The sequence below is a fragment of the Tenrec ecaudatus genome, chromosome X (assembly GCF_050624435.1).
Source record: "Tenrec ecaudatus isolate mTenEca1 chromosome X, mTenEca1.hap1, whole genome shotgun sequence".
In the NCBI taxonomy this organism is placed as follows: Eukaryota; Metazoa; Chordata; class Mammalia; order Afrosoricida; family Tenrecidae; genus Tenrec; species Tenrec ecaudatus.
This window is the reverse complement of record NC_134548.1, coordinates 51968607-52040695: the sequence shown is the minus strand read 5'-3', so window position 1 is coordinate 52040695 and position 72089 is coordinate 51968607. Positions and strand designations below refer to the sequence as shown.

Here is a 72089-nt window from a genome sequence, read left to right as displayed (position 1 = left end):
ATGAATATGAAATCTCAGATAGGCAAATCTGTAGACACAATAACTGGGTTAATAATTACGTGGAGACACTGCAGGGGAGGTTGAATGGGAGTGGGAGGCTAACTGTAATGAGTACGAGACGAAAATGTTCTGAAATTGATTATGGTGATGATTGCCCAATGTTTGTTAACATTCTTCAACTATTTAATTGCATGATTTGTGAAGTGCACGCCAAAAAACTTATTTTTAATAAATAAAAGTGTTTTTTTTTAAATAGGGAAGAAAATGCCCAACGGAAGAAGGGATAAAGCATAATAGAAGTCAAATGTATATAACATGTTTGTATTGATTCCATGTGCTATTTGGGGACTAGTTCGAATCACTGTTGGCTACAATAAATAAAAACACTTTCTCCAAAAAACAACGTATTATTGGGAGTTCTTAGAGATACCACAACATACTATAATTCAATCACGTCGCACACACATTCTTGTGCCACTGCTACCACAATCAGTTTGAAAATATTTTCTTTCTTCTTGAACCCCTTGACATCAGCTCTCCTTTATCCACTCCCTCCCCCACCCTACCCCAAGAAACCCCTATATAGTTACATAGTTATTTTGCCATCCAAGATATCCATTCACCTATTCTGTTGTTCACTCCCCTCCAGCAGAGTTATACTGTCATCCAGGCTATCAGCCTCCCTTCCCACCCTTCTCCCCACCCCCTTCCTGTACCCTCAGGGAACCATTACTCCTGTTAGTGGTTTCTTAAGGATTATCCATCTTGACTTTCATGGATTGAATGATCCTAATTATACGAATGAACATATACCAGTCTAACATGATTAATGTGGTGAATAAAATAAAATCTATAATGGGGGAGAAAATATTTTTAAATAGAGGATAGTTATATGTTCAATCAGTGATATACCACACACTGGCTTAATCATCCAGTTCCAATTATTTTACAGGTGGGATTTGTCCTCCACCACATCCATGCCCCTTCACATAGATTTGGTTGCTTGTGTTTGAACTTTTGATACCTTCTCCCTTTCACACCTCATAATCACGCATGCTGGAATGCGTCTTCCATATGGGCTTTGTTGCTTCCCTGCTAGATGACTGCTTGTTTGGCTAGAAGCCTTTAAGGCCCCAGATGCTGTATCTTTTAATAGCCAGTGAGAGAGTTAGTTGATTGTGCTTACCTGGTCGATAAACACATGTGGTGTCGTTGAAGCGCGGAGAGATAAATGGCGCAGTGAGCCTCTCCTTTCTAGTTCTCCGGTCTCTTGCTTCCTGTGGTTAGACCAGGGTGCAGCTGCCTTACCTGGTTCCCTGCTTCAGGTGGCAAGGCTCACTTCCTGTAAGACATCCCTGAGAAAAAGTCATGTAGACCTAACCTGATGCAGCACTGGGTGCTGGAGAAGCCGTGTGGAGACCCCTGTCAGTGATGAGATGCTTACATGTTCACTGATTAGGCTTTTCTCCTGCACTATGTGTCATTGAGTCTGTTTTGTGAGATGGAGGAGGACTTTGTGGATTGGTGTCGGACATATGGGTTAATGTTGGACTTGTAGGCTTGGGCAGCTCTGGGTGGTAATGTTTTCATGCTGTGCACTTACCCTTTAAATAAAACTCTCTCTTATACATATGAGTTTCTGTGGCTTTGTTTCTCTAATGTACATCAACTTTCTTCACCACATTTGCATATGCACCCATTTTGTATTCTGTGATCATCTCAGGATGGTGACTATCATACAATAAGACATTAGTAGAATAAACTATTCTTATACCAAAAATATTTAAGTGCAGGCCCAGTGTCCATCTGCTTCTTGTTGCATTTGCATATATACACACATAAACAACTAGAGCAATATTTAGATATTTACATATGTCCACATCTATGTATATTTTGTTCGTTCTTCTTTTTTCGTTCCACCTGCCTCAATCTCACGTTTACCCATCATTCCCCTCTCAGTAATTCCTCTCAGATATAATTAGATTGATCAGACACCACCACAAAAGCTACACCCTCCTCGCCATCAAATTCAAACCCTTAATATTCTCCTATCCCCAACATTACAGGCTCACCACTCACCTCCCCTGCCTTCGCCTTACCATGCCTACGCCACAACCTTTGGTTCCACTGTTGTTGTCTCCATGGGATTGCCTCACCAGCCTATCTTGTAGAGATAAAAGATAGAGGTAGAGAGAGAGAGAGAGAGAGAGAGAGAGAGAGAGAGAGAGAGAGAGAGAGAGAAGAGGTAGCATACAAATAGTCCGAAGTCTAACAGAGATCCTGACACAGATTACAGAATATTGCTCTGTTCAATACTGAGAAGGACAAATTATAATCCAGCTGTCCAGTCCCCCCTTTTTATCAGGGTTCCATATCCCAGGACCTACTTACCTAACAGCAGATATGTCCATTTTTAGTCTTCAGCGATTATGTATCTTTTAGCTTCGTTTTCCCACAAACTTTTTGAAGCCCTCTCATATAGCTCACAAAGTTCATGTTCTGAAGCCCGATGAGATGAGTAGGGCTTCGGGCTCTAAAAGCCTGCAAAAGGTCATCTAAGATACAACTATGGATCTCTCCTGGGTAGGAGAAATAGTAAGAAAGTGATCAACATGTGATGAGACACAAGTTTACAAAGCTAATAGACTACATGGTCTAAGACCTCAACTACTCTGAGAACAGAAGAGCTAAATGGTGCCCAGGTTCCACCTTGAGCTATCTGATGGACGCAGGGGCACGCAATAAACATCTCTGATTAGTATGGTAGAAAAATATAGAACAAACAAAAAATTCTTAAATATTCCCAGACTACTTGGGCCACCTGAGGCCAGAGGACTCTCTGGGCTATCATCATGCGATACCTTGACACCGCCCCCCCCCAATAGATCCTGTTAGATGAATATTATTGTAAAAAAAACACCTGCATGAGTCAAAAAGTGAACATTTAATCCAAAACAATGAAGACAAAATAAGAAAGGAAAGGCAAACAAGAGTACTGGAAATGGAAAAATGGTAACATAATTAATAGGAATATTGAAACAATGTGAAAAACATCAGTAATGTCATTTTCAATATGTGTGGAAATTGTCAAGGGGGAAATGAACATGTGTAAATTTTCACCAGAACACAATAAAATATTATTTTTAAAGTAAATAGAAAATTACCATAAAATCTCAATATAAATGTAAAGAATATGGAATTACTAACAAGTTGAAATCAAAGAGTAAAGTAGAAAGACTTAATTTCCTGCTTTTAAAACTTTTCAAGTCCACAGTAATCATGACATCACAGTATTAACATGAGGATAGACATAAGATCCATGGCGGGAAATATCCAAGGAAATAATTTTAAAAGGAAAGATACCTGTGTATTTAAGATCAATTGATTTTAAACCATGGTACCAAGTAATATAATGGGAAGGGAATAGCCTTCAACCATTTTTTGGTTATATGCCTGTGATTGGTAGGTTTATTGTGCCAACCAGTGAACACATGGGGTTATTTCAAGGGCATTTTAATAGAAGGGCGAGAGATAAATGGCTCCAAGAGCCTTGCCTTTCTTGTCTCTTGCTCTTTGGTGATTGGACCAGTGTGTGGCTGCCTTAGCTAGTTCGTTGCCTCAGCGTGTGAGCTACATTACCTGTGGGACACCCAACACATGGACTGTGTCGCTATAGTTTGAGGTTCCTTCAAGGCCTGCTTGACCATACTGCTGGTGTAAACATCACTTGAACTCTGGAAGGTGGGACCATGTCATCTGGATGACTGTTGGTGACCTGCCCTGCTGTTTGCTACCTGTGGCTGGATTGTCTGAATAGTTCTACAGAAGATTCAGCTGTCTGCTTCATTAACTTGCACCCAGCAGACCTCATGAGTTGAAGTACTGCCATTGTATGAATTGTCTCGCAGAAGTGAGTGCACTCTGCCCTTTGTACTGCTCTGTGGACTAATGAGCTGTTCATTTCTTATATTGTATCTACCAATCTATCTTTCCATCTTAAATCATGCATGTCTTGGTCTTCTTTCTCTAGAGAACCCTGTCTAACACAATGCCATATATAATATGAACTTAAACTTCTATTTTACAAAATACACAAAAATGCACTAAAAAACTTATCATATACCTAAAGCTGGGAGCTAAAGCTACAACACTTCAAGAAGGAAATATGAGAAAATATTTGTAATCATGACTTCAGGAGATATTTTATCTATGAAATAAAACCATACTCCATAAAACCTTTTTTAAATGATAAATTACGCTACGTAACCTTTTTTCCTCGTTTTTTTAAATGAGGAAAAGAACAGACATTCCAAAAAAGATTATGTATAGATATCCAATCCAATACACACGTGACAATATACTTAACATGCATAATTGGCAAAGTATAATCGCAAAGTGATTTAAATTCACATGCAACTAAATCAGCGATGCTCACAGTGATAGAAAATGAAAAATATTGGTGAGGATGTAGAGAAATTCACGCTCTCAGACACGATTGGTGAGTATGCAAAATAGCTTATCTGCCTTTGAAAACACTTTTATAATTCCTTTAAACATTTTATATACACAATGTCTATAAAGTGCCGCAATTCCACACCTCAGTATTTATGCCAGAGCGATGAATCATTTGTTCACCCCGAAACCTATATGCAAACGCTCACAGCACCATTGTTCATAATAAGAAAAAACTGTAAACAACCAAACTGTACCTCAGTTAGGGAGAAGATAAACAAAATTCTGCATGTATGTGTGTGTGTACACATACATACATACATACATACACAATAATATAGTACTTAGAATATAGGGAATAAGTTGTTATATATGAAAGGTGGATTAACATAAAATATGCTAACAGAAGGCACACGCAAAATAATCTGTATTTCATGGTACTATGTATAAGAAATATCTAGAAAAGGTATAACTATAAAGACAGACACCTATTGGGCCATTGCTGGGGATGAAAGGTTGTGTGGAAATTTCTGTGTACAATACAAAAATGGCATGAGCACATGAGCAGCAAAACAAATGCAATTGAATAGAGCCAAATCTGTGAGAAAGGATAACTAGAGAGCCTTATAGGTCATTGAGGACATGTTAAACTATTTAATCAGCAATATGTAAACATTTGATTATCTCTTCATGGACAAATAAATAGAGCCCCATTCCAAGCCATTGGCAAAAAAATAGATTTCAAATGGATGTTCTTAAATGTAAATATAAAAAATTAAATATTACCCCCAAAATTTCAGAATTACCTGATGAGCAACAAAAACCACCAGCCTTGATGAACAACAGAAATGTGGGGCTTAAAGGAGACAGCAGTGGGTGTAAGATACAAAAATAATAATAATTTCACTGGGCTAGAAGTAGGGAAGCCGAGAAGGTGGCGGTGGATCAGACCATGAGGCGGAATACCTTTGGCGAGCTCAGAGTCTAAGAGAGATGGTTGTTTTAAATATAATTGTAGTTTGAAAAACTATAAATCCACATGACAATAAGGACAGAATCAGAAAAAGCATTCAACAACATGTAACACCAATTCCTGTTTAAGCCATTTGAGAAGCTTGGAATGGAAGGAAAATTCCTCAAGACAATACAAGCTATATATGAAAAACCAACGACCAATGTGGTAGTCAATGGAGAAAAGACTAACACAATCCCACTGAAAAAGGAGACCAGAAAAGATGCCCCTTGTCCCAACTCTTAATTACTATCATGCTGGAGGTGTTAGCTAACAGCATAAGGCAAAGAAAAGTCATCAAATGTTTTCCTCTGTGGAAGGAAGAGGTGAAAATATTATTTGCAGATGATATGATTTTATATATGGAAAATCCCAAAAGTTCCACAAGGGGACTACTGGAAGCAGTAAAGGAGTTTGGCAGAGGAGCAGGATACAAGATCAACAAACAGAAGTCCATTGGACTGTTACACACATAGGATAAGACCACAGAAGAGGAGATCAAAAAGGTGGTACCCTTCACAATAGCCAAACACGAATTGAAATATCTAGGGATATACCTGCCTAAAAGAACAAAAGGTCAATATGCGGAAAACTACAGAATGCTATTACAAGAAACCAAGAGCAACCTCAACAAATGGAAGAATATCCCAGGCTCATAGATTGGAAGGCTCAATATAGTCAAGATGTCAGTTCTGCCTAAGGCACTCTATAAGTTTAATGCAATCTCGATACAACTACACTCATCTTCCTTCAAAGAAATGCAAAAGCTGATTGCCAACTTCATATGGAGAGGGAAGAAGCCCAGAATTAGCAGAGAACTGCTCAAAAAGAAGGATACAGTAGGAGGGCTTGCTTTTCCTGAATTTAGCACACACTATACAACCACATGGTCAAAACCGCATGGTGTTGGTACAATGGCAGATACTCAGACCAATAGAAAAGAACTGAAAAACCAGAAAAAAATCATCAGCATAGAGACAACTGATCTTTGATAAGGGCCCCAACAATATCCAAAGGGAAGCAGATGCCCTTTTTAACAAGTGCTGCTGGAAAAATATGTATATTTAGCTGCAGAAAAATGAAGCAAGAACCTTATCTCACTCCATGCTCAAGAAGAAACTCTAAGAGGATCAGAGACCTTGAAGTTAAACCTGAAACTATTAGGGCCATCAATGAAGGAACTGGGATGAACTCGAGAACTTTGGCACAGGGAATACACAGGCTATCAGAAACAGGAAAGGACACAAACACAGAAGAGAAACATATTGACAAATGGGATATAATGAAGATAAAACACCTGTGTACATGGAAAGAATTCACCAGGAGAGCAATAACAGCGTCCACGGACTGGGAAAACATCTTTAGCAATGACACATCACACAAAGGCCTTATTAGTAAAATCCACGATACTCTGGTACCTGCACAGGGGCAGACATCTGAATGGCCCAAAAACATATCAGAAAATGTTCCAGATTTTTAGCCATAAGAGAAATGCAAATTAAAACAACAATGAGGTACCACCTAACACCCTCAAAGATAGCCCAACTGAAAAAAATAGAAAGAAACAAGTTTTGGAGTGGCAATGGGGAGACAAGAACACTCATCCACAGCTGGTGGACCTGTAAGTATATACAGCCACTATGGAAATTGATCTGGTGATATCTAAGACAGATGGAAATTGAGTTACCACATGACCCAGCAACCCCCTTACTGGGCATATACCCAGAAGAGGTAAGAAAGAAACCAAGGCCAGACATGTGTGCTCCAATGTTCAATGCGGCACAGTTCACAATCGCAAGGAGTTGGGAACAACCCAAATTTCTATCAACTGACGAGTGGATTCGAAAGCTGTGGTACATACATACAATGGAGTACTATGCATCACTAAAAAGCAGTGATGAAACGTATGAAGCACATCGCTACATGGAAAGAACTGGAGGAAATCATGCTAAACGAAGTAAGCCACGGACAAAAGGACAAGTACTACATGAGTCCGCTGAGGTAAGCTTTAAAAAAAAAATGCAAAAGGGCCATAGTGGAAAAGCTGCTGTATTAAAACTTTCCTGGGCCAAGGACCAGGTAGTATGGCACAGACCAGACCAAATACAGGGATACATATGGTAGACAACTAAAAACGAGGTGGGAAAATGAAAAAATACTAATAATAAAGAAATGGGTATCAGGGGCACAGGGCACTAACCCACCCAAGGGGAAGGTGTTGCTTATATCTCCACAGGGAAATATGGACCAGGCGTGTTTTAGACAGGCTTCTAAAACAACAAACTATCGCAAGACTTCAACCCAGTGCTCCAAGAGGTGAATGCAACATGCCAGGGTGGAGGAGGGAACAAGTGAAGAGGTGTGAGGGGCAGGCCCTAATCCCAAGTACTATGTGGATACCTGTTCCTGCCCCCACCCAGAAGAATTTATTTCAAAAGACCTCATTGAATCTGCAGCTCCAGGAGATGGAGATATCTGATTGGAGCACATGGGAGCCGATGAAAGGGGAGGAGGAGAGAGTGGAGTACATCCTGACCCACTAGGCTTGAGGAAAGTGTCCCCAATTAGAGAAGCCAGCCCACATGGTCGGCCCCACTATGAGATATGATGTCCCTCACTGACCCATAGCCCTACAGGGGACAACACCGGAGACACAGTGAGGGAATTGCGCCCTAGATGATCCCGCCACACCTAGACAAAACAGTAAAGTGGTGCAACAGAACAGCAAGGAATAGAGCGGCAAGATCTACAGGGAATGTTAAAGGTGGACTTTGGGCCAGGGCAGGTTCCCGAACACACTGGACAGGTAAACACTCCTAAAGGCCAACAAATAGTCGTTGAACTGAATACAAGCTTTCTTTTCTAGAGGAAGCACGCTAGCTTGGTGATTACAAGGGGCCGAAGGGATCCTTTACCAGGCATCAATGAACAAAAAATCATAATATTCTGTGCTCACCTCCCTGATACAATCACTGAAGACAAATGGGCACATAAGTAAATGTGGCAAAAAAAAGCTGATGCTTCCCAGTTATCAAAAGATATAGCATCTGGGGCCTTAAATGCTTGAAGGTAAACACGTGGCCATCTAGCTCTGAAACAACAAAGCTAACCTGGAAGAAACACACCGTCCCGTGTGATCAGAAATTGACGAAGGGATCAGGTATCAAGCATCATCAGAACACAAAAGATATCCCAGTGAATGAGTTGGGGAGTGCAGAGTGGAAACCCAAAACCCATTTGCAGGACACTGGACATCCCCTTACATAAGGAAGGGTCTTGGGGATGAGATGAGCTAGTCAGGGTCCAACATAGCAATAATGAAATATACACCTTTCCTCTAGTTCCTAAATGTGTCCTTCTCCCCCACTATCATGATCCCAATTCTACCTTACAAATATGGCTAGACCAGAGGATGTACACTGGTACAGATAGGAACTGGAAACACAGGGAATCCAGGGTGTATGATCCCTTTCAGACCAGTGGTGTCAGTGACTATACTTGGAAAGTGGAGTGAGGTGGGTTGGAAACCAGGAACCGATTACAATGATTTATATGTGACCTCATCCCTAGGGGATAGACAACAAAAGAGTGGGCAAGGGGAGATGTCAGACAAGCAAGATATGACAAAATAATAATTTATAAATTATCAAGGGTTCATGAAGGAGGGAGGTGGGGAGGGAAGGGAAAAATGAGGGGCTGATGCCAGGGGCTGGGGGGGGAGTAAAAGTTGTGAAAATGATGAGGGCATTGAATGTGCTTTACACAATTGATGTATGTTTGGATTGTGGTAAGAGTTGTATGAGCCCCTGATAAAACGATTAAAAAAAATAATTGGAGCTTTGGTCGCGAGGAAGCGAATGAAGGAGATATAGATAAAGATGGGGCAGATCTGCTAAGTGTAGATGAAGATGAGGATTCTGAGACCTCAAAAGGAACAAAGGTGAATTGCCGATCTGTGTGATCACAAGGTGCCAATTATCAGGCATAAAAGAACAAAACAATCATATCATTGTGTTCTCACCTGCCTGATACAGTCTCTGAAGACAAATGGGTACATAAGCAAATGTGGTGAAGACAGCTAATGGTGCCAGGCTTTCAAAAGATATAGCATCTGGATCCTTAAGGGCTTGAAGGTAAACAATCGGACATGTAGCTCAGAAGCCAGAAAGACCACATGGAAGAAGCACACCATCCTGTGTGATCACAAGATGTTGAAGGGCTCAGGTATCAGGCATCAAAGAACAAAAAAATCAAATCATTGTGAATGGGGGGTGTGTACAAGATCCAAGATCCATCAGTAGGCAACTGGATATCCCTTTACAAGAATGGTTGCGGGGAGGAGACGAGTCAGTTAGGGTGCAGTGTAGCAATGATTAAATATACAACTTTCCTCTAGTTACTAACTGCTTAATTCCCCCACTATCATGATCCCAATTCTACCTTAGAAATCTGGCTAGACCAGAGGACGAACACTGGTACAGATAGGAACTGGAAACACAGGAAATCCTGGACAGATGATCCCTTAAGGACCAGTGCGAAGAGTGGCAATGCTGGGAGGGCAGAGGGAAGGAGGGGTAGAAAGGGGGAGCGGATTACACGGATCTACTTATAACCTCCTCTTCCGGGATGAACAATAGAAAAGTGGGTGAAGGGAGACGTCGGGCATTGTAATATATGATAAAATAATAATAATTTATAACTTATCAAAGGCTCATGATAGAGGGGGGAGGGTGGGTGAGAAATGAGGAACTGATTCCAACGACTCAAATAGAAAGAAAATATTTTGAGAATGATGATGTCAACAGATGTACAATTGTGCTTGACACAATAGATTGATATATGGATTGTGATAAGAGTTGTATGAGCCCCCCCTAAAATTATCTTTAAAAAAGAATCCACCAAAAGAAACAATCATATCAATCAATACAGAAAAGGCATGTGATGGAATTCATTATCCATTCTTGATAAAAACACTTAATACAATAGGAATAGAAGGAAAATTCCTCAACATAATAAACGCCATATGAAAAACCAGCAGCTATCATCTCACTCAATGAACAGACATTGAAAGCACTTTCCTTCCCAATGAAACCCAGAGAAGGTTGCCATTTATCACTATTCTTATTTAATATTATCCTGGAAGTCTTACCCAAGTTATAAGATATCAAAAAGTTATTAAAAATTACAAGTTGGCAAGAAGAAAAAACGAAATTTTGTTTCTTTACAGACACCATGATTTTATAAAAACGTCACAGAGAACCAATAAAAAATGCTGAAACAAATTGAAATTTTCACAATATATCAGAATATGAGATCAAGAAACATAAATCAATTGGATCCTTGTATATTAATAAGGAGGACACTGAAAAAAAATTAAAATAAAACAATGACAATAACCACCCCAAAGAGAAAATACTTAGGAATAAATCTAACAAAAAAACTAAAAGGCTTATACAAAGAAAACTATAGAACATTTCCACAAGAAACTAAAAGAAATTTACATAAATGGAAGAACATCCCATGAGCAGTAAAGGAAGCTATAATGGAGTGAAAAATGTCAATATTACCAAAAGCACTCTATAAATTCAGTCCAATTCTCATCCAAGTCCCAGCATAATTCTTTAAACAAATGAAAAATTGAATCACCAGCTTCATATGGAAAGGAAATAAACCCATAAAATCACACAAACACACACACACCAAGAAAAAAAGTAAAAGTCCTCTCACTTCCTGATTTCAAAACTTATTATAAAGGCATGATCATGAAAATAGCTTGATATTTGTAATATGATGGATATGTAGACCAATGGATTAGAACAGAGAATCCACAAATAAAACCAAGCACCTACCAATACCTGATTTTCCATAAAACACTTTAAAGGAGGAAATAGTCTTTTTGATAAATGGTGTTGGGAAAATTAGGTTTCCACTTGCAAAAAAATGAAACAGACCCATATCTCAAACCACATACAAAGAGGAGCACAATTACATTAAAGAATAAAATAGAAACCACAGGACTATTAATACCATCAATGACAAAAAAGGAACAAACTCAATGGTCCTGATAGAAAGCATAAACACACTACCAAACATAATAAAAAACACACACACAACAGAAGACAAAATAGATGGCAGAGGCCATTTAAGAATACGACACTTGTGTCCTTGTTTTGTTTGGTTTCTGTTTGTCTGTGTATGGGGGTGTCTGAGGATTTCAGTCACTGAGGATCACTCTCTTGAAGTTGAGTTATAGACCCCAGATGCTGTATCTTTTAATAGTCAGTGAGAGAGTTAGTTGCTTGTGCTTACCTGGTCGATAAACACATGTGGTTTTGTTGAAGCGCGGAGAGATAAATGGCGCAGTGAGCCTCTCCTTTCTAGTTCTCCAGTCTCTTGCTTTCTGTGGTTAGACCAGGGTGCAGCTGCCTTACCTGGTTCCCTGCTTCAGGTGGCAAGGCTCACTTCCTGTAAGACATCCCTGAGAAAAAGCCATGTAGACCTACCCTGATGCAGCACTGGGTGCTGGAGAAGCCGTGTGGAGACCCGTCAGTGATGAGATGCTTACATGTTCACTGATTAGGCTTTTCTCCTGCACTATGTGCCATTGCATCCATATTGTGAGATGGAGGAGGGACTTTGTGGATTGGTGTCGGACATATGGGTTAATGTTGGACTTGTAGGCTTGGGCAGCTCTGGGTTGTAATGTTTTCTTGCTGTGCACTTACCCTTTAAATAAAACTCTCTCTTATACATATGAGTTTCTGTGGCTTTGTTTCTCTAATGTACATCAACTTTCTTCACCACATTTGCATATGCACCCATTTTGTATTCTGTGATCATCTCAGGATGGTGACTATCATACAATAAGACATTAGTAGAATAAACTATTCTTATACCAAAAAGATTTAAGAGCAGGCCCAAAGTCCATGTGCTTCTTGTTGCATTTGCATATATACACACATAAACAAATAGAGCAATATTTAGATATTTACATATGTCCACATATATGTATATATTGTTCGTTCTTCTTTTTTCGTTTCACCTGCCTCAATCTCACGTTTACCCATCATTTCCCTCCCAGTAATTCCTCTCAGATACAATTAGATTGATCAGACACCACCACAAAAGCTACACCCTCCTCGCCATCAAATTCAAACCCTTAATATTCTCCTATCCCCAACATTACAGGCTCACCACTCACCTCCCCTGCCTTCGCCTTACCATGCCTACGCCACAACCTTTGGTTCCACTGTTGTTGTCTCCATGGGATTGCCTCACCAGCCTATCTTGTAGAGATAAAAGATAGAGGGAGAGAGAGAGAGAGAGAGAGAGAGAGAGAGAGAGAGAGAGAGAGAGAGAGAGAGAGAGAGAGAGAGAGAGAGAAGAGGTAGCATACAAATAGTCCGAAATCTAACAGAGATCCTGACACAGATTACAGAATATTGCTCTGTTCAATACTGAGAAGGACAAGTTATAATCCAGCTGTCCAGTCCCCCCTTTTTATCAGGGTTCCATATCCCAGGACCTACTTACCTAACAGCAGATATGTCCTTATTTAGTCTTCAGCGATCGTGTATCTTTTAGCTTCGTTTTCCCACAAACTTTTTTAAGCCCTCTCATATAGCTCACAAAGTTCATGTTCTGAAGCCCGATGAGATGAGTAGGGCTTCGGGGTCTAAAAGCCTGCAAGAGGTCATCTAAGATACAACTATGGATCTCTCCTGGGTAGGAGAAATAGTAAGAAAGTGATCAACATGTGATGAGACACAAGTTTACAAGGCTAATAGACTACATGGTCTAAGACCTCAACTACTCTGAGAACAGAAGAGCTAAATGGTGCCCAGGTTCCACCTTGAGCTATCTGATGGACGCAGGGGCACGCAATAAACATCTCTGATTAGTATGGTAGAAAAATATAGAACAAACAAAAAATTCTTAAATATTCCCAGACTACTTGGGCCACCTGAGGCCAGAGGACTCTCTGGGCTATCATCATGCGATACCTTGACACCGCCCCCCCCAATAGATCCTGTTAGATGAATATTATTGTAAAAAAAACACCTGCATGAGTCAAAAAGTGAACATTTAATCCAAAACAATGAAGACAAAATAAGAAAGGAACGGCAAACAAGAGTACTGGAAATGGAAAAATGGTAACATAATTAATAGGAATATTGAAACAATATGAAAAACATCAGTAATGTCATTTTCAATATGTGTGGAAATTGTCAAGGGGGAAATGAACATGTGTAAATTTTCACCAGAACACAATAAAATATTATTTTTAAAGTAAATAGAAAATTACCATAAAATGTCAATATAAATGTAAAGAATATGGAATTACTAACAAGTTGAAATCAAAGAGTAAAGTAGAAAGACTTAATTTCCTGCTTTTAAAACTTTTCAAGTCCACAGTAATCATGACATCACAGTATTAACATGAGGATAGACATAAGATCCATGGCGGGAAATATCCAAGGAAATAATTTTAAAAGGAAAGATACCTATGTATTTAAGATCAATTGATTTTAAACCATGGTACCAAGTAATATAATGGGAAGGGAATAGCCTTCAACCATTTTTTGGTTATATGCCTGTGATTGGTAGGTTTATTGTGCCAACCAGTGAACACATGGGGTTATTTCAAGGGCATTTTAATAGAAGGGCGAGAGATAAATGGCTCCAAGAGCCTTGCCTTTCTTGTCTCTTGCTCTTTGGTGATTGGACCAGTGTGTGGCTGCCTTAGCTAGTTCGTTGCCTCAGCGTGTGAGCTACATTACCTGTGGGACACCCAACACATGGACTGTGTCGCTATAGTTTGAGGTTCCTTCAAGGCCTGCTTGACCATACTGCTGGTGTAAACATCACTTGAACTGTGGAAGGTGGGACCATGTCATCTGGATGACTGTTGGTGACCTGCCCTGCTGTTTGCTACCTGTGGCTGGATTGTCTGAATAGTTCTACAGAAGATTCAGCTGTCTGCTTCATTAACTTGCACCCAGCAGACCTCATGAGTTGAAGTACTGCCATTGTATGAATTGTCTCGCAGAAGTGAGTGCACTCTGCCCTTTGTACTGCTCTGTGGACTAATGAGCTGTTCATTTCTTATATTGTATCTACCAATCTATCTTTCCATCTTAAATCATGCATGTCTTGGTCTTCTTTCTCTAGAGAACCCTGTCTAACACAATGCCATATATAATATGAACTTAAACTTCTATTTTACAAAATACACAAAAATGCACTAAAAAACTTATCATATACCTAAAGCTGGGAGCTAAAGCTACAACACTTCAAGAAGGAAATATGAGAAAATATTTGTAATCATGACTTCAGGAGATATTTTATCTATGAAATAAAACCATACTCCATAAAACCTTTTTTAAATGATAAATTACGCTACGTAACCTTTTTTCCTCGTTTTTTTAAATGAGGAAAAGAACAGACATTCCAAAAAAGATTATGTATAGATATCCAATCCAATACACACGTGACAATATACTTAACATGCATAATTGGCAAAGTATAATCGCAAAGTGATTTAAATTCACATGCAACTAAATCAGCGATGCTCACAGTGATAGAAAATGAAAAATATTGGTGAGGATGTAGAGAAATTCACGCTCTCAGACACGATTGGTGAGTATGCAAAATAGCTTATCTGCCTTTGAAAACACTTTTATAATTCCTTTAAACATTTTATATACACAATGTCTATAAAGTGCCGCAATTCCACACCTCAGTATTTATGCCAGAGCGATGAATCATTTGTTCACCCCGAAACCTATATGCAAACGCTCACAGCACCATTGTTCATAATAAGAAAAAACTGTAAACAACCAAACTGTACCTCAGTTAGGGAGAAGATAAACAAAATTCTGCATGTATGTGTGTGTGTACACATACATACATACATACATACACAATAATATAGTACTTAGAATATAGGGAATAAGTTGTTATATATGAAAGGTGGATTAACATAAAATATGCTAACAGAAGGCACACGCAAAATAATCTGTATTTCATGGTACTATGTATAAGAAATATCTAGAAAAGGTATAACTATAAAGACAGACACCTATTGGGCCATTGCTGGGGATGAAAGGTTGTGTGGAAATTTCTGTGTACAATACAAAAATGGCATGAGCACATGAGCAGCAAAACAAATGCAATTGAATAGAGCCAAATCTGTGAGAAAGGATAACTAGAGAGCCTTATAGGTCATTGAGGACATGTTAAACTATTTAATCAGCAGTATGAAAACATTTGATTATCTCTTCATGGACAAATAAATAGAGCCCCATTCCAAGCCATTGGCAAAAAAATAGATTTCAAATGGATGTTCTTAAATGTAAATATAAAAAATTAAATATTACCCCCAAAATTTCAGAATTACCTGATGAGCAACAAAAACCACCAGCCTTGATGAACAACAGAAATGTGGGGCTTAAAGGAGACAGCAGTGGGTGTAAGATACAAAAATAATAATAATTTCACTGGGCTAGAAGTAGGGAAGCCGAGAAGGTGGCGGTGGATCAGACCATGAGCCGGAATACCTTTGGCGAGCTCAGAGTCTAAGAGAGATGGTTGTTTTAAATATAATTGTATTTGCTTGTGCACCAGCCTGTGTGATCGAGTGGTCGCGAAGGAATCAGTTATCAGGCATCAAAGAACATACAATCATATGATTGGATGCAAACCTCCATGATAGGATCGCTGAAGACAAATGGGTGCACAAGCAAATGTGGTGAAGAAAGCTGATGGTGCCCGGCTATCAAAAGAGATAGTGTTTGGGGTCTTAAAGGATTGAAGGTGAACAAGCGGCCATCTCGGTCAGAAACAAATAAGCCCACATGGAAGAAGCACACCGGCCAGTGCGATCACGAGGTGCCCAAGGGACCAGATAAAAGGCATCATGCAAACAACAAAAAAAAAAGATATAAGTGTGTGTATGTATGTGTATATATGTGTATATGTATATATGTATGCGTATATATATATTATATTAAATGAAGGGGGAAGTGCAGAGTGGAGACCCAAAGCCCAAGTGTCGGCCAATGGAGATCCCATCATAGAGGGGCTTAGGAAAGGAGATGGGTTAATTAGGGTGTGAGGTAGTATCGATGAAGAACACAGCTTTCCCCCAGATCCTGGATGCTTCCTCCCCCCAACTACCATGATCCGAATTCTACCTTGCAGGGCTGGATAGGACAGAGGCTGTGCACTGGTACATATGAGGGTTGGAGATACAGGGAATCCAGGGTGGAAGATACCTCCAGGACCAAGGGCGTGAGGGACGATGCTGGGAGAGTGGAGGGTGAGTGGGTTGGAAAGGGGGAACTGATTACAAGGAGCCACATGTGACCTCTTCCCTGGGAGAGGGACAGCAGAGAAGGGGGGAAGGGAGACCCCGAATAGGGCAAGATATGACAAAATAACGAGGTATAAATTACCAAGGGCATATGAGGGAGGGGGGAAAAGGGAGGGAGGGGGGGAAAAAAAGAGGACCTGATGCAAGGGGCTTAAGTGAAGAGCAAATGCCTTGAGAATGATTGGGACAGGGAATGTATGGGTGTGCTTTATACAATTGATGTATGTATATGTATGGATTGTGGTAAGAGTTGTTGGAGTCCCTAATAAAATGTAAATGAAGAAAAGAGGAGAAAAAAATGATTAGGGCAAAGACTGTACAGATGTGCTTTATACAATTGATGTATGTATATGTATGAACTGTGAAAAGAATTGTATCAGCCCCAATAATTTGTTAAAAAATAAAAAATAATTATTAAAAAAAAAAAAAAAGAAAAGAAAACATGCTTTTTTCCTTCCCCTTTACCAGTTCACACTTCTTTTAGAGCCTACAATTTAAAATAAAAATATTTTAATAAAGTGCTCATTGCAATTATAAAAAAAAAATAAATAAATAAAAAATAAATATAATTGTAGTTTGAAAAAGTATAAATCCACATGACAATAAGGATAGAATCAGAAAAAGCATTCAACAACATGTAACACCAATTCCTGTTTAAGCCATTTGAGAAGCTTGGAATGGAAGGAAAATTCCTCAAGACAATACAAGCTATATATGAAAAACCAACGACCAATGTGGTAGTCAATGGAGAAAAGACTAACACAATCCCACTGAAAAAGGAGACCAGAAAAGATGCCCCTTGTCCCCACTCTTAATTACTATCATGCTGGAGGTATTAGCTAACAGCATAAGGCAAAGAAAAGTCATCAAATGTTTTCCTCTGTGGAAGGAAGAGGTGAAAATATTATTTGCAGATGATATGATTTTATATATGGAAAATCCCAAAAGTTCCACAAGGGGACTACTGGAAGCAGTAAAGGAGTTTGGCAGAGGAGCAGGATACAAGATCAACAAACAGAAGTCCATTGGACTGTTACACACATAGGATAAGACCACAGAAGAGGAGATCAAAAAGGTGGTACACTTCACAATAGCCAAACACGAATTGAAATATCTAGGGATATACCTGCCTAAAAGAACAAAAGGTCAATATGCGGAAAACTACAGAACGCTATTACAAGAAACCAAGAGCAACCTCAACAAATGGAAGAATATCCCAGGCTCATAGATTGGAAGGCTCAATATAGTCAAGATGTCAGTTCTGCCTAAGGCACTCTATAAGTTTAATGCAATCTTGATACAACTACACTCATCTTCCTTCAAAGAAATGCAAAAGCTGATTGCCAACTTCATATGGAGAGGGAAGAAGCCCAGAATTAGCAGAGAACTGCTCAAAAAGAAGGATACAGTAGGAGGGCTTGCTTTACCTGAATTTAGCACACACTATACAACCACATGGTCAAAACCGCATGGTGTTGGTACAATGGCAGATACTCAGACCAATAGAAAAGAACTGAAAAGCCAGAAAAAAATCATCAGCATAGAGACAACTGATCTTTGATAAGGGCCCCAACAATATCCAAAGGGAAGCAGATGCCCTTTTTAACAAGTGCTGCTGGAAAAATATGTATATTTAGCTGCAGAAAAATGAAGCAAGAACCTTATCTCACTCCATGCTCAAGAAGAAACTCTAAGAGGATCAGAGACCTTGAAGTTAAACCTGAAACTATTAGGGCCATCAATGAAGGAATTGGGATGAAATTGAGAACTTTGGCACAGGGAATACGCAGGCTATCACAAACAGGAAAGGACACAAACACAGAAGAGAAACATATTGACAAATGGGATATAATGAAGATAAAACACCTGTGTACATGGAAAGAATTCACCAGGAGAGCAATAACAGCGTCCACGGACTGGGAAAACATCTTTAGCAATGACACATCACACAAAGGCCTTATTAGTAAAATCCACAATACTCTGGTAGCTGCACAGGGGCAGACATCTGAATGGCCCTAAAACATATGAGAAAATGTTCCTGATCTTTAGCCATAAGAGACTTGCAAATTAAAACAACAATGAGGTACCACCTAACACCCTCAAAGATAGCCCAATTCAAAGAAATAGAAAGAAACAAGTTTTGGAGTGGCAGTGGTGAGACAAGAACACTCATCCACTGTTGGTGGACCTGTAAGTATGTACAGCCACTATGGAAATCGATCTGGTGATATCTAAGACACATGGAAATTGAGTTACCACATGACCCAGCAACCCCCTTACTGGGCATATACCCAGAAGAGGTAAGAAAGAAACCAAGGCCAGACATGTGTGCTCCAATGTTCAATGCGGCACAGTTCACAATCGCAAGGAGTTGGGAACAACCCAAATTTCTATCAACTGACGAGTGGATTCGAAAGCTGTGGTACATACATACAATGGAGTACTATGCATCACTAAAAAGCAGTGATGAAACGTATGAAGCACATCGCTACATGGAAAGAACTGGAGGAAATCATGCTAAACGAAGTAAGCCACGGACAAAAGGACAAGTACTACATGAGTCCGCTGAGGTAAGCATTAAAAAAAAAATGCAAAAGGGCCATAGGGGAAAAGCTGCTGTATACAAACATTCTTGGGCTAAGGACCAGGTAGTATGGCACAGACCAGACCAAATACAGGGATACATATGGTAGACAACTAAAAACAAGGTGGGAAAAGGAAAAAATACTAATAATAAAAAAGAAATGGGTATCAGGGGCACAGGGCACTAACCCACCCAAGGGGAAGGTGTTGCTTATATCTCCACAGGGAAATATGGACCAGGCGTGTTTTAGTCAGGGTTCTAAAACAACAAACTATCGCAAGACTTCAACCCAGTGCTCCAAGAAGTGAATGCAACATGCCAGGGTGGAGGAGGGAACAAGTGAAGAGGTGTGAGGGGCAGGCCCTAATCCCAAGTACTATGTGGATACCTGTTCCTGCCCCCACCCAGAAGAATTTATTTCAAAAGACCTCATTGAATCTGCAGCTCCAGGAGATGGAGATATCTGATTGGAGCACATGGGAGCCGATGAAAGGGGAGGAGGAGAGAGTGGAGTACATCCTGACCCACTAGGCTTGAGGAAAGTGTCCCCAATTAGAGAAGCCAGCCCACATGGTCGGCCCCACTATGAGATATGATGTCCCTCACTGACCCATAGCCCTACAGGGGACAACACCGGAGACACAGTGAGGGAATTGCGCCCTAGATAATCCCGCCACACCTAGACAAAACAGTAAAGTGGTGCAACAGAACAGCAAGGAACGGAGCGGCAAGATCTACAGGGAATGTTAAAGGTGGACTTTGGGCCAGGGCAGGTTCCCGAACACACTGGACAGGTAAACACTCCTAAAGGCCAACAAATAGTCGTTGAACTGAATACAAGCTTTCTTTTCTAGAAGTAGCACGCTAGCTTGGTGATTACAAGGGGCCGAAGGGATCCTTTACCAGGCATCAATGAACAAAAAATCATAATATTCTGTGCTCACCTCCCTGATACAATCACTGAAGACAAATGGGCACATAAGTAAATGTGGCAAAGAAAAGCTGATGCTTCCCAGTTATCAAAAGATATAGCATCTGGGGCCTTAAATGCTTGAAGGTAAACACGTGGCCATCTAGCTCTGAAACAACAAAGCTAACCTGGAAGAAACACACCGTCCCGTGTGATCAGAAATTGACGAAGGGGTCAGGTATCAAGCATCATCAGAACACAAAAGATATCCCAGTGAATGAGTTGGGGAGTGCAGAGTGGAAACCCAAAACCCATTTGCAGGACACTGGACATCCCCTTACATAAGGAAGGGTCTTGGGGATGAGATGAGCTAGTCAGGGTCCGACATAGCAATAATGAAATATACACCTTTCCTCTAGTTCCTAAATGTGTCCTTCTCCCCCACTATCATGATCCCAATTCTACCTTACAAATATGGCTACACCAGAGGATGTACACTGGTACAGATAGGAACTGGAAACACAGGGAATCCAGGGTGTATGATCCCTTTCAGACCAGTGGTGTGAGTGACTATACTTGGAAAGTGGAGTGAGGTGGGTTGGAAACCAGGAACCGATTACAATGATTTATATGTGACCTCATCCCTAGGGGATAGACAACAAAAGAGTGGGCAAGGGGAGATGTCAGACAAGCAAGATATGACAAAATAATAATTTATAAATTATCAAGGGTTCATGAAGGAGGGAGGTGGGGAGGGAAGGGAAAAATGAGGGGCTGATGCCAGGGGCTAGGGGGGGGAGTAAAAGTTGTGAAAATGATGAGGGCATTGAATGTGCTTTACACAATTGATGTATGTTTGGATTGTGGTAAGAGTTGTATGAGCCCCTGATAAAACGATTAAAAAAAATAATTGGAGCTTTGGTCGCGAGGAAGCGAATGAAGGAGATATAGATAAAGATGGGGCAGATCTGCTAAGTGTAGATGAAGATGAGGATTCTGAGACCTCAAAAGGAACAAAGGTGAATTGCCGATCTGAAATTGTTTCTTGATGACCTATGTAAGATAAAACAAGACTGAAAGTTTTAAAACTTTGAAAGGGAACCCACTTGGACTTAACATGTTAAGCGACCATAAGACTTGAGTGAGAAGACACAAAATGCACCATTATGTTCGGCAACTGTAGTTCATGGTAGACGTTTGCAACATGCTAGCGCACGGATGTCATTAGTGCAAGCAGCAGCCCGAACAGAAAGGAACTGATAACCACCTGGTTCCCAGAAGGTTGACACTGCTCCTTTAAGGCCTTTCCGTTGGCCCCAAAGTATTGCCAAGGTGCTCTGACGTCAACAATGCTACCCCTCGTGCCACGCCCACGTCAAAAGAATCCCGCTGGTCTTTCCGGGAGTTTCCCAGTCAAGGTCCGTGAGCAGCTTGAAGGTCGTCCAAGCTCTGGAAGAGAAAGGACGATCACCGCGTCTGCCGAAGTGGCGGTATGAATCTGTCCAAGGACTTTCACAAGAACTGTAGACAAGCCATAGGTCCGAGTGAATCGCCTGGACCGTTATCCGGGATGTCGGTTCCTCAGAATCCTGCAGGCCCGAAGTCACAAAATACAAAAGCAATCAACAAGTGTTATGGCCCCAGCCAGGGTAAGCCCCCCACTAATATGACTGTTAACTGTGATGATAGTAGACAGACATATGGGCTGACTAGTGGGAACGTCATTTTAGCCAATGCGAAAGGAACCAAAATGGCAAAGAGGAAGGAAAGGAAACCCAGGCTTTCACATCCACATGATCCAATCGATTTGTTCAGTGATGATGAGGACAGTGACAGAGCCAACAGAAGAGAGAGCGTAGCTCCTCAACAGGCTGCTTCAGCATGTTGCTCCCGAGCGCCCCCCACCGGGAGTCTGGAAGCAGCCTGCAACGAAAACACACATAGAGGAGGCATTCTGGCCCAAACCGAGTTAAATACTGCTCCGTTGGCAATTAAAGCAAGCATGAGAGACCCTTTGCGCAGTTTTGGTCTCAACAAGCCTCCAAAACGGCGTAAAATTGTTTCTGAAGAAACCGTAGTACATCCTTTGTCCACAAGCTGCCAGAGTTCCTGGGACAGGGTCATTTTAAAGTGTCGATGTGTACGAGTAGGAATATTTCTCCGGGTTTTACTTGAGCCAGTCACTTTTGCTTTGGGTTTTATCAAGATAAAGCTAGAAGAACCGGAAGGTGGTCAGGCAGCAATTACCATAGACACCTCTGATGTAATGAAATGTGACTGGTGTCAAGTCCGAAACCCCCCAGTCGTGTTTCTCCAGACCACACCAGCAGTTTATGGAAAGTTGAGCACTCAGCTGCAAATGCACAAGAAAGAGAAAGTTTGGACTGAGTGTAAAGAAATAAATAAGATACCGAATCTAGAACGATATATCATCTTAAGTTTTGACACTGACCTTGATCTTGAAACAAATACACGATTTGAAAAAATCCTTATTGAAATAGGTAGAAAGAATAAGATTTCCAATTTTTTTTTCAAAAATTTCCTTTGAAGAAGCCAATACCAGAATTGTTGCCTGTAGAAAAACCTATGCTGAAAGCATCAAAGGAACTGTGGTACAAAAATTGAACATAATGAAAACTATGTCCTTTAACACTAAAATACTACTTCAAATCAAACAGAAACTCCAATTGGTTGGTGATGACAAAGCTACTGGACAGAACCAAGCCGCCTTTACTGGTCCTGTAGAAAAACTAATAGTGTACCCACCACCTCCAGCTAGAGGAGGAATCTGTGTTACCAATGTGGACCTACACTGTCTAAAGGAAGGGGTATTTCTAAATGATATTATTATTGACTTTTATTTGAAATATTTGGTGCTTGAGAAACTGAAGAAAGAGGAAGCGAACCGAATTCATATATTCAGTTCGTTTTTCTACCCATGCCTGACTGACATAAAAAGACAGCCTTTTCAGGAATGTACCAATCTATCAACACCAAAAAAGCGACATCTGAGAGTAAAATCCTGGACCCGGCATGTAAATATTTTTGCAAAAGATTTTATTTTTGTACCCCTTAATGAAAATGCACATTGGTTTCTGGCTATTATTTGTTTCCCTGGCTTTGAGAAACCACAATATGAGCCTAATCCTCATTTCCACAAAAATACACTCGTCCAAAAAACTTCAACTGTAGTAGACCGTTGTATTTCTTCTCCTCCAGCCAACGTAATGGCCAGTTCTTCACAAGCCTGCTCTGCCAAGCCTGTAATTTCGAGTATTCTAAACAGAAAGCCTCACATGCCTTTATTTCCTTCAAAGGGTCCCCCACAGGAAGAAAGGGACCCTCGGTGTGGGGAACATACATGCAATGTAAAAGGTAGTTTGGAAAAAGTAAGCCAGACTGCAAGTGAAAGTGAAGCATCAAAGAAAGGAGATTCCGTGTGCGAGAAGGTTGTTGAAAAGAATAACAGTGAACATGGGCCACAAGGGGACTGTTTAAGACCGTCACAACATGCACACGCAGTGAGTGAAATCAAGCCAAACTGTCCTCATGGGTCACCCTTCAAAGAGCAGGAGAGCCCTTGCAGCCCAGAGAGAGGACAGTACCATTTCGAGCCCACCGTGTGTAAGCAGCCTTGCATCTTGCTACTGGACTCTCTACGAGGCCCTTCCCGCTCACATGTTGTGAAAATTCTTCGAGAATATCTAGAGGAAGAATGGGAAATTAAAAAAGGCACCAAGAGGAGTTTTTCCACAGATGTCATGATGGACCTGAGTCCAAACGTGCCCCAACAAAGCAACCTCAGTGATTGCGGTGTCTATTTGCTGCAGTATGTCGAGAGTTTTTTTGAGAATCCAGTTCTCAATTTTGCACTACCTATGGATTTGAAAAACTGGTTTCCTCCTCTAAGAATACGGGCAAAGAGAGAGGAAATCCGCAACCTAATTCTGAAGATGGAAGCAGAGCAGTGCAACGGGAGAACAAGCGTACAGACAGGCTTTCAGAAGAAACGCCTTTAGGTGAAGGAACGCAACCAGATGACGCCAGGATCGCAGACTGACCATTTCTCTTGCCTGGTCAGTTCTGCCTCTAGAAATAATACACTCTTGATCTTGGTCTAGACAATAAAACATGCAATTGTCCATGACTCAGAGTGATTTGTAAATTTTCATGCTTCTCTAAATGTCCTATAATTAATTTTCCATAAAGTATGTATTAAGTAAATGTCGATAATTATGTTAATGGGGCCAATTTTCCTAGCATTTATCATTTCGTTTTTCACCCATTAGGAAGCTTTTGTTATGTGTTTTCTGTTTCTATAACTTAAACCTGCAACTTCTAAGCACAAAACAAAAATAGAGGAAAAAATAGAAGAAGAAGAATTTATAATTCATCAAGGTTTGACTAGGGTGTAAAGGTGGGGGAGGGAGATGGAGAGGGAAACAAAGAGGAGTTGACACAAGGGGCTCAAGAGAAAGAAAAGGTTTTGAAAGGGATGATGGCAACATATGTACTAATGTGCTTGATACGCATAAACACTGAAGACGAAGGTGTACATAAGCAAGTCTGGTGAAGAAGGCTGATGGTGCCCGGCTACTGACAGATATAGCGTGTGGGGACTTAAAGGCTTGAAAGAAAACAAGTGGCCATCTATCCCAGAAGCAAAAAAGCCCACACAGGAGCAGCACACCAACATGGGTGATCGTGAAGGGCAGAGGAGACCGGGTCTCTAACAACAAAGCAGGGGTGGGGGTCGTGGGAATCACATCACCGTGAATGAGGGGGAGTGCGTGTTGGGGACCCAATGCCCATCTTTAGATAGTTGGACATCCCTTGCAGAGGGGTAGTGGGGAGGAGATGAGTCACTCAGGGTTCAGTGTAGCAACAATGAAACTCAAAACCTTCTTCGGGTTCCTGAACACTTCCTCCCCTCCCAATTATCATGACCCCAATTCTACCTTGCGGACCTGGTTATACCAGAGGATGTACAGCAGTGCAGTAGGGATCTGGAAAATCAGGGAATCTAGGACAGACGAACCGCTCAACACTCGCGGTAAGAGTGGCAACACCAGGAGGGAAGGGGGTGTAGAAAGGGAGAATCGATCCTGGAGATCTATGTGTAATCTCCTCTCTGGGAGATGGGCAATGGGAAGGTGAGTGAGGGGAAACGCCAGGCAGTGTAAGATAAGATAAAATAATTATCTATAACCTATTAAGGGACCGGGGGATGGGGGATTTGGGAGGGAGGGGGGAGGGAAAAAAAGGAAACAAAGCTAATTCCAGGAACCCAAGTAGAAGGTGAATTTTGAGAATGATGAGTGCAATGAATGTATAAGGGTGCTTTGCTCAACTGAAGTATGTATGGATTGTGATAAGAATTGTATGAGCCCCAATAAAAAGATTTATTAATTAAAAAAAATACAAGAACACTTTGTTCTAACAAATTGGCAATCTGAGATGCTCACCCTCCAGACACAATCACTGAAGACAAAATGGGTGCAAAAGCAAATGTGGTGACGAAGACTGGTGGTGTGCAGCTCTTAAGAGATACAGCTTCTGGGGTCTTAACGGCTTGAAGTTAAACAAGTGGCCATCTCGCAGAGAAGCAACAAGCCCACATGGAAGAAGCACACTGCCAGTGTGATCATGAGGAGTCATTGGGACCGGGTAACAGGCGTCATAAGACACATAGCAAATGAAAAAAAAACATCGTTGAGGACGAGGGGGGTTGGAGCAGAGACCCAAAACTTCGAGGCTTCCTCACGCCCCACTATCATGACCCCAATGCAGCTTCTCAATTCAGACTAGACCGGAACATGCACACAGGTATAGATAAGAGATGGGAACTCACGTCACACAGAATCCAGGATGAGGAGTAGGAATAGCAATACCACAAGGGTAGGAGGAAGGGGCTAAAAAAATAGGAAAAAGGGGGAACCGATCGCAATGATCAACACATAACCACACACACACCCCCTCCAGGGGAAAGAAGAAGAGAAAACATGGGGGAAGAGAGACAGCAGTCAGTGTTGAGATATGAAAATAGTAATAATTTATAATCTATCAAGTGTCGTCGAGTGGGGGGAGAAAGAGGAGCTGATACCAAGGGCTCAATAGAAATTAAACATCAAGAAAAGAATGATGGCAACAAACATGCCTGATGCAATCAATGTATGGATTGTAGTAAGAGTTGCAAGAGCCACCAATAAAATGATCTTTTAGTAAAAATAAATTTTAAAAAGCATCTGAGCTGGAGATGCTGTCATGAAAATCATCAATAGTTCCCAGTGCTACTCGACCCTGCTGTCTTTTGCTTTTACATTTGGTTCTTACAGTTTCAAAGGGGCTCCTGTGTTTTAGGCCTCATGTCTACCTTCCACAAATTAAAAACTGAGGAAAGTGCAAAAGGCAACCATGCTCTCCTTTTTAAGTTAGTGCCTTTGTATCTTGGAAGGCCTGAACAAAGGACAGGCCCAGCCCCTGCTGTTAGAGAAGGTTTTCACTTTCAGGCTCCACAGAAAAGGACAGTCAGGAAAAAGTCATTGAAATGAATTTGATTAGCCCAACAGCTTCTGTCCCATGTTTTCCATATCGCAATCTAGTAATGCATAACATGTACTCGATTTTAAGTGATGATACCCTAAGAGAGTATTTCCTTGGCCACACTAAAATATGGCATGTCTCCCCTGACCCTTTTTATATCTTTTTAGGACTATATTCCACATTATAAAAATGACTTGAAGACGATGTGTCTTAAAAGTAGTTGGATATATTTGTTTGTTGTTATGGTTGTTTGTTTTAAATCATTACCTCTGACTGGTAGAATTGCAGATATTTTTAAACTTATTTCTCTGTACTCTTTTTAATTTTGCTTGTTTTCTGTTATGAAAGCATATTATTTTGTAATAAGAAAACCAAAATATTTTTTCTCAAATTAGAATGCTTATGATTGTTTATATTTTCAAATACAGGGGGAGCACAGTGAAGGGAAGAACAGTATCTAGAAGATGTTTCCAATATTCTGAAGCAAGAATGTGCATGTTAGCAATAGTTAATAATAACTTATAAAAAATAAAAATAATTGATAAATTATCAAGGGGTCATGAGGGAGGGAGGGGGGAAATGAGCTGATACCAAGGTCTCAAGTAGAAAGAAAATGTTTTGAAAATGATGATGGCAACCTATTTACGAATGTGCTTGACACAATGTATGGATGGATTGTGATAAGAGCTCTATGAGCCTCCAATACAATGATTTAAAAAAACAAAACAAAAAAAACGAAAAATAGAAGAAGAAGAATTTATAATTCATCAAGGTTTGAGGAGGGTGGTAGGGTGGGGGAGGGAGAGGGAAACAAAGAGGAGCTGACACAAAGTGCACAAGAGAAGGAAAAGGTTTTGAAAGGGATGATGGCAACAAATGTACTGATGTGCCTGATACAATGGCTGTATGAATTGTTATAAGAGCTATAGACGACCCCTTCCCCCTGCCCTCATGGTATCACTACTCTCAATACCTATCCTGGATTCTGTGTGTCCTGAGCTCTTTCCTATACCTGTGTACATGCTCCGGTCTAGCTAGATTTCTAAGATAGAACGCAGGTCATAATATTGGGGCGTGGGAGAAGCATTAAAGAAGTAGAGGAATGTTGTATGTTTCACCAGTGCTATACTGCACCTGGATGGCTCGTCCCTTCTTTGTGACCCTTCTGTGAAGGGATGTCCAATGGGGTACTGATGGGCATTGGGTCTCTATTCCGACAAAGGTACGGCTTTCTACTCCAGTAAATAGTTTCAGTATTGTCCTTTCTGCCCTGTCCTAAAGGGTGACTAAGGGTTGGCACTGACTTGGGTGTAGTGAGTACACACACGCCCACACACACTGATACACACACAATGTGAGTGTTATTGTCAACGATACTGAGAATGTGCTCTTACATAAAATTGCTGAGCCCAGTTTGGGAGCTAAGGAAGGGCCCAAAGGAAAATGCTGTTCCACGATGTGGAGTGGGGGCTTCATATGTTCAGGCACAGAGCCGACAGAACACAGAATAATTGGATATCTCATGGACAGAAGGGAAGGACACAACATCCAGGGCAGAGGATCCAGCAGCTGGGATGGCTAATCCAGGCTCCTGGCTACATCTGATCGAGCAGGAACAAACAAACAAACGGGAACACAAAAACCAACTTGTAACAAACCATAAAGAAGGAGCAGCTCCACAGATCTTTCTACCGCAGAGTTCCTTGTGGTGGAGCGACCCTGCCAGCCACGGGCGACTTTCTTAGTTTCTAACACAAAGTATTTCATAGTGAGGTCTCGGGTCTGTCTGCTACTCTCTTCACTAGATGAGGCAGTAGGTCAAATAGAAAGAGCTTAGATGAAACTGCGCACTCTCTAAGAATATTTTCTCCTTCCTGCGCACAGCAGTACTGCTTAACCATGGCAGCAATAGTGAGCCCTGAGTTGTTCTCCAGGATGCTGGTCTATCTTTACCATATTCCATATACTTTGCACTTTACTATATTTACTCTTTTCCAAATGCTGAGCACCAAGCATCATCGTAACTTCCCCATGCACACTTCTGAGCACTGCACAGGAGCAAAGCCTCACACTACCTGACAACATGATAAAGGGCTATGGGTTGTGGCTCCCACGAGTTAGAGGTTTGCATCCCATCTCGAAGAAAATAAACACAAGCACAGAGAGGTTTATGGTAAATTTCAACTGGATATTCACACAGTGTGCACTGCAGACTAGGGGTGATGGATGGTTTCCACAATTACATAGCTCTTGGAATGGTTATTTAAATTGTTCTACACACCCCCGACCACCAGCCCCCAGCCCCTCCAGAAAGGGTACTTTTAGATTAGGGATGGCAAATGAATGTCATCTTGAGACCCCTACAAACAATTGGTTCCCAGAATGAAGAAGGCTAAGGCTGCTTTGGGGTCAGGAGGAAGGTGCCGGGATCCATGTCAGATCTATGTCCTGGTGCAGTTTGAATGGAAGGCAACCTGAATGTGCTATTTGATACATTGGTTATAAAAAGATGGCTGTCTCCACTGAGTACTTCCCTCTACTGAGCAAAGTCTCCTGGAAAGATTCCCTCCACTGAGAGCAATCATGGACCCATGGCCGAGGGGCAGTCCAGCAGCACTAAGTCCAAACTGCCCACATGCATGCAAGAGTTTCACTGCTTCACCGCTACTTACAGAGCTGACAGAGAACGCTCTAGATCCTGAAGGTGGTTTGAACAGCAGCCTGCAGTATAACTGGGAAAGGTGTCTTCGCTCAACGTATCACGTTAGGATTTGCTATGTAGGTGGAATCCTGTGGGATGCTGACAGTTTGTGGGAATTTTATGTGGAAGGAACTATGCTAGTAAGGTCACTTTCCTCTCTTTTTTTTTGTTTAAGCATTATTCAGCTATATGTGTTGAAAAAAAGATCGCTAACTTCCAGGGCCTGTATTACATATTTTCATAAAGGAAAATATTGTGCCTCTATATCTCCAGCAATGAGTTATTCCTGATTTTAAATTGTGTGGATATTTTTCTCAAGAATCATAAAAATCATAGCAATAATATTTATAATTTATCAAGGGTTGACCAGCTTGGGAGAGTCGGGGAGTTTGGGAAAAAAGAAGGGTTGATACAAAGGTCTCAATAGAGAAATGATTTTGTGGGGAAAATGAGGAGCTGATGCCAGGGGCTTAAGTAGGTAGCAAATGTTTTCAGAATGATGAGGGTAATGAATGTACAAATGTGCTTTAGACAATTAGTGTATGTATGGATTGTCGTAAGGGTTGTATGAGCCCCTAATAAAATGATTAAAAAATAGAATAGCATCTGAAGTCTTCAAAGCTTATTTCCATGTAAGCAGCTTTCTAAGTGAGACATCCACTAAGTCCAAATGGAAGAAGCACACCAATATCCATAATCCAAGAGCTGTAAATTACATAATCAAAATCCCAAATTTGGAATAGTATCATAGTTATAAGATTTTGGGGTGCAGAGGGCTATGGATGACAGCAGGAGCCGGAAATACAGTTGCAGGTCTACACAGAGAATAAAGCTCCCTGTAACCATCACTGAGGGATGAGAATCACCTGGGTGTCACACAGAGTGTATTGGAGGGGTGACAGTAGTAGATTACAGCGACCAAGCTGACTTGAACGGTTCAAACTTTGTCACTTGATCTCCCCTCTGATATACTTTGTGCTCTATCTGAGTTTTGATATTTTCTCTGGGTTTTTTCTTCATATTGAAGTTATCTCTGTCATATTTTGTTCTTGATAGCCTTTTTGATTCTTTGTTATAAACCCAGGATAGGTGAATCTACACAGAAAACAACTAGAATAAGCGGTAAGGTGGGGAGGTGGGGAGGTAACGGGGAGCTGATATCAAGGGGTTTAAGAAGGAAGGAAGAAGTATTTTGAAACTGATTGTGCTAGCAATTATACAACACTGCTTGCTATGGTTGAACTATGGAATGGTACGATGTCTGGATTAGCTCTTAATAAAACAGTTTTAAATAAAGGAAAGGTTTTGAACAAGATGATCATAACAAATGTACTGATGTGCTTGGTACATTGGATGTATGGATTGTTATAAGAGATGTAAATGGTTCCAATAAAAGGATTTATATTAAAAATACCCAAAAAACAAAAACTACAGCCTTCAGTATGAAATAAACATCAACTTAAAAAAAAACAGAAATTATTCTCATAACTAGGTCAATAAGTGAGCAACATTATGACAAAGGGAGAAAGAATTGAAGTTATCAAGAATTTCATTTTATTGGTCTCAGAATAAATGCTTGTAGAAGCAGCAGTCAAGAATCAAATGACATATTACTTTGGGAAAATCTTGTGCAAAAGACATCCAAGTGACCTTGAGGGCTCAGGTGTCCATGGTCCAAGCCATGGTCCTTTCAATTTCTCCATAGACCGATGAACCTGAGTAATGGATAAAGAAAACTTGGGAAGAATTGTTAGGGTTTAATTATGGTCCTGGAAAAGAATATTAGAAGTACGACGGAATGTCTATAAAACAAACAGAGCTGTCTTGGAAATAGTACAGCCACATTTTCCTTGGAAACGGGAAAGCAAGACATTGTCACACACTCTGGACAGGTTATTGGGAGGGACTGGTCCCTGGAGAAGGACATCATGCTAGTTACAGTAGAAGGTCCACCAGAGAAAGGAAGACCCTCAATAAGACGGAGTGACACAGAGGCAGCGACAAAGTGACTCAACTTCACAGTGTTTGTGAGGATGGTGCAAGATCAGGTAGTGCTTAGTTAAGATGGGTGTGCATCACAACCAATTCAATAGCAACTGCGTCTAAGAACAACAATATGTTATTTATGTAAACATATACAAATATATATATATATATATATATATATGAAAAACCCAATGTGTATGTATGTGAACAAATTATAAGCAGAAAGATTGAAGATAAGAATACAGACTAACTAAATTGAGGCTAGTAGATGTGTCTGAGGAAAAATATATATGATACTAGAGAAGGGGTACAAAGGAAGCTTCAATTCTACTTGCCTTTTCCTGATACAAAAAATCTGAAGCAAAGGAAAGTTCCAGTTTGTGTTTTGCATACTTATATGTTTGCTATATTATTCTCTGTACTATGTACTTAAACTTCTGTTCCAATAGTAAAATTAAGGGGAAAACCCATGTTACATGCAGTATGTAAGGATTCGGATAACCATTTACTCAGTTACTCATTGGAAGTCATTCCTCCTTCAAACAGAACATCAAAAATGACCCTCCATCTGTTGTGGAATTGCTGTGGGAATATTGTGCAAGGATTGCAGTGTACAAATATGAGAACAGAGACAGGTGATGGTTGACTAGCATGATAAACCTATAATTAATATTACTTAATTGCACACATGAATATTGTTGAAACAGTGACTATTTTGTTACATACATAATGGCACAATAGAAAATGAATGAGAGAATAACATATGAATAACATAGACCCTTATGTGTCATTCCAAAGAAAGCCAAAGATGTGTGCTGCCATAAATATTTAGCCTTGGAAGACCTAGGGAGCAGTTGTACCCTGTCCTATAGAGTCACCAGGAGTCAGAATCAATTCGACAGCAGTAGTTCGTTATATACATCCTCCCCAATTCTTCTGCCTCTTTGTAGTACCGCAATGGTGTGTGCGACAGAGATGCTAGAAGGCATGCCACCAGTACTGCAAATACCAGTAGGGCCATCCATGATGAAGAAGTTTCCCTTGACCTTCCAGAAAAAAGGACAAACTAGGAACAAGGAATTGGTGGTCCACTTCTGATGTAGTTTCAGAAGATGAGCCCCTAACTGTAGAAGTTGTCAAGGATTTCATTTTACTTGGATCCACAATCAATGCTTATGAACGCAATATCAAGTAATCAAAAGAAGGGTAGCACTGGGCACAAATCTTTAAAGCTTTAAAGAGGAAAGATGCCACTTAGAGCCCTAAGCAAGGCCTTTTCAATCATCACATGAGCATGTCAAAGTGAATGACTAAGGGAGACGGGAGAATTCATGCATTTTAAATTTGCCAAGGAATATTATAAGTATAATGGATTTCAGAAAAACAAACAGATCTATCTTGGAGAAAGTAATGCTAGAGTGCTCCTCATCAAGAAGAATAGCAAGACTTTGTCTCATATACTTTGGACTTGTTGAAAAGAAACCAGACCCCAGAAAAAGACATCATGATGGAAAGTAGCAGGTCGTTGAAAAAGGAGGAAGACCTTCATGGAGATGGATCGACACCGTGGCTGCAACAATGGGCTCCAACCTCTCCATTGTGAGGATGGTGCAGGACCAGACAGTGTTTCCTTTTTGGGTAGCATAGTAGTTATGGTTGAAAATCTAAAGTTCAAAGCCACTAGCTACTCCTCAGGAAAGGGCTTTCTTTCTTTCTTTCTTTCTTTCTTTCTTTCTTTCTTTCTTTCTTTCTTTCTTTCTTTCTTTCTTCCTTCCTTCCTTCCTTCCTTTCTTTCCTCTGATTTTAGTTTATTTTTATAAATCATTTTATTGGTGGCTCTAACAGCTCTTGTACCAATGAATACATCAATTGCATTGAGTAAATTTGTACATATGTTGCAATCATCATTTCCAAAACATTTTCTTTCTACTTGAGCCCTTGGTATCAGCTCCTCTTTTGTTCCCCTCCTCTCCCACCCTCCTTCCCCCATGAACCCTTGATAATTAATACATTATATTAATTTTCATATTTTATACCACCCTCTGTCTCCCTTTGTCTACTTCTCTATTGTCTGTCCATCCGGGTGGGGGGGGGTTAGGTTTGTACATCGATCATTCCTATTGGTTCCCACTTTCTCCCCATTCTCCCTCAAACTTCCCCCTATCTCCACGTTCTGAGGAGTTAATCTGTCCTGAATTCTCTGTGTTGCAAGCTCTTATCTGCACTAGGGTACATGCTCTGATCTAGCCAGATTTCTAAAGTAGAATTAGGGTCATGATAGATGGGTGGGGAGAAAGCATTAAAGAACTAGAGGAAAGTTGTATGTTTCATTGGTGCTATACTGCACACTGATTGGCTCATCCCCTTCCTTGTGACCCTTCTGTAAGGGGATGTCCAGTTGTTTGTAGATGGGCTTTGAGTTGCCCCTCTGCCCCCCAACTTTTTCACATTGATATGATATTTTGTTTTGGGTCTTTGATGCCGGATAAATGATCCCATTGTCACCTCATGATCACACAGGCTGGTGAGCTTCTTTCATGTGTGCTTTGTTTTTTACCTTCAATCCCCAAAAGTATAACTGCTAGTACTAGAATTCTTCAAAACAATACATTTAAGTCTGAGTTCTTTGTATATATTATTAAGGCCATGAACAAGTTTTCAAATATCTATTGGCTGATAAAATGGACTTATTACTTTGATTATATTTATAAAGTTTATCATGCAGTAATAATTTGTGTGTGTGTTAGATAACTGGCAAATGCTGGAGAAAATCAGAGAAAAAAGTTATAGTTGAAACAGTAACTTGCACTTTAACAGTTTTTATGAACAAATTATAAACATTGTATGTAGTATATAGTCTCTATTTTGCTTTATCCCAGAAACACCACATCATGGTTTTCCCTATATTACTAGACTTATACACTGGGAAACTGCTCACACAAATGAGTAAAGTTTTCAGTCACCATTAAATGGTGTTTTTGTTCTAATTATTCTAATAATTATTCTCCTTCTCTTATTCCTAACCTGCTCTCTCACACTCCATTGCAGATTTAGGGGGCACTCTCATTGCCCTAGGGCATTTGTGCCTTCGCAACACCCACCTAGTTGAGTTCCATCTTGCATAGATAGCCCAAGGCTAGGGAAAGGCCTGATTGCTCTCCAGGGTATAATCCTCAGACTTCTCCCCAGGGATTTCCTTCCTGTGTACCTGAAGACATAAGGAAGCTCAGCCAACACTTAACAATATTCAAATCAATAGCAGAAACTTCAGCCCAGCCTCTGCAACACTGGGGTAGGCAGCCGACCTGCCATCTGGGGCACGCCCACCTATAGGAAAGCCACAGGAAGAGAAAATGTTAGGTTAATCCCATCGCAAAATCAGCTGTAAGCAGTTCAAAGAAGCATTCCTATAAATCTTCCAGAGACAGACTAGAAAATGACACCTGGTACCTCTAAAACAACTCAAAGCAAACAGCCATCAGCCCCAACGACCTCAACGAAAAAATAGGAGAAACAAAAGAAAAAGGTAGAAGATGTCCTTAACATTGCAACATACATAGAAGAAGCAGACATTGAGATGCCATACAAAGAAACTCTCAGAATGCTGCTTGGATCCATGCAGGATATGAGGGAAACAATACAGAAAAGGATGAAACGATAGAGGAGATAAAAGCCATACAGCAAAGGGAAATATAGAAGCTTAGATAGGAGATAGCGAAAAACAATAACAGAATCATGTTCCTTGAGAATTGATTGGAGGAATCAGAGAACCGCATCAGTGTCTTGCAGAACAGCCAAGCAGACTTTAATAAACGTGAACAAAAATTTAATAAGAGCATCAGAGAAGCCGCAGAAAACCTAAGAGCTATGTCTGATGGTATATAGCGGAAGAACATTAGAATTATTGGCCTACCGGAGGAAGACACAACAAAGAAGTCATCTGCAACAATAGCGAGATAATTCTTGAAGGAAAACTTCCCCCGCCTAATGAAAGAAAACCAGGTAACCATCCAGGAGGCTGAAAGAAAACTAGCATGATGGGACCCCAAGAAGAAATCATCAAGGCACATAATAGTTAAACTATCCAACTTTGAAGAAAAGGAGAAAATCATGAGAGCAGCTAGGGAAAAACAAGCAATCACATATAAAGGTTTCCACATAAGGATATGCTCAGACCTATCAGCAGGAACTATGAAAAAAAGGAGAGAGTGGAGGAACATATTCCAAAATTTGAAGGAAAACAAGGCAAATCGGAGAATACTCTACCCAGCCAATTTATCGACCAAGATTGATAAAGAAGTAAAAGTCTTCCCAGAAAAGGAAAAACTCAAAAATTACATTACAACAAACCCAGCCTTACAAAAGATCCTTGCCGACTCAGTATGGGAAGAAGAAAAACACTCACCAAGCACAAATAAGAGACCAACACATAGAACAACCTCACCCAGAGCACAACAAGAGAAAACAGACCCCAAGATAGCAATGGCTTAAGGATGGAAAGAAGTCAAGAATGATACACACACAAAACACACATTAATGAGAAAGGAAAGTAGGAAAACTCCCAACACAAAAGGTAAAAAATGGCATCACAGAGTCCACACATGGAGATAATAACCCTGAATATCAATGGCCTGAACTCAGGCATTAAAGACGGAGAATAGCAGAATGGCTTAGAAAACACAACCCATCAATTTGCTGCCTACAGGAGACATATCTCAAGACTACAGACAAAAACAGGCTGAGAATCAAAGGCTGGAGAAGGACCTACGAAGCAAACAACAATAAAAAAAAAGCAGGGGTTGCAATCCTAATCTTGGATAAAATTGACCTGAAAGTGCAAACCATAAAGAGAGATAAGGAGGGACACTATATAATGCTCAAGGGAATCATAGACAATGAACCACTAAGCATTTTGAACGTATATTCCCGAATGAGAGACCAGCTCAATACATCAACCAAACACGCCAAAAGATTAAGAAATAAATCACAGACTTGACAATTATAGTGGGTGACTTCAACACACCACTCACTGAGAAATATAGATCACAGGGAAAGATATTCAACAAGGAAACTAGAGAGCTAAACTCCACAATTAGACAATTTGACCTAATAGATATTTACAGAGATTTTCATCCAAATATAAATAATTTCACATTCTTTTCAAGCCCCCATGGCACATATTCGAAGATAGACCACATGCTGGGGCATAAGGCAAATCTACATAAATTTAAGCACATTGAAATAATACAGACCTCTCTCTCTGATCACTGTGCCATAAGACTGGAAATCAACAAAAGGAAGACAAAGAAAATAAGAGCAAATAATTGGAGGATGAATAACTCTCTACTGCAAAAGGAGTGCATACTGGTGCAGATCAGAGACGAAATCAGGAAATTGTTAGAAACCAACCTAAATGAGCACACGACGTACCAAAACCTATGGGACACAGCAAAGGCAGTCATCAGAGGAAGGTTCATAGCAATACAAGCACATCTAAGAAAGGAAGAGAGACTCATGATGGATACACTGACTCAAAATTTACAAAAACTAGAGCAGACTCAGCAGGACAACCCTACTAATAGCAAAAGAAAACAAATGATAAAAATCAGGGCTGAGATTCAGGAAAGGGAAAATAAGAAAACTATGGAAAAAATTAATATCGCTAAAAGTTGGTTCTTTGAAAGGATAAATAGGATTGATAGACCATTGGCAAACCTAACCAAAGAAGGAGGGAACAAATCTCAATAGCAAGAATAAGGGATGAAAGAGGGGTCATTACAACAGACCTTAATGAAATCAAAAGATAGTTACACAGTACTATGAAGGAATGTACACAATGAATTCAACAATTTGGAAGACATGGACAGATTCCTGGAAAAACAATCCCTCCCTAGACTATCTTCGGTGGACATCAAGAATCTCAACAGACCCAAAGCAATAAAAGAAATAGAAAAGGTTATCAAGGGATTACCAACAGAAATATCCCCTGCACCAGATGACTACACTGAAGAATTCTACCAAGCATTCGGGGAAGAACTAATACCAATCCTACACAAACTTTTTGAGAACATAGAAAAAGATGGCAAACTCCCGAACTCCTTCTATGAAGCGGGTATAACTCTGATATCCAAACCGGGCATGATCCCACAATAATCAAGAACTACCGACCAAAATCCCTAATGAACATTGATGCAAAAATCCTTAACAAAATGCTAGACAACAGGATACAAAAGTATATAAAACAAATAATTCACCATGACCAAGTGGGATTCATACCAGGGATGCAGGGATGGTTCAACATACGAAAGACCATTAGTATTATTCATCACATTGACATGAAAAAGTATAAGAATCACATGATAATATCAATAGACACAGAAAAAGCATTCGACAACATCCAACACCAATTTCTGTTTAAGACCCTAGCGAAGATAGGAATGGAAGGAAAGTTCCTCAAGACAATACAAGCTATATATGAAAAACTAACAGCCAAAGTGGTAATCAATGGAGAAAAGACTAACACAATCCCACGGAAAAAGGGGACCAGACAAGGATGCCCCTTGTCCCCACTCCTATTTAATATCGTGCTAGATGTTTTAGCTAACAGCATAAGGCAAAGAAGTGACATCAAAGGTATTCGTCTGAGGAAGGAAGAGGTGAAACTATCATTACTTGCAGATAATATGATTTTATATATGGAAAATCCCAAAAGTTCCACAAGGGGAGTACTGGAAGCAATAGAAGAGTTTGACAGAGTGGCAGGATAAAAGATCAACAAACAGAAGTCCATCGGACTGTTATACACATCAGATAAGGCCACAGAAGAAGAGATCAAAAAGGTGGTACCCTTCACAATAGCCAAACACAAATGGAAATATCTAGGGATACACCTGGCTGAAAAAAACAAAAGATCTGTGTAAGGAAAACTATAGAGCACTATTACAAGAAACCAAGAGCAACCTCAATAAATGGAAGAATATCCCATGCTCTTGGATTGGTAGACTTAATATAGTTAAGATGTCAGTTATGCCAAAAGTACTATATAAGTTTAATGCCATCCAGATACAATTACCGTCATCATTCTTCAAAGAAATGGAAAAACTGATTACCAACCTCATATGGAGAGGGAAGAAGCCCAGAATTAGCAGAGAATGTCTTAAGAAGAAGGACACCGTGGGAGGGCTTGCTTTACCTGACTCTGGCACATACTGTGCAGCCACAGTTCTCAAAACTGCATGGTATTGGTACAATGACAGATACTGAGACCAAGGGAAAAGAACTGAAAACCCAGAAATAAAAGCATTAGCATACACACAGCTAATCTTTGGTAAGGGCCCCAAAAATATCAAATGGGAAGCTGATGCCCTCTTTAAAAAGTGGTGCTGGAAAAAATGGATATCAACATGCAGAAAAAAGAAGCAAGACCCTCATCTCACTCCATGCACAAGAATAAACTCAAGGTGGATCACAGGCCTTGAAGTTAAACCCCAAACTATTAGGGCCATCAATGAGGGAATTGGGACCAACTTGAGGACTTTGGCGCAGGGAATACACAGGCTATCAGAAATAGAGAAGGACACAAACACAGAGGAGGCACAAATTGACAAATGGGATATACTGAAGATAAAACACTGTGTACATCTAAAGAATTCACCAAGAGAGTAATTAGAGAGTCCACAAACTCGGAAAACATCTTTAGCAATCACACATCAGACAAAGGCCTTATTACTAAAATCTACAATACTCTGCTAGCTTCCAAAAAGAAAAAAAAAAAACCAATAGCCCACTTGAAAGGTGGGCAAATGACTTCAACAGAAATTTCACTGGGACAGAAATCCGAATGGCCAACAAACATATGAGAAAATGTTCCTGATCTTTAGCCAAAAGAGAAATGCAAATTAAAACAACAATGAGGTACCACCTGACACCCTCAAAGGTAGCCCAATTCAAAAAATCAGAAAGCAACAAGTGTTGGAGGGGCTGTGGGGAGACAGGAACTCTCATCCACTGCTGGTGGGCCTGTAAGTACATACAGTCACTATGGAAATCGATCTGGCGATACCTAAAACAGATGGAAATAGAGTGACCATATGACCCAGCAATCCCCCTACTGGGCATATACCCAGAAGAGGCAAGAAACAAACCAAGGCCAGACATCTGTGCTCCAATGTTCATTACGGCACAATTCACAGTTCACAATTGCAAGGAGCTGGAAGCAACCCAAATTTCCATCAACTGACGATTGGATTAAAAAGCTGTGGTATATACATACAATGGAGTGCTAAGCATCACTAAAAAGCAGTGATGAACATATGAGGAACATAGTGGCATGGAAAGAACTGGAGGAAATCATGCTAAGCAAAGAAAGTCAGGCACAAAAGGACAAGTACAACATGAGCCCGCTGAGGTAAGTATTAAAAAAAAAAAACACCAAAATTGGAATAGGGGAAAAAGCTACAGTATACAAACATTTTTGGGGTGAAGACTGTGTAGTATGGCAGAGACCAGACCAAAACCAGGGATGAACGTGGTAGACAATGATGGATGAGGGGGGCGGGAAGGAAAATACAAGGATGAATATAAGGAAGAAAAGGGGAGTGGGGGCATGGGGCACTAATCCACCCAATGGGAGGGCATTGTTTATATCTCCACAGGGAAAGTGGGACCAGACTTCAACCCAGTGCCGCAAGGTGTGAATGCAATATTCTAGCGTGGAGTACGGAACCAGTGGAGAGGTCTGGGCGGCTGACCCCAGCACCATAAATGAAGTGGATTCCTGCCCGTCCCCCGAAAGGAATTTGTTCCAAAGGATGACATTGACTCTGCAGCTCCGGGAGATGGATATATCTGATCAGAGCACATGGGAGCAGATGAAGGGGCAGGAGGAGAGAGTGGAACGCAGCCTGGCCCACCAGGCCGGGAGAATGATGTTCCTGAGTAGAGCAGCCAGTCCACAGAGAGAACAGCATGGCTGCCCCACTATGAGAAATGATGCCCCTCAGTGACTAAGGGCGATACAGGGGACAGCAACGGAGACACAGTGTGGGAATTGCACCTGACCTGATCCCAGCACACCTAGGCAAAGCACTGGGGGAGTGCAGCGGAACAGCAAGGGAATGGAGTGGCAAGGTCCCCAGGGAATGCTGAAAGTAGACGTTGGGGCCAGGGCGTGGTAGCCCAACAGACTGGACTGGAAAACACTCCTAAGGGCCAACAAACGATCCTTGAACTAACTACAAGTTTTTCTTTCGTGAAGTGTTTTGTTTTGTTCTTTGTCTGGTTTGTTTTTGTTGTATGGTTGTCTGGTTGTATACTGTTGCTTTATTTACCTCTGTCTTGCTTTCGTGCATGTTAGTGTCTCCACAGGTCTGCTGAATAGGACAGGCTGGATGAACTATCTGGAGGAAAAACAATGGGACCGACAGTTCCGGGGGGGAGTTGGGGTGGGGGGAGGTTTGGGGGTTAAGGAAATGGTGTTAAAAAACACAGGGACAAGGGAACAACATGGGACCCAAAATGGTAGAGAGGGTGGAGTGGCAGGCCTGGTGGGGAAATGATCAAGGGTAAGGTTGCGTAGAGAAGACGTATAGCTGTAGCCCAGGTGGGGACGGAGCATGGGAGTAAGGCAGGAGGAAAGTCAAGGGAGATGGAGAAAAGAGCAAGGAGTCAAGGAGCATTTATGGAGGTCTAGACAAAGACATGTACATGCAAATATATATATGAGGATGAGGAAATAGATCTATGAGTCTATATTTATAGGTTAAGTATGAGGGTGGCGGTAGGACCTTGGGCCTCTACTCAAGCACTCCCTCGATGCATGAATACTTTCTTTTATTAAATTTGCACTCTATAATGCTCACTCTCCCAACACAACTACAGAAGCCAAAGTGGGTGAACAAGTAAATGTGGTGAAAAAAGCTGATGTAGCCCGGCTATCAAAAGAGATAGTGACTGGGATCTTAAAGGCTTGAAGATAAACAAGCGGCCATCTATCTCAGAAGCAACAAAGCCCACATGGAAGAACACACCAGCCTGTGTGATCGAGTGGTAGCGAAGGGATCAGTTATCAGGCATCAAAGAACAAAAAATCATATCATTGGATGCACACCTCCATGATACGATCGCTGAATAAAAAACAGGTGCATAAGCAAATGTGGTGAAGAAAGCTGATGGTGCCCGGCTATCAAAAGAGATAGCGTCTGGGGTCTTAAAGGCTTCAAGGTGAACAAGCAGCCATCTAGCTCAGAAGCAATAAAGCCCACATGGAAGAAGCACACCAGCCAGTGCGATCACAAGGTGCCAAATGGACCAGGTATAAGGTATCATGCAAAAAAAGGATATATATATGTGTGTGTGTGTGTATGTAATATACATACATATATATATACCATATTGAATGAAGGGGGAAGTGCAGAGTGGAGACCCAAGCCCCAAGTGTCGGCCACTGGAGATACCCTCACAGAGGGGTTTAGGAGAGGAGAAGGGTCAGTCAAGGTGCGAGGTAGTACCGTTGAAGAACACAGCTTTCCCCCAGATCCTGGGTGCTTCATCTCCCAACTACCATGATCCGAATTCTACCTTGTAAGACTGGATAGGGCAGAGCTTGTACACTGGTGCATATGGGGGCTGGAGGCACAGGGAATCCAGGGTGGATAATACCAAGCCTGTGAGGAGTGATGCTGGGAGAGTGGAGGGTGAGTGGGTTGGAAAGGGGAAACTGATTACAAGGATCCACATGTAACCTCCTACCTGGGAGATGGACAGCAGAGAAGAGGGGCAAGGGAGACTCCGGATAGGCAAGAAATGACAATATAACAATGTATAAATTATCAAGGGTTCATGAAGGAAGGGGGAGCGGGGAAGGAGGGTAAAAAAAGTGGACCTAATGCAAAGGGCTTAAGTGGAGAGCAAATGTTTTGAGAATGCATGGGGCTGGGAATATGCGGATGTGCTTTATACAATTGATATGTATATGTATGCATTGTGATAAGAGTTGTATGAGTCCCTAATAAAATGTAAAAAAAGAACAGAAAAAAAAAGAAAATGACTAGGGCAAAGAATGCATAGATGTGCTTTATACAATTGATGCATGTGTATGTATGGATTGTGATAAGAGTTGTATGAGTCTCTAATAAAATGTTTTTTAAAAAAGAAAATGCAAAAATAAAACAAACAAAAAGAACACTGCAGTTGAACTTTTTAAAGAGATTGTCTTGAATCTGTGGATCTATTTCGGGAACTATTTGGAGAACTATTGTCATCTTACCAATATTAAATCTTACAATTTATGAATTTGGAATATCATTCCATTTATTCATGTCATCTTTGATTTACTTTAGAAAGTGTTAAACTTAATTGGTTAAATTCCAAATGATCTTATTGTTTTGTGTTATCATAAGTGAACTGTGCTCTTAGTTTCATTTTCAATTTGCTCATTTGTAGTGTGCAAAATCAACGACTTGTCTGTCTGTTTGTTGTGGTTAAACCCAGCAACTGGTACATGTGAGAAACATCTTTCTGGTCCCATATATACTTTAAAGGCCTTGGAAACTCTATATAGAGTTGCTTTAATTTGAAATTGACAAATAGCCATCAGTGAAGCTGTTAAGCCCTTTGCTTATATTCTTTTCTTCATATAGATTCTATTTGCTATTATTTTATTTTCTTTAGACCAGTTTTTTTCAAGCAGAGATCCTAGCGATGGACTGTTAGGTTTTCTTTATCTGGAAATATCTTAATTTTCTTTTCATTTTGTAGGAATCTGCTTTTCCAGATATGGAATACTGGTTACACTTTCTGTCTTTGATCATTTTGAATGCCACTCCACTATCTTCTGGCCATCACAGTTTCGTATGTGGAACAGATGTTATGTTTTAATCATTTAATTGGGGGCTCATTCAACTCTTATCACAATCCATACATATATCAATCGTGTAAAGCACATTTGTACATTCATTGCCCTCATCATTTGCTTTCCACCTAAGCCCTGGCCTCAGCTCCTCAATTTTTCCGTCCCTCCCCACTCCCCCCTCCCTTAGGAACCTTTGATAATTTATAAATTATTATTTTGTCATACCTTTCCCTGCCTGACGTCTCCCTTCACCCATTTATCTGTTGTCCGCCCCCCAGGGAGGAGGGTATATGTAGATCCATCTAATCGGTTCCCACCTCCAACTCTTCCTCCCTCCACCCTCCCAGTATTGCAACCCATACCACTGGTCCTGAAGGATCGTCCACCCGGGATTCCCTGTTTTCCAGTTCCTATCTGCACCAGTGTGCATCATCTGGACTAGCCAGATTTGTAAGGTAGAAAAGGATCATGATAGTGATCTCTGTCCTTAAGCATGAATAATTTTGACAAATCTATTTGTAATATATTTTGTTCTTTATGTTCAAATATGCTATTAAACAACTCTAGGGACTTTTTTATTTCCATTTGATTCCTTTTTATAATTTCTATTTTTGCATAGTCTCCATTTGTTGAAACAAACACCCATTTGGATGCTTCTCCCTTTTTAAATTAATTAGATATTATTTTTGAACTTTATTCCTGTAAAACAAAGACTATTTTGAAGTTTTTGCCTAGGAAGTACACTGTTTGCATTTCTTTAAGTGCAACTTAAGTGATTGCTTATTTTCCTGACAAGGGATCATACCTTTGTTTCGTTGTATATCTTATAATATTTTGTTGAGAGTTGGATTGTAACATTTGGAAATTAGTTTCTCTCAATTTTCCAGCTTTGGTTGCTGCTCTTTTGTATTTCAGCGTATGTTGTTTGCTTACTGGCATTTCTGAATGAATTTTGTAATGTCAAGTATGTCTACTAAAGTTTCTCCTAGTTAGCTTAATTCAGTAATGATTACATAAAATAATCATTAAATAACTGGACAAATATGTCTCCAATTATTTTTATTTTGGGAAATTGAATGATTATTTATTGTTTTATTTGGTAGTTCTTAACCTGCAGGGAATTCCACAGCACCAATATTGATGCTATCTATGATATTTTGAGGGTGTCTGCGACCAACATTGCAGCCCACAAACTAGGCATACCCTAGGATTTCGTTAACACTTTGAGAGAGTTCTCTGGCCAAACATCAGTGTCTCATCTGACAGGCGATGCTGACAATCTCAACAGAAGATGTTCCCACAGTGCTTAATGTTTTGCTGCTTCTTTCTGTCCCCGGGTGGTTCATTGGGGGCTTTGATGATCAGAGCAGAGGCAGAATTCACCACTTCCATCTGGGCCGGTCTATTCTGAATGATCAGTTTCACAGTAATCCTTCACCCCTTCTAGTCACTGGTTGCCTTAACAATGCCATCACCAACCTTTTATGGAGACAAACCAAAGAGCCTGATCTTGGGGGCCAGTGCAGATGTGGCACTGACTTCCCCACCTATTTATTTCAAGTACACGACTTTGGTCTCATGGGGGTCAAACTTGAGAAGCATAACGGAGGCGGCTGGTGTCAGACAAACCCAGATGCAGAGCGACTGAAGAAAGGTGCATTGAACTCTCCTCTGATCCTACCGCTGAAAGCTCCACCTTTTTTCTAAGGGCTCTTGTATTTGGTGGAGTGTGCCTTCAACATTAATCCAAGCAGTTTCCAGCATTCCCTTAATCCTCATCTCTTGCTAGTGCACAGCACCAAAGTCAGGCAGATGTAAGAGATCACAGCCTTCTCATATTTGTCCTGAACATGAGAAAAACCCTAAAAATGTGCATGCACCTCCAGATTCTTCGATATGTCCCAGCTTTTCCAAACCCCAGTGGATAGCTCACACCCAGTGTTGTAAAATTAGGTGTCTGGCTGCTCTATTGTTTTCTCTACCTTTTATCTCATTTAAGACAACCCTGGTGGTGTAGTGGGTTACCAGCATGAGCTGTTGAACCTCAGTTCAATCCAATAACTACTCATTGGAAGAACGGTGAGTTGATTTGCTTCCGTAAAATGTACACCCTCAGAAACACTAAAGAGACTGTGACACTTTGATGGAAGTAGGAAGCACAGTCTTTCTCCTGAGGGGATGTTGGTGGTTTCGAACTATTGACCATGCAAATTGCACCCTAACGTGTAACCCTACACCACTAGCTGGTAGCAAAGTATATTAAATATACCAAAGACAGCCGGACGAACGAGCAACTCTGTCTCGAAAGAAATAGGGCAGGGAAAGATAGAGAAAGAACTAGGGCAGGGATTCGCCTTAGAAATGAAAGTGTCAAGAAGTCTTCTCGTGTATTTTGGATGTCTTATCAGGAGGGACAAATCCCCGAAGAAGGACATCATGACTGAAAGAGTAAAGGTTCAGAAAAAAAACAGGAAGTCCCTCAATGAGCAAGAGTCATCCAGTGCAGACATACTGTGAAGATGGTGGACTACTGAGCAGCGCTGTGTTCTGTTGTCCGTGAGGTTGCTATGCCAATTTAAAGAAAAAACTATCACAAAGAGTTTTCAAAAAGCAAAAGGAAATTTTACATTCTGTATTAAATCATTTTCTATATAATTTTTGAAGCTCCTCATAAATTCACTGAAGACACAACCACAGATACTCCTCAGACCTAACTAAATATCTTCCAAGGTCGGTTTTCTGTGTTTGAAAGCCTAGGCAATAGTCTCATAGAAAAACTCAGTCAATTTTCATTGAAGGAGCCTTCAAAAAGTGCAAGGAAGCAGCTGAGGAAAAACATAGCCACTGGCCTGAAGCTCTACAAAATCCTCTTCAAACAAGGCTTGTTTAAAAGTGAAGAAGAGGTCGCTGAAGACTAAGCGGATGCATAAGCAAATGTGGTGAAGAAAGATGATGGGGCCTGGCTATCAAAAGATATAGCATCTAAGTTCTTCAAGACTTAAAGATAAACAAGCAGCCACCTAGCTCAGAGGCAACAAAGCCCACATGGAAGAAGCACACCAGCAGCCTGTGTGATCATGAGGTGTTGAAGTGATCAGGCATCAGACATCAAAGAACAAGAAATCATACCATTGGGTGCTCACCTTCCCTATACGATCGCTGAAGACAATTGGTTACATAAGCAAATGTGGTGAAGAAAGCTGATGGGGCCCAGGTATCAAAAGATATAGCATCTGGGCTCTTAAAGACTTGAAGGTAAACAAGTGGCCACCTAGCACAGAAGCAACAAAGGCCACGTGGAAGTAGCACACCAGCTTGTGTGATCACAAGGTTTCTAAGGGATCAGGTATCAGGCATCAAAGAACAAAAAATGAAATCATTGTGAATGAGGGGGAGTGCAGATTGGGGAACCAAGACCCATCTGGAGGTAACTGCATATCCCTTTACTGGAGGGTAGCAAGGAGGAAATGAGCCAGTGAGGGTGCAGTGTTGCAATGATGAAACATACAATTTTCCTCTAGTTCTTAAATGCTTCCTTCCACCACTATCAAGATCCCAATTCTACCTTACAAATCTTGTTAGACCAGAGGATGTATACTGGACTAGATAGGAACTGGAAACATAGGGAATCCAGGACAGATGGTCCCTTCAGGACCAGTCGTGAAAGTAGCAATAGCGGGAAGGTGGAGGGAGGGTGGGGTGGAAAGGGGGAACTGATTACAAGGATCTACATATAACCTCATCCCTGTTGGATGGAAAACAGAAAAAGTGTGTTAAGGGAGATGTCAGACAGTGATAAAATAATAATAATTTATAAATTATCAAGGGTTCATAAGGGAAGAAGGTGTGGGGAGGGATGGGGAAAATGAGAAGCTGATAACAAGGGCTCTAGCAGAAAGGTAATGTTTTGAGAATGATCATGGCAACAAATGTGCTTGACACAATGGATGGATGGATTGTGATGAGTTGTATGAGCCCCACAAAAGAACATTTAAAAATTAATTAATTGAAATTGAAGAAGATTCAGGAACCTGAGTTCTAACCTCCCCAGAAGAATAGAAACCCCTGCTAGTAACAGCCTGGTCACATCAGAGGAAGGAATTCAGTGTAGAGAAACCAAAAGAAGCCTCAAATTCTTGGCTATCTTGAAGTGACATCTGCAGAGATGCCCCTCTCCCCAGTGCTCCAGAAAATCAGCTGAGGAGAAGGATTTTGTGAGAACAGGCCAACCTTACAAAAAACACTGACATTGGTTCTTTGAACAGAGAATCAACAATATACAGCATCCTAAGATCAACATATATGATGTAATTTTTAAGAAATCATCCTCCATAAGTAACACACAGAGTGAAACAAAATGGTACAATTCAACATAGGGAAGCTCAGGTAACATTCTGCAATAAAGACAACAATATGGTGTGGGATTATAAAGAGACTTTTCCCCAGCTTTGTTTCCCCCAAAGACATGGAAAGCATTAGGGGCTTTTGGCTAGCATATGGGGGGAGGTCAGATGCTTACAGACAGCTTCCCTGGAGGCATTCAGTCACCAGACTAAGGTAGACCCAGCTCCCTGATGTTAAGGACAAAGGATTACTTCTCCCTAAAGGTTTGCAGTCATTGATTTGGTTCCTGTAGGTGGAGTTCACACCCTACTGATTATGGTCTCCATCAGTTGTGCCAGGGAACAGGTGAAACCATCTTAGTGACATCCAAGGTAGGCTGCCATCCTGAATCTAGGATCCACCCATCTTGCCACATGTATACCCCAATCCCTCATCGTCCTATTGGGTGGATAACCCCAGGTTACCCCCTCCCATTATTGTATTACCTATAGCACAACCCTTTCCTGTGACGTATGTCTTCACCTGTAATTAGGGGTCTTACATCTCCCCAGAGAATATAAAAGCCTTGGTTAGCATTAAATCTCTCTCTGTCCACGTGAATCACCATTGAGCCTCAGTTGTGCAATGCTCCCATAAAATGTGTCTGACTCCTTTATTTCTATCTCTTTTATCTCTCATTCTCCCTATGACTCTACTATGATCTTCATTATTATTGCTGTAAAATTGCACTTACCGGGCCCGTGATGATGTGCCAGGGGCAGGCCTCACCTTGCAATACTGTAATACGGTACTTACAATACAGTAAGAGAAGAAACATAGCAGATATTAGTCGAATGGAGAAGATACTGAGTAGTTAACAAAAGACCAGAAACCGCCTTAAATTTGGAAAGAAAGTAATTAAAAGCAAACTGATCTCAAATAAAATTCTATAACTTCAACAAAATAAAAAGGGAAAATCATAAAATTCTCTTAAACAGTAAGGTAAAAACAGGAAAAAATTGAACAGAAAATCCCTAAGAAAATGGAAATCAGCACGGAAAATCATGATGAGCAATGAAATGAATACCATAAAAATATACCAAAATGCTCTTTCACCGGAGGTCTACACATCAACGCCACTGCTACCGCCATGTCTCTAGTAATCCCTGCGAACTTCCAGCACATTTTGTAAGTGCTCAAGACTAACATAGATGGGCGGCAGAAAATAGCCTTTGCCTTCACTGCCATGAAGTGTGTGGGGCGAAGATATGCTCGTGTTGAGGAAATCAGACATTGACCTCACCAAGAGAGCAGGGGAGCTCACCAAAGACAAGGTTGAGGGGGTGACCACCATCCTGCAGAATCCACTGCCATACAAGATTCCAGACTGGTTCTTGAATAGACAGAAAGATGAGAAAGATGGCAACTGTCCTGGCCAACCGTCTGGACAACAGGGTCTTTGAACATCTGGAGCAACTGAGAAAGATGGGGGCCCACAGAGGGCTGTGCCACTTCTGAGATTTTGACATCAAGGTCAGCACACCAAGACCACTGGCCGCCGTGGTCGAACCCGTGGACTGTCTAAGAAGAACTAAAGCCTATCAAACTTGTCTATTAGTGAATAGTTTATGCATAAAAAAGGAAACATATATAACAAAGTGATAGCATTAAAAACATACCCATCGATAATAACATCGTATGTAAATGTATAAGATCTACTAGTTAAGAGACAAAAATTGCTAGAATGGATGAGAAAACTTGAGCTATTAGTATGCTGCTTATAGAAAACACATCTCAGCTATAAGGACAAAAACAGACTAAAAAACAAAATATAAAAAATATCAAACTAATGGTAGTCAAAAGAAAGCAGAAGTAATATTAATTTTTGAAAAAAATGGATATCAAAGTAAAAACTATCAAGAGAGACAAAGAAGGCCATTGTATACTCATGGGAGTTGAAATTGGACAAGTAGACATAACAAAATAAACATCTACGTATGCAAAGAAAAACCTCAAAATACATTAATCTTACGTAACTGAAGAGAGGAAAGACTATAATACAATAATACCAGGAAATGTTAATATATCACTTATGACCATAACAGATAAAGAAGAAAGAAAATCCATAAAGATATAGAAGAAGTAAGAATACATAAAAAGAGCATAATATGCATCATTCCCAGTGCTCATAGAATACTCCAGAACAGATCATACACTAGACCGCAAAGCAGGCATCAATATACTTTAAACATTAAGATATTACAAAACATTTTTTCAGATCACAATGCTATAAAATTAGATATCAAGTACATGACAATTGACTTAAAAGTCAATTATATGGAACCTGAACAATGTTGTACTTTAAAACTTCCGAGTAACTGAAGAAATAAAGAATGCAATTTAGAAATTTCTTGAAACAAATGAGAATGCAGCATACCACAATCTGTTAAATGGCAAAAGCGGTACTGAGAGGGCAATTTTAACAGTAAGTACTCGCATCACAAAGGAAGAAAGGATTAAAACAGACACCATAACACTACATCTAAAACAATTAGAACAATAAACTCTCAGACACTAAAAGACAAGGAATAAAAACATTAGAGCAGAAATAAAAGAATCAGGAATAGATTAAATGTAGGAAAATTCAACAAGAATTTGTTTCTTGAAAAGGATTAACAAAATTGACAAGCCATGTGAGAACCTAACAAAGGTAAAGGAGAAAAAGCAAACATTGTAAATAAAAAATGAAAATGGTGATATCACAAGAGAACCAACTGAAATAAAACAGATAATTATACAATTTATGAAAAAGGTGTATTCCAACAAACTTGAAAATCTAGAAGTGTATGTTTTTCCTAGAATCCCATTACCTACCTACAATTAAACAGAGAGGTCTATAAAACCTTAACTTCAAAATAAAAATGTCTGAAACCAAAGGGTTTTACAGGGGAAATCTACTAATCATTTAGGCGTCATCAAACTACGGTCCGTGGGCCACATGTGGCCCACTGAAGGACATTTATCCGGTCCGCCGGGTGTTTTTGCCCCGTTTTTTTTTACTTCAAAATAAGGTATGTGCAGTGTGCGTAGGAATTTGTTCACAGATTTTTTTCTTTAAAAACTATAGTCTGCCCCTCCAACGGGTCTGAGGGAAAGTGAACTGGCCCCCTGTTTAAAAAGTCTGAGGATGCCTGATTTTAGAGAATAGTTAACACCTATTCTACATAAACAATTTCAGAATTTTAAAAAGGATAAGATATTACTAAACTCATTTTGTGAAATAAGTATGAACCTAATAACTATGCCATTCGAAGACATCAGATTTGACAAATTCTGACCAATATCTCTTGTAAATATAGGTGTCAAATTTTTCAAAAAACTGCCAGCTAAAATTTTCAGCAAAACATTTTTTAAAACATCATGATCAAGTGAGATTCATACCAGGTATCCAAAGATGGTTTAATATTAGAAAATAGTCAATGAAATCTATCAAGAAAATCCATCAAAAGATGCCTGGTTATCAAAAGATAGAGTGTCTAGGGTCTTAAAGACTTGAAGGTAACAAAGTGTTCATCTAACTCAGAAGCAACAACGTCCACATGAAAGAAGCACACCAAATCTGTGTGATCACAAGGTGCCAATTATCAGGCATAAAAGAACAAAACAATCTTATCATTGTGTGCTCACCTGCCTGATACAGTCTCTGAAGACAAATGGGTACATAAGCAAATGTGGTGAAGACAGCTAATGGTGCCAGGCTTTCAAAAGATATAGCATGTGGAGTCTTAAGGGATTGAAGGTAAACAATCAGACATCTAGCTCAGAAGCAACAAAGACCACATGGAAGAAGCACACCAGACGGTGTGATCACAAGATGTTGAAGGGCTCAAGTATCAGGCATCAAAGAACAAAAAAAATCAAATCATTGTGAATGGGGGGGTGTACAAGATCCAAGACCCATCAGTAGGCAACTGGACATCCCTTTATAAGAATGGTTGCGGGGAGGAGACGAGTCAGTCAGGGTGCAGTGTAGCAATGATTAAATATACAACTTTCCTCTAGTTACTAAATGCTTAATTCCCCCACTATCATGATCCCAATTCTACCTTACAAATCTGGCTAGATCAGAGGACGTACACTGGTACAGATAGGAACTGGAAACACAGGAAATCCTGGACAGATGATCCCTTAAGGACCAGTGCCAAGAGTGGCAATGCTGGCAGGGCGGAGGGAAGGAGGGGTAGAAAGGGGGAGCGGATTACACGGATCTACTTATAACCTACTCTCCGGGGATTAACAATAGAAAAGTGGGTGAAGGGAGACGTCGGGCAGTGTAATAAATGATAAAATAATAATAATTCATAAATTATCAAAGGCTCATGATAGAGTGGGGAGTGGGGTGGGAGTGTGAGAAATGAGGAACTGATTCCAAGGACTCAAATAGAAAGAAAATATTTTGAGAATGACGTTGGCAACAGATGTACAATTGTGCTTGAAACAATAGATTGATATATGGATTGTGATAAGAGTTGTATGAGCCCCCCCTAAAATTATCTTTAAAAAAGAATCTACCAAAAGAAACAATAATATCAATCAATACAGAAAAGGCATTTGATGGAACTCATTATCCATTCTTGATAAAAACACTTAATACAATAGGAATAGAAGGGAAATTCCTCAACACAATAAACACCATATGCAAAACCAGGAGCTAGCATCTCACTCAATGAAGAGACATTGAAAGCATTATCCTTCCCAATGAGACCCAGAGAAGGTTGCCATTTATCACTATTCTTATTTAATGTTATCCTGGAAGTCTTACCCAAGTTATAAGACATCAAAAAGTTATTAAAAATTACAAGTTGGCAAGAAGAAGAAACAAAATTTTGTTTCTTTACAGACACCATGATTTTATATAAACATCACAGAGAAACAATTAAAAACATGCTGAAACAAATTGAAGATTTTGACAATATATCAGAATATGAGATCAACAAACATAAATCAATTGGATTCTTGTATATTAATAAGGACTCTGAAAAAGAAATTAAAATAAAAACAATGACAATAACCACCCCAAAGAGAAAATACTTAGGAATCATTCTAACCAGAAAAACAAAAGGCTTATACAAAGAAAATTATAGAACATTTCCACAAGAAACTAAAAGAAATTTACATAAATGGAAGACCATCCCATGAGCAGTAAAGGAAGCTATAATGGAGTGAAAAATGTCAATATTACCAAAAGCACTCTATAAATTCAGTCCAATTCTTATCCAAGTCCCATCATAATATTTTAAACAAATGAAAACTTGAATCACCAGCTTCATATGGGAAGGAAATAAACCCATGAAATCGCGCGCACACACACACACACACACACACACACACACACACACACCAAGACACAAAGTAGAAGTCCTCTCCCTTCCTGATTTCAAAACCTATTATAAAGGCATGATAATGAAAACAGCTTGATATTTGTAATATGATAGATATGTAGACCAATGGATTAGAACAGAGAATTCACAAATACAACCATTACCCGATTTTTTATAAAACATTTTAAATGAGGAAATAGTCTTTTTGATAAATGGTGCTGGGAAAATTAGGTTTCCACTGGCAAAAAAAATGAAACAGGACCCATATCTCAAACACGTACAAAAAGGAGCACAAATACATTAAAGAATAAAATAGAAACCCCAGGACTATTAATACCATCAATGACAAAAAAGGAACAAACTCAAAGGTCCTGGTAGAAAGCATAAACACACTACCAAACATAATAAAAAACACCCACAAGACAGAAGACAAAATAGAGGGCAGAGGCCATTTAAGAATACGACACTTTTGTCCTTGTTTTGTTTGGTTTCTGCTTGTACGTATATGGGGGTGTCTGAGGAGACCGGTCGCTGAGGATCATTCTCTTGAAGTTGTGTTATATCTTTTTTTCATGTATCAGTATAAGAAGCTCAGGTTTAGGAGAGAGCAAGTAGAGTAAGGGATTCTGGGGTAGAGGGGTACAGCGGGGTTGGTGCGAGGAAGGGAAGTCGATGTCAAGGAGTCCGTGTAGAAAAGAATTGTTTGGAAAATGATTGTGGTAGCAAATGTACAATTATACTGGACATGATTGAGCTATGAAATCATATGATACATGTATTAATTCCCAATTGACAATAATAATAATGCTTCAGAAAAAGAGTAAAAAGAGGACCCACAGACAATAATAATAATGGCTTCAGAAAAGGGGTAAAAAGAGGACCTACAGATTAGGAAAAATATTTCAAATTTTAAAATGGGCACAAAATATCAATACATGGCAGCCAAGAAATGTTCTCCATAATTAGCAATACAGAGTTGAGAAATGATGAGATACCACCTCACACTGACACTGTTAAAGAAACTTAAAGCAAACAGAAAATACCAAATGCTAGAGAAGATGGGGACAGATTGGAATGCTTATCCATTGCTGTGGGGATTGCAGAATTGTACAGCTACTTTGAAGAACAGTATGGCACTTCCTTAAACAAATACCAATAGAAATACCATATGTCCTTGCGATCAAGGGATACACACCAACGAAATAAAGAGCAAAACAAATGCAGATATATGGATATCATGTTTATTACATCAGTTTCTATAATAGCAAAAGGACAGAAACAACCGAAAACCTCATTTGTGGTGACATGAATAAACAAACTCTGTGGTATATACACAACATGTCATATGCCTCTCTAAAAACCAATTGAGAGACTGTCAAACACCTCATGACACAGACGAAATTGGAAGACATTCTGTGGAACAAAGTTAGTCAGTTTCATAAAGAAATTTTTCAGGACACCACTATAAAAAGGAAAAATACAAAAGCAAAAGAAATGGTATGCACCACAAAGGAAAAGACTTTGAAGGCTATAATTGAGGAGAGAATAGGAGAGGGTTGGGACAGGAAGAGAAGGAGGGAGTTAATGGAAAACAAAAAGAAGATAGAGCCATATGCGGGGGCGAGTGGCTATGGGGACACAATCACAGTGCTGAAGCCCTGGGCTGTACAAGTATGTATAAAGTATAGTATATTTTGCTTTGTATGGATTATCCTCCACAAATGAAAGGGGAAAATAATGTAATTAAATAAACATGGACAAAATTTAAAGAGAAGAGGATCACAGTCTTGAAAACTCTCCATTTTCTTCCCCATCATATATGAATACTGGTTTGAGAGGTTAAAAAGGACTGAAAAATAAAAACTGAAACGGACTTCCATGTTTTTGTGGTACACAAAATGAAGTTTGTGGGAAAATTCCACAATATTTTCTTAATAATCTTTTTATTGGGAGCTCTTAGAAATATCATAACATTCCATAATTCAATCACGTCACACACACATTCTTGTGCCACTGCTACCACAATCAGTTTCAAAACATTTTCCTTCTTCTTGAACCCCTTGACATCAGCTCCCTTTATCCCCTCCCTCTCCCACCCTACCCCAAGAAACCCCTATTTAGTTAGTTAGTTCTTTTGCCATCCAAGATATCCATTCACATATTCTGTTGTTCACTCCTCTCCAGCAGAGTTGTACTGTCATCCAGACTATCAGCCTCCCTTCCCACCCTTCTCCCCACCCCCTTCCTGTGCCCTCAGGGAGCCATTACTCCTGTTACTCCTGTTAGTGGTTTCTCAAGGATTATCTATCTTGACTTTCATGGATTGAATGATCCTAATTATACAAATGAACATATGCCAGTCTAACATGATTAATGAAGTAAATCAAATAAAATACATAATGGAGGAGGAAATATTTTTAAAATAGAGGATAGTTATATGTTTCATCAGTGATATACCACACACTGGCTTAATCATTCCTTTCCTGTGCCTTTTCTGAGAGGGATTGTCCAATTGTTTTACAGGTGGGGTTTGGCCTCCACCACATCCATGCCCCTTCACATAGATTTGGTTGCTTGTGTTTGAATTTTTGATACCTTCTCCCTTTCATACCTCAAAATCATGCATGCTGGAATGCTTCTTCCATATGGGTTTTGTTGCTTCCCTGCTAGATGACCGCTTATTTGGCTAGAAGCTTTTAAGACCCCAGATGCTGTATCTTTTAATAGCCAGTGAGATAGTTCGTTGATTGTGCTTACCTGGTCGATAAACACATGTGGTGTCGTTGAAGCGCGGAGAGATAAATGGCGCAGTGAGCCTCTCCTTTCTAGTTCTCAGGTCTCTTGCTTTCTGTGGTCAGACCAGGGTGCAGCTGCCTTAGCCGGTTCCCTGCTTCAGGTGGCAAGGCTCACTTCCTGTAAGTCATCCCTAAGAAGCCACGTAGACCTAACCTGATGCAGCACTGGGTGCTGGAGCAGCCATGTGGAGACCCCTGTCAGTGATGAGATGCTTACATGTTCACTGATTAGGCTTTTCTCCTGCACTATGTGTCATTGCGTCTGTTTTGTGAGATGGAGGAGGACTTTGTGGATTGGTGTCGGACATATGAGCTAATGTTGGACTTGTGGGCTTGGGCAGCTCTGGGTTGTAATGTTTTCTTGCTGTGTACTTACCCTTTAAATAAAACTCTCTCTTATACATATGAGTTTCTGTGGCTTTGTTTCTCTAATGTACATCAACTTTCTTAACCACATTTGCATATGCACCCATTTTGTATTCTGTGATCATCTCAGGATGGTGACTATCATACAATAAGACATTAGTAGAACAAACCATTCTTATACCAAAAAGATTTAAGAGCAGGCCCAAAGTCCATGTGCTTCTTGTTGCATTTGCATATATACACACATAAATAGAGCAATATTTAGATATTTACATATGTCCACATCTATGTATATTTTGTTCGTTAATTCTTTTTCTTTCCAGCTGCCTCAATCTCACATTTACCCATCGTTCCCCTCTCAGTAATTCCTCTCAGGTACAATTAGATTGATCAGACACCACCACAAAAGCTACACCCCCCTCGCCATCCAATTAGAACCCTTAACATACCCGTGTGCCCATCATTACAGGCTCACCACTCACCTCCCCTGCCTTCTCCCTTACCATGCCTACTCCACAACCTTTGGTCCCACTGTTGTTGTCTCCATGGGATTGCCTCGCCAGCCTATCTTGTAGAGATAAATGAGAGAAAGAGAGAGAGAGAGAGAGAGAGAGAGAGAGAGAGAGAGAGAGAGAGAGAGAGAGAGAGAGCAGAGGTAGCATACAAATAGTCCGAAGTCTAACAGAGATCCTGACACAGAGTATAGAATATTACTCTGTTCAATACTGAGAAGGACAAGTTATAATCCAGCTGTCCAGTCCCCCCTTTTTATCAGGGTTCCATATCCCAGGACCTACTTACCTAACAGCAGATATGTTCTTTTTTAGTCTTCAGCGATCGTGTATCTTTTAGCTTCGTTTTCCCACAAACTTGTTGAAGCCCTCTCATATAGCTCACAAAGTTCATGTTCTGAAGCCCGATGAGATGAGTAGGGCTTCAGGGTCTTAAAAGCCTGCAAGTGGTCATCTAAGATACAAATATGGATCTCTCCTGGGTAGGAGAAAAATAGTAAGAAAGTAATCAACCTCAGATGAGAAACAAGTTTACAAGGCTGATAGACTACATGGTCTAAGACCTCAACTACTCTGAGAACAGAAGAGCTAAATGGTGCCCAGGTACCACCTTGAGCTATCTGATGGACGCAGGGGCACACAATAAACATCTCTGATTAGTATGGTAGAAAAATATAGAACAAACAAAAAATTCTTAAATATTCGCAGACTACTTGGGCCACCTGAGGCCAGAGGACTCTCTGAGCTATCATCTTGAGATACCTTGACCCACCCCCCCAAATAGATCCTGTTAGATGAATATTATTGTAAAAAAAAAAACAAACACCTGCATGAGTGAAAAGGTCAACTTTTAATCCCAAACAATGAAGACAAAAGAAGAAAGGAAAGGCAAACAAGAGTACTGGAAATAGAAAAAAGGTAACATAATTAAAAGGAATATTGAAACCATATGAAAAACATCAGTAATGTCATTTTTCAATATGTGTGGAAATTGTCAAGGGGGAAATGAACATGTTTAAATTTTCACCAGAATACAATAAAATATTATTTTAAAAGTAAATCGAAAATTACCATAAAATGTCAATATAAATGTAAAGAATATGGAATTACTACAAGTCGAAATCAAAGATTAAAGGTGAAAGAGTTAATTTCCTGCTTTTAAAACTTTTAAAGTCCACAGTAATTATGACATCATAGTATTAACATGAGGATAGACATACCGATCGATGGGCGGAAATATCCAAAGAAATAATTTAAAAAGGAAAGATACCTACATATTTATGATCAATTGATTTTCAACCAAAGTACCAAGTAATCTAATGGGAAGGGAATATTCTTCAATAATTTTTTGGATATATACCTGAGATTGGTAGGTTTATTGTGCCAACCAGTGAACACATGGGGTTATTTCAAGGGTATTTTAATAGAAGGACGAGAGATAAATGGCTCCAAGAGCCTTGCCTTTCTTGTCTCTTGCTCTTTGGTGATTGGACCAGTGTGTGGCTGCCTTAGCTACTTCGTTGCCTCAGCGTGTGAGCTATACTACCTGTGGGACACCCAACACATGGACTGTGTCGCTATAGTTTGAGGTTCCTTCAAGGCCTGCTTGACCATATTGCTGGTGTAAACATCACTTGAACTCTGGAAGTTAGGACCATGTCATCTGGCTGACTGTTGGTGACCTGCCCTGCTGTTTGCTACCTGTGGCTGGATTGTCTGAATAGTTCTACAGAAGATTCACCTGTCTGCTTCATTAACTTGCACCCAGCAGACCTCATGAGTTGAAGTACTGCCATTGTATGAATTGTCTCACAGAAGTGAATTGCACTCTGCCATTTGTACCGCTCTGTGTACTAATGAGCTGTTCATTTCTTATGTTGTATCTCCCAATCTATCTTTCTGTCTATCTAAAATCATGCATGTCTTGGTCTTCTTTCTCTAGAGAACCCTGTTTAACACAATGCCATTTATAATATGAACTTAACTTCTATTTTACAAAAATTAACCAAAAAACTATCATATACCTAAAGTTGGGAGCTAAAGCTACAACACTTCAAGAAGGAAATATTAGAAATTATTTGTAATCATGACTTCAGGAGATATTTTATCTATGAAATAAACCATACTCCATGAAACCTTTTTGAAATGATAAATTACACTATGTAACCTTTTTCCTCGTTTTTTTTTAAATGAGGAAAAGGACAGACATTCTACAAAAGATTATGTATAGATATCCCAATCTAATACACATGTGACAATATACTTAACATGCATAATTGGCAAAGTATAATTGCAAAGTGATTTAAATTCATATGCAACTAAATCAGCGATGCTCACAGTGATAGAAAATGAAAAATATTGGTGAGGATGTAGAGAAATTCACGCTCTCAGACACAATTGTTGAGTATGCAAAATAGCTTATCTGCCTTTGAAAACACTTTTATAATTCCTTTAAACATTTTATATACACAATGTCTATAAAGTGCAGCAATTCCACGCCTCAGTATTTATGCCAGAGCGATGAATCATTTGTTCACCCCGAAACCTATATGCAAACGCTCACAGCACCATTGTTCATAATAAGCAAAAACTGTAAACAACCAAACTGTACCTCAGGGACTAGATAAATAAAATGCTGCATGTATATGTGTGTGAGTGTGTGTGTATATACATACATACATACACAATAGTGTACTACTTAGGATATAGGGAATGAGTTGTTATATATGAAAGGTGGATTAACATAAAATATGCTAACAGAAGGCACACACAAAATAATCTGTACTTCATGGTACTATGTATGAAATATTTAGAAAAGTTATAACTATAAAGACAGACAACTATTAGGCCATTGCTGGGGATGAAAGGTTGTGTGGAAATTTCTGTGTACAATACAAAAATGCATGAGCACATGAGTAGCAAAACAAATGCAATTGAATAGAGCCAAATCTGTGAGAAAGGATAACTAGAGAGCCTTATAGGTCATTGAGGACATGTTAAACTATTTAATCAGCAGTATGAAAACATTTGATTATCTCTTCATGGACAAATAAATAGAGCCCCATTCCAAGCCATTGGCAAAAAATAGATTTCAAATGAATGTTCTTAAATGTAAATATTAAAAATTTAATTATTACCCTCAAAATTTCATAATTAACTGATGAGCACCAAAAACCACCAGCCTTGATGAACAACAGCAATGTGGGGGTTAAAGGAGACAGCAGTGGGTGTAAGATACAAAAAAATAATAATTTCGCTGGGCTAGGAGTAGGGAAGCCGAGAAGGTGGCGGTGGATCAGACGTTGAGCCGGAATACCTTTGGCGAGCTCGGAGTCTAAGAGAGATGATTGTTTTAAAAATAATTGTAGTTTGAAAAACTATAAATCCACATGACCAAACGGATAGACTCAGAAAAAGCATTCAACAACATGTAACACCAATTCCTGTTTAAGACACTTGAGAAGCTGGAATGGAAGGAAAATTCCTCAAGACAATACAAGCTATATATGAAAAACCAATGGCCAATGTGGTAGTCAATGGAAAAGACTAACACAATCCCACTGAAAAAGGAGACCAGAAAAGTTGCCCCTTGTCCCCACTCTTAATTACTATCATGCTGGACATATTAGCTAACAACATAAGGCAAAGAAAAGACATCAAATGTTTTCCGCTGTGGAAGGAAGAGGTGAAAATATTATTTGCAGATGATATGATTTTATATATGGAAAATCCCAAAAGTTCCACAAGGGGAGTACTGGAAGCAATAGAGGAGTTTGGCCGAGGAGCAGGATACAAGATCAACAAACAGAAGTCCATTGGACTGTTACACACATAGGATAAGACCACAGAAGAGGAGATCAAAAAGGTGGTACCCTTCACAATAGCCAAACACAAATTGAAATATCTAGGGATATACCTGCCTAAAAGAACAAAAGATCAATATGAGGAAAACTACAGAACGCTATTACAAGAAACCAAGAGCAACCTCAACAAATGGAAGAATATCCCAGGCTCATAGATTGGAAGGCTCAATATAGTCAAGATGTCAGTTCTGCCTAAGGCACTCTATAAGTTTAATGCAATCTCGATACAACTACCCTCATCTTCCTTCAAAGAAATGCAAAAGCTGATTGCCAACTTCATATGGAGAGGGAAGAAGCCCAGAATTAGCAGAGAACTCCTCAAGAAGAAGGATACAGTAGGAGGGCTTGCTTTACCTGGATTTAGCACACAATGTACAACCACAGTGGTCAAAACCTCATGGTGTTGGTACAATGGCAGATACTCAGACCAATAGAAAAAAACTGAAAAGCCAGAAAAAAATCATCAGCATAGAGACAACTGATCTTTGATAAGGGCCCCAACATTATCCAAAGGGAAGCAGATGCCCTTTTTAACATGTGGTGCTGGAAAAATATGTATATTTAGCTGCAGAAAAATGAAGCAAGAACCTTATCTCACTCCATGCTCAAGAAGAAACTCTAAGAGGATCACAGACCTTGAAGTTACACCTGAAACTATTAGGGCCATCAATGAAGGAACTGGGATGAACTCGAGAACTTTGGCACAGGGAATACGCAGGCTATCACAAATAGGAAAGGACACAGATACAGAAGAGAAACATATTGACAAATGGGATATAATGAAGATAAAACACCTGTGTACATGGAAAGAATTCACCAGGAGAGCAATAACAGCGTCCACGGACTGGGAAAACATCTTTAGCAATGACACATCACACAAAGGCCTTATTAGTAAAATCCACAATACTCTGGTAGCTGCACAGGGGCAGACATCTGCATGGCCCAAAAACGTATGAGAAAATGTTCCTGATCTTTAGCCATAAGAGACTTGCAAATTAAAACAACAATGAGGTACCACCTAACACCCTCAAAGATAGCCCAATTGAAAAAAATAGAAAGAAACAAGTTTTGGAGTGGCAATGGGGAGACAAGAACACTCATCCACAGCTGGTGGACCTGTAAGTATGTACAGCCACTATGGAAATTGATCTGGTGATATCTAAGACAGATGGAAATCAAGTTACCATATGACCCAGCAATCCCTTTACTGGGCATATACCCAGAAAAGGTAAGAAAGAAACCAAGGCCAGACACCTGTGCTCCAATGTTCATTGCGGCACAGTTCACAATAGCAAGGAATTGGGAATAATCCAAATTTCTATCAACTGACGAGTGGATACGAAAGCTGTGGCACATACATACAATGGAGTACTATTCATCGCTAAAAAGCAGTGATGAAACGTATGAAGCACATCGCTAAATGGGAAGAATTGTAGGAAATCATGCTAAGTGAAATAAGCCACGGACAAAAGGACAAGTACTACATGAGTCCGCTGAGGTAAGCTTTAAAAAAAAATGCAAAAGGGCCATAGTGGAAAAGCTGTTGTATACAAACATTCCTGGGCTAAGGACCAGGTAGTATGGCACAGACCAGACCAAATACAGGGATACATATGGTAGACAACTAAAAACAAGGTGGGAAAAGGAAAAAATACTAATAATAAAAAGGAAATGGGTATCAGGGGCACAGGGCACTAACCCACCCAAGGGGAAGGTGTTGCTTACATCTCCATAGGGAAATATGGACCAGACGTGTCTTAGATAGGGTTCTAACACAATAAACTATCACAAGACTTCAACCTAGTGCTCCAAAAGATGAATGCAACATGCCAGGGTGGAGGAGGGAAGCAGTGAAGAGGTGTGACGGGCAGGCCCTAATCCCAAATACTATGTGGATACCTGTCCCTCCCCCCACCCAGAAGAATTTATTTCAATGGACTTCATTGAATCTGCAGCTCCAGGAGATGGAGATATCTGATTGGAGTACATTGGAGCCGATGAAAGGGGAAGTGGAGAGAGTGGAGAACATCCTGACCCACTAGGCCTTGAGGACAATGTCCCCAATTTGAGAAGCTAGCCCACATGGTCGGCCCCACTATGAGATATGATGTCCCTCACTGACCCATAGCCCTACAGGGGACAACACCAAAGACACAGTGAGGGAATTGCGCCCTAGATGATCCCGCCACACCTAGGCAAAACAGTAAAGTGGTGCAACAGAACAGCAAGTAACAGAGCGGCAAGGTCTACAGGGAATGTTAAAGGTGGACTTTGGGCCAGGGCAGGTTCCCCAACATACTGGGCAGGTAAACACTCCTAAAGGCCAACAAATTGTCGTTGAACTGAATACAAGCTTTCCTTTCTTCTGTTTTGTTTTTACCATCGGTTTATTGTTGTTATGATTTTGTTGTATATTGTTGCTTGGTTTTGCTCTGTCTTGTTTTTGTATAAGTTATTATCTCAGCAGTTCTGTCTAAATAAGATAGGCTGGATGAACAATCTGGAGGAGAAAACAACGGGACTGAGAGTTCCGCAGGGACTTGGAAGAGGGGAATGTGGGGGCAAAGGTAGTGGTTTTAACAAACCCAGGGAGAAGGGAAATACAAGTTACCCAAATTGGTTGTGAGGTGGGTGTAGGAGACCTGGCAGGGCATGATGAAGGGTAAAGTAACCAAGAGGAATTACTGAACCCCAAATGTAGACTGAGCAGGATAGTGGGATAAGAGGAAAATCTAATGAAATAGAGGAAAGAGCTAGGAGGTGAAGGGCATTTATAGAGGTCTAAATAAAGGCATGTACATATGCAAATATATTTATATATGAGGATGAAGAAATAGATCGATGTGCATATATTTATAGGTTTAGTTTTAAAATAGCAGAAGGTCACTGGGGCTCCACTCAAGTACTCCCTAATGCAAGAATACTTTCTTCTATTAAATTGGCATTCTATGATGCTCACCTTCCCGACACAACTGCTGACGACAAAGCGGGTGAATAAGTAGTGTGGTGAAGAAAGCTGACGGTGCCCCGCTACCAAAAAAATATAGGGTCTGTGGTCTTAAATTTTTTGAAGGTAAACAAGTGGCCATGTAGATCAAAATCAATAAAGTTCACCTAGAAGAAGCACGCTAGCCTGAGTGATTACGAGGGGCCAAAGGGATCAGTTATCAGGCATCAAGGAACAAAAAAATCATAACATTCTGTTCTCACCTCACTGATACAATCACTGAAGACAAATGGGCGCATAAGCAAATGTGGCAAAGAACGCTGATGCTTCCCATCTATCAAAAGATATAGCATCTGAGGCCTTAAATGCTTGAAGGTAAACAAGTGGCCATCTAGCTCTGAAACAACAAAGCTAACCTGGAGGAAGCACACCATCCTGTGTGATCACAAGGTGACGAAGGGATCAGGTATCAGGCATCATCAGAACAAAAAAAAGATATCCCAGTGAATGAGGTGGTGAATGCGGAGTGGAAACCCAAAACCCATTTGCAGGACACTGGACATCCCCTTACATAAGGGTCTTGGGGATGAGATGAGCTAGTCAGGGTCCGACATAGCAATAATGAAATATACAACTTTCCTCTAGTTCCTAAATGTGTCCTCCTCCCCCACTATCATGATTCCAATTCTACCTTACAAATATGGCTAGACCAGAGTATATACACTGGTACAGAGAGGAACTGGAAACACAGGGAATCCAGGGCGGTTGATCCCTTCAGGACCAGTTGTGTGAGTGGCTATAATTGGAGGGTGGAGTGAGCGTGGGTTGGAAAGCAGAAACCGGTTACAATTATCTACATGTGACCTCCTCCCTAGGGGATGGACAACAGAAGAGTGGGCGAGGGGAGACGTCAGACAAGCAAGATATGACAAAATAATAATTTATAAATTATCAAGGGTTCATGAAGGAGGGGATTATGGGGAGGGAGGGGAAAAATGAGGGGCTGATACCAGGGGCTTGGGGGAGAGCAAAAGTTTTGAAAATGATGAGGGCAATGAATGTTCTTTACACAATTGATGTATGTTTGGATTGTTTTAAGGGTTGTATGAGCCACTAATACAACTATTTAAAATAAAATAATTGGAGCTTTGGTCATGGGGAAGCAAATGAAGGAGATTCAGATAAAGATGGGGCAGATCTGCTAAGTGTAGATGAAGATGAGGATTCTGGGACCTCAAAAGGAACAAAGGTGAACTGCTGATCTGAAATTGTTTCTTGATGACCTATGTAAGATAAAACAAGACTGAAAGTATTAAAACTTTGAAAGGGAACCCACTTGGAATTAACATGTTAAGCGACCATAAGACTTGAGTGAAAAGACACAAACTGCACCATTATGTTCGGCAACTGTAGTTCATGGTAGACGTTTGCAACATGCTAGCGCACGGATGTCATTAGTGCAAGCAGCAGCCCAAACAGAAAGGAACGGATACCCACCTGGTGCCCAGAAAGTTGACACTGCTCCTTTAAGGCCTTTCCTTCGACGCCACCATATTGCCAAGGCGCTCTGACGTCAACAATGCTACCCCTCGTGCCACGCCCACGTCAGAAGAAGCCCGCTGGTCTTTCCGGGAGCTTCCCGTCAACGTCCGTCCGTGAGCAGCTTGAAGGTCGTCCAAGCTCTGGAAGAGAAAGGACGATCACCGCGTCTGCCGAAGTGGCGGTATGAATCTGTCCAAGGACTTTCACAAGAACTGTAGACAAGCCACAGGTCCGAGTGAATCGCCTGGACCGTTATCCAGGATGTCGGTTCCTCGGAATTCTGCAGGCCCTAAGTCAAAAAATACAAGAGCAACCAAGAGGCGTTATGGCCCCAGCCAGGGTAAGCCCCCCACTGATATGACTGTGAACTGTGATGATAGTAGACAGACATACGTGCAGACTAGTGCGAACGTCATTCTAGCCAATGCGAAAGGAACCAAAATGGCAAAGAGGAAGGAAAGGAAACCCAGCCTTTCACATCCACATGATCCAATCGATTTGTTCAGTGATGATGAGGACAGTGACAGAGCCAACAGAAGAGAGAGCGTAGCTCCTCAACAGGCTGCTTCAGCATGTTGCTCCCGAGCGCCCCCCACCGGGGGTCTGGAAGCAGCCTGCAACGAAAACACACGTAGAGGAGGCATTGTGGCCCAAGCCAAGTTAAATACCGCTCCATTGGCAATGAAAGCTAGCAGGAGAAACCCTTTTGGCAGTTTGGGTCTCAAGAAGCCTCCAAAACGGCGTAAAATTGTTTCTGAAGAAACCGTAGTCCATCCTTTGTCCGTAAGATGCCAGAGATCCTGTGACAGGGTCATTTTAAAGTGTCGATGTGTACGAGTAGGAATACTTCTCCGGGTGTTAATAGAGCCAGTCACTTTTGCTTTGGATTTTATCAAGATAAAGCTAGAAGAACCGGAAGGTGGTCAGGTAGCAATTACCTTAGACACCTCTGATGTAATGAAATGTGACTGGTGTCAAGTCCGAAACCCCCCAGTCGTGTTTCTCCAGACCACACCAGCAGTTTATGGAAAGTTGAGCATGCAGCTGCAAATGCACAAGAAAGAGAAAGTTTGGACTGAGTGTAAAGAAATAAATAAGATACCGACTCTAGAACGATATATCATCTTAAGTTTTGACACTGACCTTGATCTTGAAACAAATACACGATTTGAAAAAATCCTTACTGAAATAGGTAGAAAAAATAAGGTTTCCAATTTTTTTTCAAAAATTTCCTTTGTAGAAGCCAATACCAGAATTGTTGCCTGTAGCAAAACCTATCCCGAAAGCTTCAAAGGAACTGTGATAAAAAAAGTAAACATAATGAAAACTATGTCCTTTGACTCTAAAATACTACTTCAAAGCAAACAGAAACTCCAGTTGGTTGGTGATGACAAAGCAACTGGACAGAGCCAAGCCGCCTTTACTGGTCCTGTAGAAAAACTAATAGTGTACCCACCACCTCCAGCTAGAGGAGGAATCGCTGTTACTAGTGTGGACCTACACTGTCTAAAGGAAGGGGTATTTCTAAATGATATTATTATTGACTTTTATTTGAAATATTTGGTGCTCGAGAAACTGAAGGAAGAGGAAGCGAACCGAATTCATATATTCAGTTCGTTTTTCTACCCATGCCTGACTGACATTAAAAGACAGCTTTTGCAGGAAGGTACCAATCTACCAACACCAAAAAAGCGACATCTGAGAGTAAAAACCTGGACCCGGCATGTAGATATTTTTGCAAAAGATTTTATTTTTGTACCCCTTAATGAAAATGCACATTGGTTTCTGGCTATTATTTGTTTCCCTGGCTTTGAGAAACCACAATATGAGCCTAATCCTCATTTCCACAAAAATGCACTCGTCCAAAAAACTTCAACTGTAGTAGACCGTTGTATTTCTTCTCCTCCAGCCAACATAATGGCCAGTTCTTCACAAGCCTGCTCTGCCAAGACTGTAATTTCGAGGATTCTAAACAGAAAGCCTCACATGCCTTTATTTCCTTCAAAGGGTGCCCCACGGGAAGAAAGGGACCCTCGGTGTGGGGAACAAACATGCAACGTAAAAGGTAGTTTGGAAAAAGTAAGCCAGACTGCAAGTGAAAGTGAAGCATCAAAGAAAGGAGATTCCGTGTGCGAGAATGTTGTTGATAAGAATAACAGTGAGCATGGGCCACAAGGGGACTGTTTAAGACCGTCACAACATGCACACGCAGTGAGTGAAATCAAGCCAAACTGTCCTCATGAGTCAACCTTCAAAGAGCAGGAGAGCCCTTGCAGCCCGGAGAGAGGACAGTGGCATTTCGAGCCCACCATGTGTAAGCAGCCTTGCATCTTGCTTCTGGACTCTCTACGAGGCCCTTCCCGCTCACATGTTGTGAAAATTCTTCGAGAATATCTAGAGGAGGAATGGGAAATTAAAAAAGGCACCAAGAGGAGTTTTTCCACAGATGTCATGATGGACCTGAGTCCAAACGTGCCCCAACAAAGCAACCTCAGTGATTGCGGTGTCTATTTGCTGCAGTATGTCGAGAGTTTTTTTGAGAACCCAGTTCTCAATTTTGCACTACCTATGGATTTGAAAAACTGGTTTCCTCCTCTAAGAATACGGTCAAAGAGAGAGGAAATCCGCAACCTAATTCTGAAGATGGAGGCAGAGCAGTGCAACGGGAGAACAAGCGTGCAGACAGGCTTTCAGAAGAAACGCCTTTAGGTGAAGGAACGCAACCAGATGACGCCAGGATCTCAGACTGACCATTTCTCTTGCCTCTAGAAATAATACACGTTTGATCTTGGTCTAGACAATAAAACATGCAATTGTCCATGACTCAGAGTGATTTGTAAACTTTCATGCTTCTCTAAATGTCCTATAATTAATTTTCCATATAGTATGTATTAAGTAAATGTCGATAATCATGTTAATGGGGCCAATTTTCCCAGCATTTATAATTTCGTTTTTCACCCATTAGGAAGTTTTGTTATGTGTTCTCTGTTTCTAGAACTTAAACCTGCAACTTCTAAGCACAAAACAAAAATAGAGGAAAAAATAGAAGAAGAAGAATTTATAATTCATCAAGGTTTGACTAGGGTGTAAAGGTGGGGGAGGAGATGGAGAGGGAAACAAAGAGGAGCTGACACAAAGGGCTCAAGAGAAAGAAAAGATTTTGAAAGGGATGATGGCAACAAATGTACTGATGTGCCTGATACAATGGCTGTATGGATGGTTATAAGAGCTGTAGAAGGCCCCTTCCCCCTGCCATTATAGTATCACTACTCTCAATATCTGTCCTGGATTCTCTGTGTCCTGAGCTCTTTTCTGTACCTGTGTACATGCTCCGGTCTAGCTAGATTTCTAAGATAGGACGCGGGTCATAATATTGGGGCATGGGGGAAGCATTAAAGAAGTAGAGGAATGTTGTATGTTTCACCGGTGCTATACTGCACCTGGATGGCTCGTCCCTTCCTTGTGACCCTTCTGTGAAGGGATGTCCAATGGGGTACTGATGGGCATTGGGTCTCTATTCCGACAAAGATACGGCTTTCTACTCCAGCAAATAGTTACAGTATTGTCCTTTCTGCCCTGTCCTAAAGGGTGACTAAGGGTTGGCACTGACTTGGGTGTAGTGAGTACACACACGCCCACACACACTGAGACACACACAATGTGAGTGTTATTGTCAACGATACTGAGAATGTGCTCTTACATAAAATTGCTGAGCCCATTTTGGGAGCTAAGGAAGGGCCCAAAGGAAAATGCTGTTCCACGATGTGGAGTGGGGGCTTCACATGTTCAGGCACCGAGCCAACAGAACACAGAATAATTGGATATCTCATGGACAGAAGGGAAGGACACAACATCCAGGCAGAGGATCCAGCAGCTGGGATGGCTAATCCAGGCTCCTGGCTACATCTGATCGAGCAGGAACAAACAAACAAACGGGAACACAAAAACCAACTTGTGACAAACCATAAAGAAGGAGCAGCTCCACAGATCTTTCTACCGCAGAGTTCCTTGTGGTGGAGCGACCCTGCCAGCCACGGGCGACTTTCTTAGTTTCTAACACAAAGTATTTCATAGTGAGGTCTCGGGTCTGTCTGCTACTCTCTTCACTAGATGAGGCAGTAGGTCAAATAGAAAGAGCTTAGATGAAACTACACAATCTCGGAGAATATTTTCTCCTTCCTGCGCACAGCAGTACTGCTTAACCATGGCAGCAATAGTGAGCCCTGAGTTGTTTTCCAGGATGCTGGTCTATCTTTACTGTATTCCATATACTTTGCACTTTACTATATTACTCTTTTCCAAATGCTGAGCACCAAGCATCATCGTAACTTCCCCATGCACACTTCTGAGCACTGCACAGGAGCAAAGCCTCACACTACCTGACAACATGATAAAGAGCTATGGGTTGTGGCTCCCACGAGTTAGAGGTTTGCATCCCATCTCGAAGAAAATAAACACAAGCACAGAGAGGTTTATGGTAAATTTCAACTGGATATTCACACAGTGTGCACTGCAGACTAGGGGTGATGGATGGTTTCAACAATTACATAGCGCTTGGAATGGTTATTTAAATTGTTCTACACACCCCCGACCACCAGCCCCCAGCCCCTCCAGAAAGGGTACTTTTAGATTAGGGATGGCAAATGAATGTCATCTTGAGACCCGTACAAACAATTGGTTTCCAGAATGAAGAAGGGCTAAGGCTGCTTTGGGGTCAGGAGGAAGGTGCCGGGGTCCGTGTCAGATCTATGTCCTGGTGCAGCTTGAATGGAAGGCAACCTGAACGTGCTATTTGATACATCGGATTTACAAAGATGGCTGTCTCCACTGAGTGCTTCCCTCTACTGAGCGAAGTCTCCAGGAAAGATTTCCTCCACTGAGAGCAATCATGGACCCATGGCCGAGGGGCAGTCCAGCAGCACTAAGTCCAAGACTGCCCACATGCATGCAAGAGTTTCACTGCTTCACTGCTACTTACAGAGCTGACAGAGAACGCTCTAGATCCTGAAGGTGGTTTGAACAGCAGCCTGCAGTATAATTGGGAAAGGTGTCTTCGCTCAACGTATCACGTTAGGATTTGCTATGTAGGTGGAATCCTGTGGGATGCTGACAGTTTGTGGGAATTTTATGTGGAAGGAACTATGCTAATAAGGTCACTTTTCTCTCTTTTTTTTTAAGCATTATTCAGCTATATGTGTTGAAAAAAGATCGCTAACATCCAGGGCCTGTATTACATATTTTCATAAAGAAAAATATTGTGCCTGTATATCTCCAGCAATGAGTTATTCCTGATTTTAAATTCTGTGGACCTTTTTTTCAAGAGTCATTAGAATCATAGCAATAATATTTATAATTTATCAAGGGTTGACAAGGTTGAGGAGTCGGGGAGGTAGGGAAAAAAGGTGAGTTGATACAAAGGTCTCAATAAAAAGAAAAGATTTTGCGGGGGGAAATGAGGAGCTGAGTTCAGGGGCTTAAGTTGGTATCAAATGTTTTCAGAATGATGAGGGTAATGAATGTACAAATGTGCTTTAGACAATTAGTGTATGTATGGATTGTCCTAAGAGTTGTATGAGCCCCTAATAAAATGATTAAAAAATACAATAGCATCTGAAGTCTTCAAAGCTTATTTCCATGTAAGCAGCTTTCTAAGTGAGACATCCACTAAGTCCAAAAAGAAGAAGAACACCAATATCCATAATTCAAGAGCTGTAAATTACATAATCAAAATCTCAAATTTGAAATAGTATCAAAGTTATAAGATTTTGGGGTGCAGAGGGCTATGGATGACAGCAGGAGCCGGAAATACAGTTGCAGGGTCTACACATAGAATAAAGCTCCCTGTAACCATCATTGAGGGATGAGAATCACCTGGGTGTCAGACAGAGCGTATTGGAGGGGTGACAGTAGTAGATTACAGTGACCAAGCTGACTTGAACAGTTCAAACTTTGTCACTTGATCTCCCCTGTGATATACTTTGTGCTTGATCTGGGTTTTGATATTTTCTCTGGGCTTTTTCTTCATATTGAAGTTATCTCTCTCATATTCTGTTATTGACAGTCTTTTTGATTCTTTGGTATGAAACTCAGGATAGGTGAATCTACACAGACAACAACTAGAATAAGGGGTAAGGTTGGGGGGGGGTGAGGAGGTAACGGGGAGCTGATATCAAGGGGTTTAAGAAGGAAGGAAGAAGTATTTTGAAACTGATTGTGCTAGCAATTATACAACATTGCTTGATATGGTTGAACTATGGAATGGTACGGTGTCTGGATTAGCTCTTAATAAAACAGTTTTAAATAAAGGAAAGATTTTGAACAAGATGATCATAACAAATGTACTGATGTGCTTGATACATTGGATGTATGGATTGTTATAAGAGCTGTAAATGGTCCCAATAAAATGATTTATTTAAAAAACTCCAACAAAACCAAAACTACAGCCTTCAGTATGAAATAAATATCAACCTAACAAAAGGGAAACAGAAAATATTCTCAAAACTAGGTCAATAAGTGAGCAACTTTGTGACAAAGAGAGAAAGAATTGAAGTTATCAAGAATTTCATTTTACTTGGTCTCAGAATAAATGCTTGTTGAAGCAGCAGTCACGAATCAAATGACATATTACTTTGGGAAAATCTTGTGCAAAAGACATCCATGTGAGCTTGACGGCTCAGGTGTGCATGGTTCAAGCCATGGTCCTTTCAATTTCTCCATAGACCGATGAACCTGAGCAATGGATAAAGAAAACTTGGGAAGAATTGTTAGGGTTTAATTATGGTCCTGGAAAAGAATATTAGAAGTACCACCGAATGTCTATAAAACAAACAGAGCTGTCTTGGAAATAGTACAGCCACATTTTCCTTGGAAACGGGAAAGCAAGACATTGCCACACACTCTGGACAGGTTATTGGGAGGGACTGGTCCCTGGAGAAGGACATCATGCT

General features: G+C 40.5%; 4 pseudogenes; 3 read left to right on the top strand and 1 right to left on the bottom strand.

The window, feature by feature from the left end:
- LOC142433357 (sentrin-specific protease 6 pseudogene) overlaps positions 1 to 24392 on the top strand; it is a 28597-nt pseudogene extending 4205 nt beyond the window's left edge.
- Positions 24393 to 44519: 20127 nt separating this feature from the next.
- On the bottom strand, positions 44520 to 45015 carry LOC142433356 (large ribosomal subunit protein uL11 pseudogene; annotated as a pseudogene).
- Positions 45016 to 48886: 3871 nt separating this feature from the next.
- Positions 48887 to 49331, top strand: LOC142433355 (small ribosomal subunit protein uS13-like; annotated as a pseudogene).
- Positions 49332 to 59138: 9807 nt separating this feature from the next.
- LOC142433354 (sentrin-specific protease 6 pseudogene) lies at positions 59139 to 67892 on the top strand (annotated as a pseudogene).
- The last annotated feature ends 4197 nt before the right edge of the window (positions 67893 to 72089 follow it).